We start from the raw sequence: 71,224 nt of genomic DNA, 5'->3' as shown, positions 1-71,224 counted from the left end.
ATCATCATGGCGGCACTCGCACCCCAATGGGCAGATTTCCGTGATTGGCACGATAACCGTTGCCCAAATCCGCCCACTGATCATGCAAATACACCCGGCTGCCGGGCCTATTTTCGCAATCAGCAGTCAGATTTTCGCGATCAGCAGGCAGGAGTGCCAGCGCTGCCTGCCAGTCGCTCAGATAGCCCCGGCGGCTGGGTGGATTTGCGTGATCAGCGGGCAGATTTTTGTGGAGCCAATTGCAGAAATCCAGCCACCAGGAATGCCAGTGCCGCTGGAGCAGCCCTGCGGAAAACTTGCCGCCGCCAGCGCACCCCCGTGGGAAACTCACTGCTGCCGGCACTCCCCCACCGGAAGCTCGCCACTGCCAGAGCACTCCCATGGGTGGCTAGCCCTGCCCCTGCAGGTGCCGCTCCAGATGCCAGACCACCTAGCTCTGCTGATGCTTCCAAGTGGCAAATACAAGGTTGGCATATGAAAGGTGCAGCAGCAGCACAATCCAAGGACACTTTCCAGCCAAGGTGGTCACTAATAATAATTAAATAATAAAAATTTGTTATTTATACCCCATCCATCTGGCTGGGTTTCCCCAGCCACTCTAATGCCAAGGGCCTTCTGGCAGTTTCCTCACTGCAAGAAGCCAAGTTACAGGGAACCAGGCAGAGGGCCTTCTCGCTAGTGGCACCCGCCCTGTGGAACACCCTCCCACCAGATGTCAAAGAGAACAACAACTACCAGTCTTTTAGAAGACATCTGAAGGCAGCCCTGTTTAGGGAAGCTTTTAATGTTTGATGCATTACTGTATTTTAATATTTTGTTGGAAGCTGCCCAGAGTGGCTGGGGAAGTCCAGCCAGATGGGCGGGGTAAAAATAATAAATTATTATTATTATTATTATTATTATTGTTGTTGTTGTTGTTGTTGTTGTTGTTGTTGTTATTATTACTACTACTACTACTAATACTACTACTACTAACTGCATGAATCAGTGCATGGATAGCTCAGTTGGTTAGAGCATGGTGCTTGAGAATGCCACAGTTTCAGGTTCAATCCTTGTATGAGAAAACTGCATACAGTGGTACCTCGCAAGACGAAATTAATTCGTTCTCTGAGTTTTTTCGTCTTGCGAATTTTTCGTCTTGCGAAGCACGGATTCCCATAGGTATTAAGAAAAAGGAAACAAACTTGCAAGACGTTTTCGTCTTGCGAAGCAAGCCCATAGGGAAATTCGTCTTGCGAAGCAACTCAAAAACCGAAAAACTCTTTTGTCTTGTGAGTTTTTCGTCTTACGAGGCATTCGTCTTGCGAGGTACCACTGTACTTGCACATTGCAGGGGATTGGATCCGATGATCCTCAGGATCCATTCCAACTCCACAATTCTATGATAATTGCTGGTTTGTGTCCCTGGCATTAAGTCCTTGTCCCTGGGCCCTGGTCACATCTCACTCACATGTAGGGCATTCAGTGGTGCCCTGGAGCGAAGCCTAAGGTCTGTGGGCCAAATGTGGTCCCTCAGGCCTTTCTAGCTGGCCCCCAGGCCCCGCCCCTTCCCCACAGGCCCCATCCCTCACCAGCTCTGCCCTGCCCTGCTCCCTCTTCAGGTGCTTTTCTCTGGCTTGAATGCAGCCTTGATTAGTGATGGTGGCTCTTGTTCGCTGGGATGGAAGACAGACTCTGAGTGAGTAGAAAACAGAAGCTTCTGGTTTTGCATTGCTGGAATCAATGGAGGTTGGTTTCCCTCTGAAGCTTGTGGAATGGAAGGCAGGGAGCCCAACAGACAGGGGAACCAGAGACAATGAGAGCTGAGGACAATGCCAGATCGTTTTGCCCTCCCCATCTTCCTTGTTGCTGAAATCTACAAGGGGCAACAGTGAGATGAAGGGCTTATCTACACTCCAAGCATTCTTTTTCTCTCTTTTTTGCCCCAGAGCTTTCCCTGTGAAAGCTGAAGCACAACAAATGGCAATTTGGGTGCTCCACAGATTTCCATTGACTCCAATTAAGCTTTAGAGAGCAGGTTTTCACAGACCAAGTTCCAGAGCTTTAGATCATGGACCATGCCTGGGAAGCACCAAGGAGGCTTGTTGTGAGGATAAAACATGGAGGAAGAGTAGCATGCCCACCACCTTGAGCTCCTTGGAGGAAAAGTGAGCTATAAATACAATAAACAAATAAACAAAGGTGTAACTTCGAGACATGGAAGGAGACACTACCTCAATATCCCTCTGGCTTGGGTGTCCGTTAAAAAAAGGAAAAGGGAAGCTCAATCTCAGAAGAGTGAAGGTGTGTTTTTTTTACAACCTGAATGAGAAAAGTCAACAGCATGCATTTTGCAAAATTCAGATGGGGAGACATAGTTTGGCTTTCTTCTGTTCTCCTTGAGGATCAAAACAGGCCTCAGTTTTTAGTGGTGACCCTGACCCCTCGCCCCCGACCACCCCGCCCCACACCGGGCACTCAATGCTCTCTGCTCCTTTCCCTAATTAATTTTCTGAAGAAGCCGGAGTCTGCCTCAAGTGGCTGTCTAGGGTGACCTTGCCTTCATAGAAAGTGGCCCTCCTGTGAGACTCAAGCTGGAATAATGGGCCTGGCATTCTTAAGCAATTTCCGCCTTGCAAATAGCTTCTCTTACATGAGGAAGGGAGAATGAAAACACAGGCACAGTTGCTCTTCATTTTCCGGGGTGAGGGGGGTGCTTTCCTCTTTTGTTAATGGGCACTTGGTACTTCTGCTCCCCTCATCTAATTAGCTAAGGTCTGTTCAAAGGAAGCTTGCCTAATTTCTCTGCCCCGTCCTCTTCCCCCACCCCTCCACCTTCTTCCTCGACATCAGTGTTTCATACTATACTGGATATAATTTGGGAGCGGGAGCCCAGATGCAGACAGCAGAGCAAAAGGTGAATCTCAAGGAAAGAAAGAACCTTTAAGATAGCTAACAAACGGTGGGAATGTTGAAAATCTACAGATTCTCATGCATGCAAATAGAGGAGAAGGCAGAGGTAGAGGATTGGCTGACCAGCTACTGATGTCACAGCAGCCCATAGCATGGCATTCGGAAAGATTTTTCTCCCTGCCTTACTGCTCACTGCTGGCAGGGATGGACCCATTTGTCCATTTCAGTTTCTCATAGCCAGTGTGGTGTAGTGGTTAAGAGTGGTAGACTCATAATCTGGTGAACTGGGTTCGCTTCCCCGCTCCTCCACATGCAGCTGCTGGGTGACCTTGGGCCAGTCCCACTTCTCGGAAGTCTCTCAGCTCCACTCACCTCACAGAGTGTTTGCTGTGGGGGAGGAAGGGAAGGAGAATGTTAGCCACTTTGAGACTCCTTAGGGTAGTGATAAAGCGGGATATCAAATCCAAACTCTTCTCTTCTTCTTCATTTTCCCAATCTGGCATTCAGTTCTCCACATATACACACCAGTTTGCAATAGGGAAAAATAAATATATAACCCTGTGGAAATACATCAGCACTTTGCTGCAGATTTCTCCTCTAATTCCCTAATATGCACTTCTCTCTTTTTTTGCAAAGCAGTTGCCCTAACGCTGTGCATCTTTATGAGATCTTTTCACTGATCTGTGTGTTCATATGTGCATATTACCCTAGTAGATGCATTTTTGTACTCGCTGCTTGGCTGGAGAACAGCACTGCAAAATTGGGGAAAGTGGGGAGTTCTAAGAATGGCTAACCCATCCCTCCTCCTAAAGCAGGCACCCCCAAACTCGGCCTTCCAGATGTTTTGGGACTACAACTCCCATCATCCCTGACCACTGGTCCTGTTAGCTAGGGATGATGGGAGTTGTAGTCCCAAAACATCTGGAGGGCTGAGTTTGGGGATGCCTGACCTATAGGGATGGTGCATTGGTGGGGCTCTCTCCCATTATGAGTGGCCACGTATTCTGAAGAACATAAGAAGAGTCCTGCTGGATCAGGCCAATGGCCCACCTAGTCCAGCATCCTGTGTGGGATGTAAAACACAGGAGCAGTCAATGACAACATTCCTAGAGTGTACATGTTAGAACATGGGGAGGGATGTCTGTCCAGCAAGCAGGTAAACTTCCTGGGGACGGACTTCCTCCGCATGTGACCAGAGGTGGGTGTGGCCTCACCTGTGCAGGTAATGATAAAAGCACAGGGCAGACAGCCATTCTCTCTCTTGCCTCTCTCTGCCATCTTCCTTCGATGAGGAAACATCTAAGGCTCCCAGCCAAGAGAGGAGATAAGGACTATCTTGCTATAAGATAGATTCTAAGTGTATGTAACCTTTTTAAAGCTGTCTGCCTTCTGGGATCACATTGTGAACAGAACGTGAGTAAACTCTTTTATACGTTTATAAAGACTGTGTCATGTCTTGTATTTTAAGAGGGAACAAAGGAGAAATTACCAGAGTAATTATTACTCTGAGGTTCTAGCGAACCTGTGCAGACATTACCGTTGCGAACTTAAAGGGGGATGTCTATAAACTCTGCTGATATTTTGGGAACTTGTTAGCACAAATTGGATTAGGATATAATCTCACAATATATCCTCTCCTGCACCCGTGAACATTCCCACATCCTGTTCTCACAGTGGCCAACCAGATGCCCCAATGGGAAACCTTCAAGCAGGAGCCACACGCAAGAGCCCTCTCTTCTCCTGTGGTTTCCAGCAACTGGTGTTCCAAAGCATCGTTGCCTCCAACTGTGGCAGAGCAGAGCCACCATCGCGAGTAGATGCCAGTATCTTTCTTATGTAATCCTCTTTTAAAGCCATCTAGGTTAATGGCTGTCACTGCCTCCTGGAAAATCAAGTTCCATAGTTTAACCCAGGGCCGGATTTAGGTTTGATGAGCTACTGAAGGTAATGGGGCCCTTTATATATCCAGCTATCCTTTGTCAACAACAAATAGTCTCTGCTTTTTGTGTTGAATATATGCTGTATGGTAATTTATGGACCTAATAGGTATCTAAAGCCATTTGCACATAACAAATAGGAGCCTACACAACACAAAACACCGTTGCTGTGTTTTGGTTTTATTTTATTTGGTTTTTTGTCTTATATTTTGGAAATGTACCCCCAGGTGTTTTGCTCTTTACATTTTTTTTGGGGGGGGGGGCCCAAGACAGTGGGGCCCTAAGCTATAGCTTGTTTAGCTTATATGTAAATCTGGCACTGGTTTAACCATGCGCTCCTCCAAGCCTATTCATTTCTCAGTCTCCTATTCCTGATGGTGCCTCTCTTAACCATGCTGTCAAGAGTCCTGCTGTCATGAGTTCTGCTACTATGTAAGAGTGAAGAATTTGTCTCCAATTTTAAATTTAAAAAAAAGAAGTTTAGAAAAATGCTCCAGCTACAAGAAGTGTGGGAGATTCTCTACAGATGAATAATTTTAAAAATTGTACATTATGATGACTACAGTCGTACCTTGGAAGACGAACGCCTTGGCACTCATATGTTTTGGCTCCCGAATGCCGCAAACCCGGAAGTGAGTGTTCAGGTTTGCAGATGTTATTTGGAACCCGAACATCCGGCAAGGCTTCCAAGGCTTCCGATTGGCTGCAGGACCTTCCTGCAGCCAATCGGAAGCCACACCTTGGTTTCCGAACATTTTGGAAGTTGAACGGACTTCCGGAATGGATTCCGTTCGACTTCTGAGGTACCACTGTATGTTATTATTAGGCTGCCTGTCAATATGCTTTTTATAATGTTTTTATCATGGATCTTCTGTCGTGTGCTTTTAATGCTGTACACCACCATGGAATCTTTGGATAAAGGTCAGGAAGAAATCCCGACAAAAGAAGAATGGAGAATGAAGTTGATGGAATACGCAAAACTAGACAAGCTTACGGGGAAAATTCGGAACTGGCGAGACCAGAGATTTACCGAGGACTGGAATAAATTTACAGAGTATATTAAGAATATATGTGAAGCTCAATTAACATTTGTAGGTTTTCAAGAAGCTCTGTGATAATAATGGAAAGAAATATTGTTTTATAATAATTGTTAAGATTAATTTAGTTAAAAAAAAACCAATACAGATGCAAGAAATGTGAACAATTGTGAAAACATGAAAATTTCCAGAAAGGCTGAAGGAAGTCTGAAAGTGGAAAGATTAGAATTGGATGTATAATTCAAATGGAATGTTTTTCTTTTATTGTTAAATTTGAAAATTTTATAAATAATTTTTTTTAAAAAAACGGAATCTTTGGATAAAGGGTGGTATATAGAATAGAATAGATAGAATAAATAGAATAATAGAATAAATAACAAATAATTAAAGGTAAAGGGACCCCTGACCATTAGGTCCAGTCGTGACCGACTCTGGGGTTGTGGTGCTCATCTCGCTTTATTGGCCAAGGGAGCCGGCGTACAGCTTCCGGGTCATGTGGCCAGCATGACTAAGCCACTTCTGGCAAACCAGAGCAGCACATGGAAATGCCATTTACCTTCCTGCCGGAGCGGTACCTATTTATCTACTTGCAGTTTGACGTGCTTTCGAACTGCTAGGTTGGTAGGAGCAGGGACCGAACAACGGAAGCTCACCCCGTCACGGGGATTTGAACCGCCGACCTTCTGATCGGCAAGTCCTAGGCTCTGTGGTTTAACCCACAGCGCCACCCGCATCCCTCAACAAATAATTAGAAAATAATAAAGAATTATATTTATTAGCACGTCCCCTTAAAAGGGGGGGCGGGAATAGATTAATTCTGTTTTGCCTAATCCTCCACAAAGATCTATGCTGGCTGTCCATCATCAGAGTTGATGGGAGTCACCCAAGCAGAAATTCCTGATATGCCTTCATGTTTTCTGACACCTCTTAGTGTGTTTCCTCCTTTCTAGCTGGAGAAAGAAAGCAAAACTTCGAGCAGTCTGGACTCCAGATTTCACATTCAGAAATGTGAGGAATTGGCTCCCGTTCTTATCCCCCTAACTTCAGAGCCACTGTCAATTCCGATCAGAACCCAACAGCCAGCGAATAGCCAGTGGCGAGTCTGATACAGCTCAGGCTAATCTCTTGACTTCCGGACAAATTGTTGGCCATCTCGGCTTTGCGAATCCTCCCGGAGTGCTCTCCAAATGAGCCACTCAAAAGGTTGCTCTGCTTGGCGGAGTCACCTTCCCCTCCCACCGCTATGTAGAGTTCTCTCTCTTCCCCCGCTCCTGCCCCCCCCCAAAGAATTAACAGGCAACGCTGAGGGTTTTAACTCTTTCATCTATCTTGTAGGAGCTTCTAAAGCCCTTTGGAATTACCTCCACATACACAAAAGGGAGAGAAAAGAGGGGAAAGCTACAGAGTGATCTTTCCGAAGGCTGGGAAGGAGGCCTCACACTCTGAAAAGCAATGGACTTTCCTCTTGCCCCTTCGCTCACCAAACAATTCCCAGTTCTTAATGAGAGAGCATGTCCCCGTGCACACAGGACAATGGGACTTGATGGGGAATAATCAGCGGCAGTTGGGGAAAGTAGGACAACTGTTTCCTTTTCTAGCTCGACCAGGCGTATTTCTGACTAGGGATAGAGCAGAAATGCAGTCTGGTTTACCTTTAAAGGTGACCCAAGCTTAATTTGCGCTTTCTGAAACAGTATAGTGGTACCTCGGGTTAAGTACTTAATTCGTTCCGGAGGTCCGTTCTTAACCTGAAACTGTTCTTAACCTGAAGCACCACTTTAGCTAATGGGGCCTCCCGCTGCCGCCATGCTGCCGGAGCATGATTTGTGTTCTCATCCTGAAGCAAAGTTCTTAACCCAAGGTACTATTTCTGGGTTAGCGGAGTCTGTAACCTGAAGCATATGTAACCCGAGGTACCACTGTACTGCATTATATTAGGGGGGATTGCACTGCAAATATGTCTTTGTTAATACAAATTGCATACAAATATATTTTGTTGCTTGAATTGATCTCCCACCCTTCCTCTGTGCTGAGTTGGAGTAGCATTGGAGACAATTCGAAGATGTATGGCACATAATCCTTTTCAAGGTCGCAGAGGATGCTGAGGTTCAGCTGTGCGAGAAGACGGTCTCCGGAGGACTGGCCAAGAGGAAATGCAGCCCTTAAGCCAAAAAAGAGGAAAAAACCCAACCCCTCTCTTTAGGATTATTGTTTCCTAAAATGCCAATGTGTGCAGAACAGGGATGTCACAAAATTTCAATGCAAACAGTAAAGGAAGTGGAAATGGCTGCAGTTTGTGTGTTCGTCTGTGGTCAGGAACAGAAATCAGTCCAGTGAATTCAATTTTTATACGTTCACATGGTTGTTCCTCTTGTTGTTTTCAAATCTGCAAACAATATGTAATTAACCGCATTCTTACATTGCTTTGACGTTTCCTTTACTTTGAAATGGGTGTAAGTCACACTAAACAGCAGAGTGCATGATAAATAACCTAATATTTATGGAAACCAAACTGCAGCAGAACGGAAACGGAGCTGATTGTGATGAATACAGGTTGGAAGGGAAATTACTGCCTTCTTGCATCCTTAATGCACACAAAGTTGATTTATCATCAATTAATCAACTAGGGACGAGGGTGGCGATGTGGGTTAAACCACAGAGCCTAGGACTTGCCAATCAGAAGGTTGGCGGTTCGAATCCCCGCGACGGGGTGAGCTCCCGTTGCTTGGTCCCTGCTCCTGCCAACCTAGCAGTTCAAAAACACGTCAAACTGCAAGTAGATAAATAGGTACCGCTCTGGCGGGAAGGTAAACAGCATTTCCGTGCACTGCTCTGGTTCGCCAGAAGCGGCTTTGTCATGCTGGCCACATGACCTGGAAGCTGTACGCTGGCTCCCTCAGCCAATAAAGCGAGATGAGCGCCACAACCCCAGAGTCGGTCACGACTGGACCTAATGGTCAGGGGTCCTTTTACCCTTTACCTTTAATCAACTAAAACTCAGTTATCGAATCAATGCAAGACAGTACTAGACATCATATGGTCTGGTTTTTCTTTGCTCTCTTCCTGTCTTCTTCTCTTTGTCTCTCATCTTTCTTTCAATTGTGAATGTGCCCTGTCTTTTTTGCATTCTCTAATGAGAAATAATCATCAGAAAAAGATGATTTACACCCTAAAGACCTCCCATTTAGGCCGAACAACAGATCCCCTGCTCATTACTAGCATTTTGCTCAGAGTCCACACATGGCCCTTTGCAGTGTGATACAAGGACATCAACTTTCCCAAAGTATACACAGTATGTAATATATTTTGTAGGGGAAATCACATTCCCTTGTTTTATAGCTATGGAGCACACTTCCAAAACTTGAGAAATCAGAGCCTGCATGTGCTTAGGAGATTGCTGTTCCATTCACAAGTTTTTGGAACCTGAAAACAGGTTCTGAGCCAAATCTAAGTCTCCTACCAGCAACGTTTGCATGTGTGATGTGGAAAGGGAATCCACAGGTGCCCCTGTGCTTATTTAATTTCCATCTGCAGCGCTTACACTCCATAACCACCAGATGGCAATATAAGAACAGTTTACATATGGCACTGAATCTTAGCCGTGAACTGGCACCTCTTGCTTAGTTGCCTTCCAGTTCTTCATCTTCGTGCAGATCTCTCTGATTTATTTCCCCTTCAAATTGCGCAGAGATATCCGTGAACCTTGCTTTCTGAGGGCTAAGGGGCGACTCTGAGACGCACAATCAGATTTATGGGGCAGGAGGAGAATTCTGGGACAGAGTCCCCTAAGTGTGTCTCAGGGACAGTTGCATCCTTGGTCCAGATGGAAAAGGCACTCACTTCATTGAACCAACTCAGCTCAAAATGTGCTGCCCTCAGACGTGCAATCTAAAAAGGCACATCACAAAAGGAAAAAGGGATGGGGAGGGCAGAATAAAACAACCAAACTATATACGTATGATCATATGACAAAGGACAACTTACCAAGGTGTACAAGTGAGGCATTATACCTCGGCCCAGTATACCTGAAGGAGCATCTCCACCCCCATCGTTCAGCCCATCTCCACCCCCATCGTTCAGCCCAGACACTGAGGCCCAACTCCAAGAACCTTCTGGCGGTTCCCTCCCAGTGAGAAGTGAGGTTACAGGGAACCAGGCAGAAGGCCTTTTCGGTAGTGGTGCCCATCCTGTGGAACACCCTCCCATCAGATGTCAAGGAAATAAACAACTATCTGACTTTTAGAAGACATCTGAAGGCAGCCCTGCTTAGGGAAGTTTTTAATGTTTGATGTTTTAGCGTGTTTTTAATATTCTGTTGGGAGTTGCTCAGAGTGGCTGGGGAAACCCAGCCAGATGGGCTGGTATAAATAAAATTATTATTATTGTTATTATTATTATTATTATTATTATTATTATTAATGCTTTATAAGCTCACCAGCTTATAAAGGTTGAAAATTGAGCATCTCCTGCTTTCTTGGCAGGTCCATACAGACAACCACCTTGCCAAGTGGTTGTACAGAGAGAGAGAGAGAGAGAGAGAGAGAGAGAGAGAGAGAGAGAAGAAAGGAAGGAAAGAAGGAAGGAAGGAAGGAAGGAAGGAAGGAAGGAAGGAAGGAAGGATAAGTTGCCCTTTGGTACTGTAAACTGGTTGACTTCATTCACCCGGAAAGCAGGATAAAGACCAAGGGCTTGGAGCCAAAGCTTAATCCCAAAGGAAAACAATTAAGTCTGTTGGGAAAGAAGGAGGAGATAATAGCCCTGTGGAAGAAAGAGCTCAGGATGGGTTGGAGGACCCTTCAACAGGAAGAATTGGAGGCAAAAGCTTGGAGGCTCTTGAAAACATTGGCAGGAAAACTTTTGAGATGGAAATCATGCACTAGAACGAAATATATTAAGAGGGGTAAACACAAGCCCAGAAGGAGAGAGGAGAGAAAAAGGGTGCTGATGAAGGTCCTAATCCTGCACACACTTATCTGAGAGTAACTCCCACTGGACTCTATGGACTTGCTTGTGTAAATGATGTAGCATCCTTGGGGGGGGGGGACCTCTGGATAATTATCTCCTCTATGGGGAAGTTAAAGTTTACAGGAATAACATAGTAAGCAGCAGATTATTGAAAGAATTAATGATGCTGGGGCTAAAGATAATTTTAAAAAAATGTGTTTTAAAACTGCTAATAAAAAGGAGTCATAAAAATAAACACCAGGAAAGGAGGGGTGGGAAGTCAAGAAGAAGGTATGTATGTATGTATGTATGTATGTATGTATGTATGTAACAACTGTATACATTAATAGGAATAAAAATAATACCTTGCCCATCTGACTGGGTTTCCACAGCCACTCTGGGCAGCTTCTAGCAAAATATAAAAACAGAATAAAACGTCAAACATTAAAAACTTCAGATGTCCTCTAAAAGTTGTGTAGTTCTTTTATGTCCTTGACATCCGGTGGAAGGGTGTTCCACAGGGAGGGTGCCACTGTTAGTGAGGCCCTCTGCCTAGTTCCCTGCAACTTCAGTGTTTCGAAATATATATCTACATATCTCTCACATAGTAATGCAGGAGTGGTGGAAGGGCCACATGACAGCCTTCTAGGGGCCAGATGCTGCTGGGCAGTGTCTGAGGCAGAAAAGCTAGCAGAGTGACCGACACAGATTTTAGCAAGCTCAGTTCTGCCCATGCTCCTCTCTGCCCTCTCTCAGGGCAAGCAAAAGTTATTAGAGTTCAATGAATTAAGAAAAAAAACCACACTCAAGGATAGAGTGAACCAGGAGTGGTGAGGGCTGTGCCCTAGGAAGGGAGTGTGGACTCAGGAACATCCCAGGGGCTGGATGAAGAGGCCTGGGGGGCTGCATTTGTCCTGCAGGCTTGCAGTCACACACACACCCCACACACACAGTAAATAAGTACTCTGGTCCCCGCATCTTATGCTTGCTTACCCACGGAACTTCTGCAATAGAACTTCAGTGCATGCAGAAGTTGTTGTTGTTGTTTAGTCGTTTAGTCGTGTCCGACTCTTTGTGACCCCATGGACCAGAGCACGCCAGGCACTCCTGTCTTCCACTGCCTCCCACAGTTTGGTCAGGCTCATGCTGGTAGCTTTGAGAACACTGTCCAACCATCTCGTCCTCTGCTGTCCCCTTCTCCTTGTGCCCTCCATCTTTCCCAACATCAGGGTCTTTTCCAGGGAGTCTTCTCTTCTCATGAGGTGGCCAAAGTATTGGAGTCTCAGCTTCACCATCTGCCCTTCCAGTGAGCACTCAGGGCTGATTTCCTTAAGAATGGATGTGTTTGATCTTCTTGCAGTCCATGGGAATCTCAAGAGTCTCCTCCAGCACCATAATTCAAAATGTATGCAGAAGTACCCAGGTTCAATCTCTAGCAGCTGGGAAAGACTTTCTGTCTGATATCCTGGAGAGCTGCTCCCAGACAAGATTGTTCTAGAAGGGCCAACGATTTTAATTAGTACAAGGCCACTTTCTATGTGTGACGTCACTAAGCCAGCAATGAAAATCGTTGTGAATAGCAAAGCAGGAACGTCCAGGTCTCCACCTCCACCTGCAAAATCCTAGGTGGAAAGATGTGCCTAGATGCCAGGCAGGCGGGAGGGCATTCCCCTGGAGGCCACGACAAATAATTGAATTGCCACTGTTTGTAATGATGTTGCTTTCTGACCTCGCTGTTTTATAACACACAAAAAAACAAACAAAAACAAACTTATTCCATTTTAGGATTCCATTAGTCACTAAAATAATATAAATGCTCCTGCAATGGACAAAACAGAATAATTATATATATATATATATATATATATATATATATATATATATATATATTGCAATGTAATTTATATTGGCCTTTGCCTTCACCAGCTGCTCTGATGAACATGAAAGGATGCTGTTTCTATGGCGGCTGTTCTAGAGCTTTGAGGACGGAATGCTCAAAAGGGCTGCATTTGCTGAGACTCAGCCACACTAGGACTGTCATCCAGGTTGAGGCCGTGCAGTGTCCCTGTGTCCAGAAGTTCCCCCTCTTTTGCTAATGCTGCTGGATGTGTTGGCATCTCTGTAGCGGTTTTTTTTGGTGGGTCTGCCAGGCTGTTTTTCTGAGAATTGAAATGTTTAGCAACGGGTTGCTCCACTTTGAGGGGGGGTGTGTGCAAATGTTCGGTTTTCTAAAAGGTGCACTTAGGTTAGTTGTAGTTTAACAAAAACAGCCACTGTGCCTTCTGTTACCTTGGATTTTTTTACCAAAAAAAAAGTGGTGGAAGAAGAAGAAGAAGAAGAAGAAGAAGAAGAAGAAGAAGAAGAAGAAGAAGAAGAAGAAGAAGAAGAAGAAGAAGAAGAAGAAGAAGAAGAAGAAGAAGAAGAAGAAGAAGAAGAAGAAGAAGAAGAAGAAGAAGAAGAAGAAGAAGAAGAAGAAGAAGAAGAAGAAGAAGAAGAAGAAGAAGAAGAAGAAGAAGAAGAAGAAGAAGAAGAAGAAGAAGAAGAAGAAGAAGAAGAAGAAGAAGAAGAAGAAGAAGAAGAAGAAGAAGAAGAAGAAGAAGAAGAAGAAGAAGAAGAAGAAGAAGAAGAAGAAGAAGAAGAAGAAGAAGAAGAAGAAGAAGAAGAAGAAGAAGAAGAAGAAGAAGAAGAAGAAGAAGAAGAAGAAGAAGAAGAAGAAGAAGAAGAAGAAGAAGAAGAAGAAGAAGAAGAAGAAGAAGAAGAAGAAGAAGAAGAAGAAGAAGAAGAAGACAGATGATAGATAGATAGATAGATAGATAGATAGATAGATAGATAGATACCGGTAGATCTCTGGGTGATTTGAAGTAGATCGGCATGGTTTTCTGACTTCGTTTAAACGATTGTAACAACAAATCGGCACCATGTGTCTTGTCTCGAAAATTAAGAAAACTAGAATGAGGTAGTGGGTTGTGATGCTGCCGTTATCTGGAAGGACTGTGTGTTCAAAACAAATTCAGGATTATTTAATTCTGTCTGTCTGGCAACTGGCTCTAATGAATGGATCGCGGGGTTCAAATAAATACACAAATAAAGTACTAGATTCCTCCAGCCGTGAAATCCGCCCATCCCTTCCGGAAGAGTCTTGACGATGTTACTCTTTGGGAAGTACCCCTTGGATCTTTCGCAGAATATTTGGGGACGGTGGGGGGGGGGGACCTCTTTCGGCGCACCTCCGCTCGGTCTGAATTTTAGCGGCGCCTCGGTTGAGAGGTTACTTCTGCCAGGTCTTAAGTGCTAGGGCCGTTTTCAACCATCCGCTTTGACTTCAGAGGCGCAGAGCAAGGCTCGCGGAACTGGAAGAAAATTAGCCCTTGTGCAAAACAAACAAACAAACCTGTCTTTGTTTTACTTTTATTTTTAAACTTAGTTGTCTTTATTCTTGCACTGGAAGTGGAAATTATTTTGCGAAATGGAATAAAAATGGACCCAACTTGTAGAGAGAGGTTGGAAAGCATTTTCTCGACTCCCACTCCAAACCTATTTGAATTTGGCGGGGATGTGATTAAGAAATAGAAGGGAATCGGTGCGACGCATAGCTGGAGACAGGAATGCTTCTGAAGAGCAGTTGCTGGAAACCCGACAGGAGCGGAGAGTTGCTCTTCCTTGTTTGGGAAGTTGGGGGGGGGTGGAGGTACCGGGGATTGAACCTAGGACCTTCTGCGTGGAAAGTAGATGCTCTACCACTGAGCTATATGGTCCTTTACCAGAATAAGAGATCTAGTCAAAGAGATGAGGTTGGCACTCTCCTTTACCGCCCCAGTGGTTCCCTTTGAACGCCCTGGAAAATCATTACGCACACACACAAAATAGACTCGCAGAACTGTGGAGTTGGAAGGGACCCCCCAGGGTCATCTAGCCCACCCCCTTGCAATGCAGGAATCACAACATCATAATTCCTTGCAGATGGCCATCCAACCACTGTTTAAAAAATAATAAACTCATTTATTTGGAAATGTCTGTCTGTTCTCGGATTAGATGTGTTTAAAATCCAAGAGGTAACCCCAAAAACCAGGACAATTCGGGTGGAGGGGGCTTTGGGGGGGCCTGATCCCTACTGAAATTAACAGGGTGCGCAGGAGGATCAGATGAATGACTACGGACTGCGTTCAATTCAAATTCAAATATATTTAATACGGTCAATGACCAGAAAGAGGATAGGATTTTAACGCAAAGGATTGCAGCCGGACGCTATGCGCGTTTATTTCGAAGCCGCCGGGGTTGCCAGCCCATTGCTCCACCCAGCTCAGTATTTTTTGCCACGGTCGGTGGCTGTCCAGGGTTTTCAGAGAGGAGATTTCCCCAGCCCTTCCGGGATTTCTCGCCCGGGGATCGAACCTGCGATCTTCTGCGCAGAAAGCGGGTGCTCTGTCGCGGAGCTACGGCGCCCTTGCAGAACCTTACCAAAGAACCGCCCCAAGCAAACGTGTTTTATGATTGCGGTCTGATCCGAGGCAAGTTTGCTAGGAAACAAGCGAGTCCCGGGGCGGTTTACTAACACTTCCTTCTGGCTTAGCGGGTTGCTAAGGCACACACGTGCACAGTGCAAGCCTCTGAGACGTCTACTGAATTCGGTAGGGCCTACTCCCGCGTAAGTGGTTATAGGACTGCCACCTTAGCCTGCAATCTGCTATAGCGGGGAACGTTTCCCTTTTCTTGCGAGGAATCCTATTCGGAATAAGGGAATTTCCCTTAAAAAAGGGAAAACGTTGACAGCTATGGGAATGGGGCGGGTGGGGGGGGACAACTGAATTTATTGAGACTGACATCTGCGTAAAGAGAGAGGGAATTAGGCTGCGTAAGGTGGAAATAGCGATTTCTGCCTTTATCCCTCAGTGAGGTCCAAAATTCCTAACCACCTGCGATCCTACTGATACCTGCCATTCAATAATGCAAAACACAACACAGTCTTCTGAATAGCGCGTTTAGGACCCTAAGTTTATTCTAGTATCCTAATTTCCGAGTGGAATCGGGCAGACTGGTTGTCGGACCTGCTTTTAAACCACGCTTTTATTTTATTTACGTTATGATGGAAAACCGCTTTTATTTCATTTTTCCGCTCCGGCAATCCAAGTATAAATAATAAATCATCATCATATCATAGCAATAGCAGTAGTATACGAGGAGTGGGTGGTATATGACAGTGGATGGTATTCAACCTGAGTTCAGAGCAGACCCATGGAAATCAGCGCACATTGTCTAAGTAGGTCTACGGTGAGTAAAGCTTAGCTGACTACTGCCCAATAAATTTATTGCAATACTTCACTCATTCCCGTCTGAATGAATCAACTCGGGTTCGGAAATAGTTGTGCAAACTCTCGTTTACATTCTGCCTGCTATACCAGAGCAAACCTCTGCAACACGAAGCTAGACTTCCATTCCTTACGTTACAAGCAGATGCTCCTCTCTGGGAAACCCGCGAGCAGGACCTGAGCGCCGCAGCAGCACTCTTCCCCTCGTGCCATTTCCATCAATCTGGCATTCAAAAGCCTTCGTCTGCCCTGGCATTTACCCCAGTCCATTGCACTTCTTCTGTGGCAAGGCACCTCCATCCCATAGACTGCTTCTAAGCATCAACAGAGCGCCTTACGTCCTATCGATACCGAGAGATCGCGACCAAAGCGCGTAAGAGCGCGTATGGTAGAAGTTTTTTGTTGTTTAGTCGTTTAGTCGTGTCCGACTCTTCGTGACCCCATGGACCAGAGCACGCTAGGCACTCCTGTCTTCCACCGCCTCCCGCAGTTTGGTCAGGCTCATGTTTGTAGCTTCGAGAACACTGTCCAACCATCTTGTCCTCTGTCGCCCCCTTCTCCTTGTGCCCTCCATCTTTGCCAACATCAGGGTCTTTTCCAGGGAGTCTTCTCTTCTCATGAGGTGGCCAAAGTATTGGAGCCTCAGCTTCAGGATCTGTCCTTCCAGTGAGCACTCATGGCTGATTTCCTTCAGAATGGAGAGGTTTGATCTTCTTGCAGTCCATGGGACTCTCAAGAGTCTCCTCCAGCACCATAATTCAAAAGTATCAATTCTTCTGCGATCAGCCTTCTTGATGGTCCAGCTCTCACTTCCATACATAGAAGTTTACGGATATGGAATATTGCCTGGAATGGAGAAAGCGGATAGAGATACGTCCCCCCACCCTAACACTAGAACTGGGATGGCACCCGAAGAAGAAGAATGTTGGAAGGTTTAGGACGGGTAAAAGGAAGTCCCACATCGCATTTAAACTATGGAACTCACTCCCACAAGAGGCCACCAATTCGGAAAGCTTTAAAAGAGGATTAGACAAGTTCACAGAGGCATAGGAGCCAACTCCTTGGGGCCGAAGGGTCTTCGCCCTCCCCAATGAAATATTTGAGCGGGCTGCCCCCCCCCCCAGTTGATGGCCGTTGCCATTCCAATGGTGTGTGTGATCTGTGCCAAGTGATCGATTCTGCAGGGCGGGGCTTACCTCCCCACCGTAATATTTTATTCAAGTTGGCACCGCCGCACAGCTATCCAGTAGACGGCTGTCGATGGCTACTAACAAACACACCCTCGCTGTGTTCTGCCTCCACAGTTGGACCGGACCGCCCAGCAGCACATGCTGGGACGATGCGGATTCTGAGATAAAGTGGTGCTCCTATCCATAGCTGTCAACTTTTCCCTTTTCTTGCGAGGAATCCTATTAGGAATAAGGGGATTTCCCTTAAAAAAAAGGGAAACGTTGGCAGCTATGCTCCTATCCTGAGTGAGTTTGATCGGGTGTGTGTGCCTTCCAGATGGTAAGGAGGGCTTCACTTTCGGTTCTTACACCACACTTCCGGTGGAGATGCATGGTATATTGAGTGGGATGATGAGATCATCTTTGACCGTTATCTGCCGAAGGTTACAGCACCACCGGCCACATACCACAAAGTCGGATTTGAACACGCCCATCCTTGTCTTAAATTGACTGGGCAACGTGCATTGCTGACACATGGAGCTGCCTTTTACTGGGTCAGGCAACTGAGCCAGTGCGGTTGTACTGGTTGTTACTGTGTCGGATTAGGGCCTGGGGGTGCATAGTTCGAATCCCGACTCTACTACAAAGCTTCTTGAACCAGCCGCACACTTTTCTACCTAACCTGCTCACGAGGTTGTTGTTCTTGTGGGGATTAAAATACGTAAGGAGGGGTGGAATAATGTAAGCCATCATGAGCTTACAAATGTGGTGTATGTTGCTGTTGTTTAGTCCTTTAGTCGTGTCCGACTCTTCGTGACCCCATGGACCAGAGCACGCCAGGCACTCCTGTCTTCCACCGCCTCCCGCAGTTTGATCAAACTCATGGTGGTAGCTTCGAGAACACTGTCCAACCATCTCGTCCTCTGTCGTCCCCTTCTCCATCTTTCCCAACATCAGGGTCTTTTCCAGGGAGTCTTCTCTTCTCATGAGGTGGCCTAAGTATTGGAGCCTCAGCTTTTGTAGCCCTACTCCATCGTAATTGTTGGGCCTGACTAACTTAAGTCTATTATATTCAGTGGGTCTACTCTGAGTAGGATTTAGACGCAACCCGTAAATTATTTCAGTTCCTGAGCTCTCTTTTCTTCCTTCTTCAAATTAGGTGTGCGTGGAGGGGGGTTGTTCATTTGTTTTAAAATGTTCTATTCGTTTAAATTTTTACAAGTCCGCACAGAAATCAGTGACAAATTCCTTGCCCACTATAAACCACGTTAAGCAAGGTGTGGCTGTCTTATGAGTCAGCTGGGCTAGCAGGACTGAGCTGTCAATTCTGTCTCAAGGAAGGGGGGAGGAGGAGGAGGGGAGGAAGTCTTGATACGTTATAAAGATGAAAACATTTATTATGGTATTTAAAAATAAATATAAAACATGATCCAGAGAACCCACTTCCTTAGATGTTTCTCACCAGTTGGGTCCACAAAATATTTGTGCCAGAATCAGCTCAGGGTGCCTTAAAGGCGCCACGAGCCTCCTCTTTGAAATTAAGACTGCGATGGAACAAAAGTGAAAGGGGAAAGGCGGTGGCAGAGTATTTGCCTTGCACGCAGGCGGCCACAGGTTCAATCCCCGGCGTCTCCAGTTAAAGCTGGGAGAAATCCCTTGCCTGAAACCCCGGAGAGGAGCTGCAAATCAGTGTTGACAATGCTGAGCAGATGGACCAATGGTCTGACTCGGTATAAGGCGATTTCCTATGTTCTTGTGAAAGGGGGAGGAGAGACTATCTTTGTCCTTGTTCGTTCCCCGCTTCCGCCGATAGGTGGCGCTCCGTCCCTACGGAACGTCCGGGCCCGGCGCCTCTGTTGCTGCCTTGCCTCGGCTTGCAGAGCCATAAAATCTCTGGTGATATCAGCCGAGGCGCCAGGTGAGCAATAGACAGGATAATCCACAGTGATTGCTCGCTGTTTATCTCCCACAACAAGCGCCACAAGAGTTACTCATTAACGCTGCTCTATATATTGTATACGGACAGAGTTCTGGCCTTAACGTTGCCCATCTTTTTCCTTTCTTTCCAAAAGCATTAAACTCGACCAGCCATCTCCCAGAGAGCCCCGAGGCTGCTTTTACAGAGTTTGCACGAAGTATACAGTATTTGTGTGTTTCGGTGGAAGGAGGAAGTCCTTCACAAATAAAATATGCAGGCCACAAATGCTGATAGCAATTTCCGCATCTAATTTTCTCTCTTCCGGGGCAGGCTGCGAAACCTTTTGCTCCCCCAAATCATAGACCTCAAATCCCTCCATGTTATTTGCACGTGTAAGTGTGTGTGTGTTATAAATCCATGGCCAGCTTGGGGGTTCAGTTTCGTCTGAGGTTTTTAGCCCTTCCGCAAAGCCCGAGGCATCGCTAGGAATTTACTGTGCAATTCCATCCCCTCCTGTCTGAGAGATAGCACAGCCTTACGATTTCAGTTTCAGCTCAGCAATGTACTAGGCAAGAGGCTAAATCTTACTGAGGCGGCGAAAACGTGCCTGGGCTGTACCTGTATTTATATACTCACTTATTCATTCCCCACTTTTTTCCATGTGGCGTTAAATAATTCTACTCCCTCCCACAACAACTTTGTGAGGTAGATTAGGCTGAAAAGACGATGATTGGTCAAAGATCCCCAGCATGGGCCTAGCCAGGATTTATTTTAGGGAGTAGCAGGCTTTATGTTTTGGGGAGGGGGCAGAACCGACACAATTGGACAGTTAGTTAAGTGTTTTTATTTATGTACTTGATTGGGGGGGGGCAGCTGCGCCCCTGGCTACGCCCGTGGTGCATGCACACGAAAGCTCATACCAATAACTTAGTTGGTCTCTGGAATATTCCTGGAAGGAATTTTGTTTGTTTGTTTCGACAACAGCAGACCAGCACGGCTACCTACCTGTAACCAGAACCATGGTCCTCAGTGAGCTTCATGGCTGAGCGGACATTCGATCACACTGATCCTCAGTCCTAGTCCAAATGATTAGCCACTACACTAGACTGCTCTGCTCCAGTTCTCAGGGAAGAACTACCCTGTAGTGGAAGCTTCCCCCACTTCTCCCTCCCTTACAGGAAGAGATTTGACAATAATTATAACGATAATCGGTTGTTTTGCTTTTATAGGGGGAAAGCAGACATTAGGCTTCACCTGAACGCTGAAGCTGGTTCTGGCCCTTCAGGAGAGCTTGGTCTGGATGGCAGGCTTTTGATGATGTACCTCGCTGATATACCTTCCAGACCTACCTGCCATGTTAGTGTGTTGCTACAAAAATATAGTATAGCCTGTGCACACTTACTGCAGAGGAAGGCTCCTTAAACACAGACATCTGAGTCAGTTTTGTTGGAAGGTCTTGTCTTGTGGCCTCTTTTTTTCAATTTCTGTAACTATCTGGTCTCTAAGGTGCCGCAAGACTCGTTTCCTTTTTCTCCTCTTAAAAAAAAAGTTGTGTTTCTGAGATTACACTTACACACACGCAAATAATCAGGCAGTTTTAAAGATGCAGTCACCTGCAGTCTGACCTCAGAATCAGTGAGCTTTACTTCCGAGTAAATATTCAGAGGTGGCACATGCCACCAGGTCGCAATGCGATTGCCTAATTTCAGGGAGAATCGCAGCACCTTCAGTTTTAAAGAACTCGGTTGTTTTCACGTTCTTTGCTTATGTTTTTGCCTTTGAAAAAAGAAAGAAAGAAATTGATTTACAGCGCCATCGTGTACACGTCTGCTCAGAAGTAACCCCCGTGTTTCGTGGGAAGTGCACTTCCAGGTAAGTATGCAAAGAATAACAGCTTTATTGTGTTACTGTAGGATCGCAAATCCCCCTGAAAGCTCGCACGGATCCATAGGTCCAGCATCAACTTGGAAAACAGAAATTCTGTTGGTAGCAAGGTGGCATAGAGACAGTCGCCTTCTGCGGGCTTCTGCGAAAGATCTCGTTTTTTGGCGAGCCCCTATTTCACATGCCCCCCACAAGTAAAGTACAGAAGTGAGTTTTAGTTCGTAGGGAGCCAAGAATCCCAGGCACGTGCTGTACCCATTTATCGGCAAGAACCGCCTCAGTTTGTGGCCGAGTTCTTTCGAGAACACAGTGGCGCGAGGGTGTTTTGCAACTTTCCCCGTGTTTTTCCCAGGAGGAGGTGGAAGAACTTGCTTTTCGAGGCGAGAGAGCAAGAGGTTAGATTTACGACCAGAGACAGTTTGGATGACCACGGCGTGCCTCTCGGAGATTTTTCGTCCCCTTCCCAATCAAGGAATTGAAGACTCTCTTAGTCTATAGAAGTCATAGGAACTCAGGAGACGGGTAGCTACATACCAGCTCGGCTCCTGGCGGTTTCGCAGTCTTCAAATAAATGAGAGAACTGATGGACGTGGAGAGAGGGATGGTCGTGCCTTCGCCAAGGGGGGCGACTGGACTCATGGAATCCATTCTGGTTTGATCTCCGACCCTTCTTCACGCGGAGCTGACCGATCCAACATTTCGCAGGCTGCCTATATTCCACTAGATCTATCGCCATTCGCCCATCATTTAAAGAACGCTCAGCAATCTGACGCTAGTCCCCCTTTGAACAGAATTTGGGAGTGCTTTATATACGCACCCTAATGCACTTCTCCCGTGTCTGAGACTGAAGCTCTGCTGCGCGTTTATGTGTGCGTGTGTGTGCAGAAGGCATAGAATCAGCATCAGAAACGTGTGTGTGTGTACAGCGCGCTCCTAAAACAGGTTTATTCAAAAGTAACTCTGGCTATTTTGCGTGAGAGGGTGAAGTTGCGTTTTGTTCCATTTATTGAGGTCTTTGTTAATTTCTCGCCAAAGAAGGTTGTAGCTGCGGAGGTTTAGTTTGTTGAGGTTTCTGGATATTAAAAACATTTATTTTAAAAAAGTAACTGGCTATTCTCAATGGGATTGTTATTCCCTCGGAAGCGAGTTGAGGACTGCAGCCTTCAGATGAGAATGAAACTGGATTCGTAAGCTGAGTGCCCCTATCCATGCATGTTTACTTGGTAGTAAGCGCGCAAACGAGGCGACCTTACAAACCATACACCTCACGCATCTGAGAAAGCGGTCTGTTGTCCCCAGTAGTTTTTGCCACAGGAAATCTGGTCTTCAAAGTGCCGCAAGACTGTTCTGTCGGTTGTTGCTCACAGTATACACCTCTAGACATCTTATGTATGTTTACTTGATAGCTAATCCCCCCTCTGTTCCGTTGGGGCTGATTCCCAGGTAATTGTGCATTGGGTTACAGCTTTCGACATCTCCATTCGCCATCTTCTTCAGGGAATTAAGCCCAACAGCAAAGGACAGGGGCACAGATCCCCCAGGAGTTAAAAAGAAACAAATATTTGCCTAGCCGAGGCTCTCTCGTCGAGATCCAGTCGCTTACATGCTCCCTCCCTGAAACTCCCGAAGGGACCGAGGATGTGATCAAAAAGCGAGGTACATAAACTTCGAACTTTATTATTATTATTATTATTATTATTATTATTATTATTATTATTATGAGTTAGGGACAAGGATCAATACCTCTCCACACCACACTCCACTCTTCAAAACCCCAGAGCCAAAAAAACAAGTGCCATAAATGATTTGGGGAGGAAACACACCCATTCGGAGACTGGGGGTCGGTGGGGCTGAGAGCGAGGGGGCCGTTAATGCAGATCCTGCTGTATATATTCAACTTTCACCAACCGGGCTGGTGTTTATCTCCAAGTGACACAATTCCGAGAGGGCTGGGGAACGGATGGGGGAGCGGAGGCGACGTAACAGGATAGAGAGTGGAAGTGAACTTTTATAATATTTACAGCTGGCTCACGTTGAAACGCACGGGCGACGGCGAGGAGAGACTCTCCGGGCTCGTCTTAAAAACAACAATTTATCAAGGCGGGCTGCTGTGGGGCTGGCGAGCTCACAGAGCGGCGGTCTTGAGCGGTCTTATCTGCCTGTCCATTCACAAGCTGACCTTCAAAGGCTTCGCGAGGGTCGCTTAGAACTGAATCGGCGACTGAACCACGACTTCGCTGCTTCCATTGGCGTTCTATAAACATTGCCCCAAATCATACCGGCGCGATTTGGATACCCGGGGAAAAGTTTGAAGTTTTGTTGATTCTCCGCCCTTCCCTCCTAGACTCCCATTTATTTATTTATTTTGATAAACTTACTGTTTCCATTTTAACGGTGTTTCTCCCTTTCTCTCACACACCCCAGCTCTTCTCTATTTATTCTACAAGACTTTTAGACCAAACAATTAAACAAGAGGAGGCACTTGACTTTTCAGTCCCAACTATATTTATTTTCCAACGCGGGGACGAAGAGACTCATATCATCCTCTGCAGTTTCCAAGGTTCAGCCGCATATACGGGTCTACTCTGAAAGAAGGCCCATTGAACTCAATGGGACTTACTCCCGGGCAAGTATGTAATAATAGGATTGCAGCCCTACGATCGGAATATAGGACTAGGCTGGACGTCATGTTCTTTTGAAGAAAACTTCTTCAAAGCCTCTCAAGTAAGAGTATTTACAGTCTTAACTGGGAAGTAATTCACCTTTCAAATTATTATTAATTTTAAAAGCTGTCCTTCAAACTTTTTTTTTTTAAAGCGAGAAAGACACTCTCCTCGGGAATTTATTTATTTATATAATTTCCTCAGTAAAGGGGAGGGGGAATCCTACAGAGTTTCCATTCTCGGACTTTTGCCATTCTGAGTCAAGAAATGCCCTGAAAGAAATCGCTAAGTTATTTATAAACCAAACCAAAGACTCCCCAGGCATATAACCGGAGGCCTAAGGATTTCAACACACACACAAAATTGATATTCGAGTAATTTTAAGAGGCTTTGTTTCCTTATAGAAGGGAGGGGGAATTACTGGGGAGGAAATCCTTAAGAACTTTTCAACTATATACAGTATATATATTCGTTTGCCCAGCTCTTGGAACCAGACTAGGTAGCCATAGCATGGCGATGTGGACTCCCTCTAAGCAAAGGCAACATTTAGCACGAGAAAAATAAAAACTCTTTTGGAATAGTGGCGGTAATATATCTCGTTAACTGAGGAAGAGAGGGAGGAATCGATCGAGATATTTGCTTTTTAAATTGGGCAAGAATTCCAGCCCTCCCGCTATCTCTTTTTACGCACCCGCCTCAGAAGTGCTTTGGTGATTAATTAACGTACTTATTCAACCATTTCTACAGACGGTGCTTCCAGTTTTAGAAGGAAGAGGGAGCCCAGCAGTCCCACTACTGTACAATCTTTCCTTCCCCTCCCTCTCCCGGTGGATCCAGCCCTAAAATTTATTTTATTTTTGCCGTTTGCATTCTATCCCCGGTAAATAAATAACCCAAATTATGTCCCCGGTGACATAATGAATCCAAATAAAATATGACAAATGTAAACATTATATATATATTTCGCTGAGGGACTCCTGCTATCTTAATACGTTTTAAATTCTCTTCAAGGGATTTTATTTAATTTTATTTTAAATGAAAGCAACTGGAGAGAAAAAGAAAACGATAAAAGAAGACAGCGTCAGGCCTTATTTACAGACATATGTACAATATCAATAAATTAATTTTTTAATTTCGAGTACTCATATGCCACTTATTTACAAGTTATCCATCAATTACATAAATACTTTATCCATAGTGTCCACTTCTTTCTTCCTTTCTTTTTTTCTTCCTTATTATGTTTATAAACCTTGTTATTGCATATACAGTAAAAGGGGGGGAGTGGGAGTGGGGAACCGCTTCAAGGAAATTACGGCCCTTTAAAAAAATTCTCATCTTTCCAACTACATTTTAAATTGTTCCTAAGGGAAGAAGTGGAGAATAAACGTGGGGGAGGGTTAAAAAAAAAGTCCCTTGGAACTTAAGCAAGCAATTTTTTTTAATTAAAAAAAAACTCCAAAATAATGAGGCTTAGAATGGAACATGCAAACAGAGCCTTACAGAGGCTGACAGACGTCACTCGAGTATTAAAGGGACACGCCCCTCTTTTAACAAAGATTGACATGGGCCGTGGTCAGGCTTGAACTGATATGCAAAAAGTCATTTCTCCGTTTGAAGGGGAGCAAGGGGGGCGGGACACACCGGGGATCACTCCTCGGTGTCTTCTCCTTTCATCTCCGTTTGTTGTGTGTCAACAGGGGTAGAAACAAACAAGGGAGGGAGGCCATGGGGGGTCACCTCTCCCCAGGATCCGCTGACCCCACGTGCGCACCACCGCCCCTCCAGTGGACACCACAGTCTGTTCACAATAGCAGCTTCCAAGAGCGACCTCTCTCCCCCCTCTGTCCGGTTAGCGGCCTCCAGGCTCGTCGCTCCCCGCCCGCACCCTGCAACCTCCAGGGCAAAACCTGGCCTGGTCAGTCCCACCCAAAGGTGGGAGAGGCAGTGGCGAGTTCTAGCAGCGGCCAGAGAAATGGGGGAGGGAAGGGAAAAGAGGGGTCCCTAGCCCAGAGACTGTGGGGGGATGGAGAGGTTTTTCTGCGAGGGGACCTTCCTCCTCTCCCCACCTCTAGGGCGACCCACTCCGGGCTCTGTCGCCTTTCGATTCCAAGCCACTCACTAGACGCTGGATGTTCTGCAGCTCGCTGGTGGCTTCCTTATCAACCTTGGGCGACAGCGAGACGGCCGAGCCGGAGGAGAGGGTGGAAGAGCGGCTGTTCAGCTCGGAGCCGGAGTCCAAGGCTCCCGAGGCCGGGCTGGATGCCAAGGCGCCCGCTTTGCCTTCCGCCCCACCGACCATGGAGGGCAGGGCTGTGGTGAGAAGGCTGCTGCTGTCCGGTAAGGGCACCGGGATGGAGTAAGGGCTGTAGCGCAGGCGAGGGCGCACCGCGCTGAGGAACGGGTGGCGGTGGACGGAGCTGGTAGCTGCTGTCGAGGCGGCGGCCGCGGCTGCCATGTAGGTGTACGGGTAAGGGAAAAGGCTTCCGAAGGGGGACATTGCCAAGCCCTGCAAGAGAAGCAGCGGCCGGGTCAGTAATTGGCACAGTTAGAAGGCAAATACATTGGCGCAAGAAAACAGGCAAGGAAACACATGCGCCCAAACACATAACAAATACCAACCGGGCAGCTTCTCCTAGGCGAAGACGGAAAGCGTGGTTCTGTTAGGAACTAAGGTAGGGGGGGTGTCCTCCCTCCCCCCCCCCCCACGCCGCCATGCACGTGGGAAAACGCAGTAACCAGCCCCTGAGAGTCTCCGAGACGCGGTTCTCAGCCAAGCGCCGTTTCATTCCCTGCCGCCGGGATCAGCAGTTCGAAGCGCGAGGGCCCGGAGCCAAGCTGGAGCTCCATTTATTTAAAATATCCCTTTTCAATCATCTGTCTTCTCAAGGTGCTGAGCACCCTCAGCTGCCATTCCAACCGCGGGAGTCAACACCTCGAGAGGAAAGAGACGGCGGCGGGGAGGGGGGGGGGAGAAAATCCTCTGCGCTCTCCCTCCCTCTCTCTCGGACAAAACGCCTTTGGGGAAAGGAAATATTGGCATCGCTTTCAAGCGAGTCAAAAACTTTTTAGCTTGTAAAATGTGGTCGGAGCGACCGAGCCTGTCCTATTCAAGAGCTCCAGATTCCCTATACTGTATGCCCTTTTCCCTCATCCTGACGAACGCCTGTTGAGCTTCAGTTTAAGTGTTATGAGAGAGAGCGCGTTTGTGTTGGGGAGAGAGCCAGGGCGTTTGTGTCCACGTGAGTGTGTTGAAATGAAACAAAAAACCCTTTAAATATAGTCAGTAAACGAAGCACCCCGCTTTCCCTCTGATACCGGCCTTTGCCAGAGAAGAGCTGCACTCAAATCCCCTCTCTCGGTCATAATATTCACGGGTGAACTTGCAACTCTCTCCCTCTGTGCTGACATGGCTCTCGCCTTCCTCACAGGATTGTTGTGAGGATGGAATAAAATAACCCACCTAGGCTATCCAGAGTTCCTTAGAGGTTATTTAAAAAGAGGGAAATAAATAATACCCTTAAAAAGACACTCCAGGAACGCGCGCACACGCGCAGAATTTGAAAGCCGAAGCTTTAAAAAGTCTGATGTGAAATGGCTCCGGTCTATATGGTTTTAGCAGTGAGTGGGAAGGTGGGAGTGGCAGGGCACGCTTGCATACTTTTCTCTCTTCTGCGAATTAAGAATCCATCTGAACTCTTTTAAACACGTCACCGAAAAGTCTGCTAAAACAGACACACACAATAATCTTCCTCTAGCTCACTCCTTAGGACCACCATCGCAGGAGAAAGGGAACACAGGGAGTTGTCTTACGCAGAGCCAGACCCTTAGTCCATCTAGCTCCCTATTGTCTACACGGACTGGCAGCTGCTCTCCAGAACTTCGGACGGGGTATACTTCCTGGCCCTACCTTCACAAACTAGGAATTGAACCCGGGACTTTCTGCAGACGCTCTGCCACTGAGAAATGCAGGCCTCCTTAGTTAGACCATTGGAGCACCTACATCAATACTACCTACCCTAATTGGCAGCGGTTTCAAGAGTTCAGGCAGCGCTACCCGGAGATGCAGGAATGGAACCTAAAGTCTTGCGCATGCAAACCCGATGCTCTACCGCCCAGCTACGACCCTTCGCCTGAAATCCATTAGAGGATTGTTGTTGGAAGAAGACCGGGGGTGCCAACTTGAATAAAATACGGGGGAGGGCATTGGAGTAGCCATGGGCTGAAGTGGGGCAATTGCCTCCCCAATCAAGTAAGTAAATAAAAAATACTTAACTAACTGACCAATTGTGTTGCTGATAATTTGGTTCTGCCCCCGAACATAAAGCGCCCCCCTCAAAAAAATAAATCCTGGCTACGCCCATGGGAGGCAAGTAAGCCCTGCCCCGCATAATAGATCACAGGACGCCTCACACGGACACCATTCGAATGGTAGTGCCTATCAAATTTCGGGAGGCCCCCTCAAATATTTTATTGGGGGGGTAAGACCCCTCGGCTCCTAGGACTTGGCTCCAATGGACCAGATAAAGAATGGGAGCGGGGCGGGGAGAAAGGGGAACTCCCGGGTAATGATCTGCCTCAATAGATTCCCAAATAGCTTCTGCCTTAGTGAGGGGAGAACTCACACCCGGGCGAAAAATAAAATAAAATTCTACATATCCACCGCAATAATTTACCTGCGAGGCCAGGACGTGCTGTTGCAGATGAAAAGGTAAAGCCGCCGCCGCCGCTGCAGCCGCCGCTGACGCTCCGGATAATCCCTGAGCCGCCGCCGTGGCCATCACCGTATTGTCCAGCCCGGTAACTCCTGCCGAAGCCCCGGAGACTGTAGCCAGCAGGGGGCCCATCCCGGCCATGCTGGAGAAGGCGCCGCCCATGGCGAACTGGCTGGGGTGGAGGAGCAGAGGGTGCCCGTTGCTCAGCGGGTTGAAGAACTGCTGCCCCCCGGCCAGGCCATGGGAGAACGCCAGGTTGGACAAGTGGCCCTGGTGGGCGAGGTGGGCAGCGCTGTCCGTCTGGACCGTCAGCGGGGCGAAGGGCTCCTTGGCCAGGCCCCTGCAGTCCTCCCTCGAGGGGCTTTTCACCTCCTCCCCGCCGAGGCCCCGGGTGCTGGAGGAGATGGTGGCCGGGCTGTGCCGAGCTGAGTCTGCGGGAGCCTTGGGGGCGCTCTCCCGGCTGCCTCTGCCGCCTGCCGAGTCCGGGGGGAAGAGGGTCACTTTGGAGGGGCTGCCCTTCTCCCGTGGGTCTCCTCCTCCTCCTCCGGAGCCCGAGGAGCTGCTGTTGGTGGCAATGGCAGCCGTGGTGGTGGAGATCTTTCCGGAGGAGTCGTTGGCCTCCGAGGGGTCGTCTTTGCTTTCCGTGTCGCTTTCCCCCTCGCTGGGACACAGATCTGGGGGCCGGAAAGAAGGGAGAGGGTCAGTCGGAGAGCAAATACGTTGGAGCCGTTGCTCAGCCAGGCGCCCCTTCCCCTGGGAGGTCCAGGTCGCACTTCTTGGAGATGAACCCCTCTAGTTTTGGAGGCACAGCTCAGTGCAAATAAAATACTAATTCCGAGAGTGTGTGTGTATACACATACACACAAGCACACTTACCCTGCCAGCCTTCTGTCTTGCCTGGAATATACATCCTCCACCCCTCTAAATCTTATATATATATATTGGCCTACTATTCCTAAAGACTTTAGCTGAGCTATCACCAGTTGACTTCAGTCCAGTCCACCATCTTACAGGGGGGGGGGGGAATCTCTGCAGGTAGAAAAGTAGCCTATCACGGTTCTAGCCTTGCCTGTTCCCCTAACCGAAACATTTTTTTTATTCGGTGGAATTCCTTCTTCCTTCCCCACCCCTTGGTGAAGCGTTCCATCATGTTTACCGCCTCTGAAAGAAGGACTACTAGACGAATTCAAACAGACTTGTTTGGAGCTGAGCTTCCCAAATGTTAGGTTGATACACGCAAGTAAGCCTATTCCCCCTCCCGTCTGGTATCTAGGCTCACTTTATCTCCTTGTTTCCACAATAAACGTCCAACTGAAGTGGATGAGGGAGAGAGGAGAGGAGAGGCTTGGGGGTAGGAGGAGGATCATATTAATTCCCCAGCTTTTATTTCTCCCAGGTTTTTATTCCCCTCTTCTGTGCTCTGTTGGAACATCTCGCCTCCTTCCCAACGCAAGGGAAAGTTAAACGTTTAGGGTCTGGGTTCTCTCTAGCCTCAGACACAGGGCCTGCTTACACGAGCTTGAAATCCCCTGCCATTTGTTTTCTGCTTTCACAGGGCAGGCCCCTGAGAGAACCAAAGTTCAAGCAATTTTTTTGGTAACAAATGAGGGGGTTAAAAAGGAAAAAAGGGTGCATTCCATCTGACAAGAGCATGGCAAAGTCCAGGGCTTTCAAAAGTATGTGTTTTTAAGGCTGCAATCCTATTCATGCTTGCTTGAGAAGACCAGCGCACCATCTGGAACACTACTCAGGACACCCGATTGAATTCAATGGGGCTTCCTTCTACCAAAGTGGGGATAAGATGGGCCACCTAAAGTAACTTGAAGACTTTTATGTACACATGCAAATGTAGGATTCCTTGGAAGCCGCTTAACTCCCACTACAGCCCATAGGTTTATGGAATGAAGGGAGAACAGGAGAGATAATTTGACCCAGGCTGTGCCTTCCTCCTGCCTGTTCTCCTGTTGAGTCAGGAAAACAAAAGGAGCCTTTTCGTAAAATCTTTTAGCGAGCTAGTTATATTAGTATCTTGAACCCAAAACTTCAAAGAGCCTTGTGGCATCTTAAAGACGCATGTACAATTTATGACATTAATTTCCCACATTTTCTCCAGGCAGTTCAAGGTGACGCACGCGATTCACCCCCCCCCATTTCATCCCCACAACTACAACCCTGTGAGGTAGGCTAAGCTGAGAGAAAGTGACTGGTCCATGGTCACCCAGCAAACTTCCTGGCTGAGCGAGGGGGGGGGTGTACAGTAGTACCCTGGAATCCCAGATTCCAGTCTAGTAATCTAACTGCTACAACACATTGAGTCTGACTAAGCGTTGTCCTCAAAAGCATAGGAAATTTGTTTATTTTTTTAATGGGATTTTTTTTTTTTTTTTGGTCTGTCTTTTCCCTTATTGCTAAATCCCAGTATGGTTTTGAATGGCTTGGTTGCAGGGGGTTTCCCCTCCACCTTAATAAGAAATTCCAATATGTGCATGAATGGATTGGTTGCAGGGTTCCACCCCCACCCCCCGCCCTTATTCAGAAATTCCAATATGGTTATGAATGGACTGGTTGCAGTTTTGAACTTTTGCCCCGTGGTCTGCCTTTGCTCTGAAGCTTTAGTCAGTGTTGGCTGACTCTGTTCAAACCACAGAAGAAATATAGATACAGGGCGGAAAGGAGAAAAGTGTTTTCCCCCCTCCTATTTAAAAATGTCTGGAGCAGTTTCAAAATTGGGTTTATTTTATTTTTTGAAACTTCCCCCCCCTCTTTCCAACCGGAGGCTGATCTTCAGCCAAACTCCCTTCAAATGCTGCCTCCCCCCACCAAAAAACCCCCCTGGAAATGGTAATAACCGAGAAATAGAAAGGAGGGGGGAGGGAAATGGGAGGGGGAGTGCACAGGGAGTGAGGGAGGGGCAAAGGCAAGTACGGAGCTAGCTCACCTTTGAGATTAGATGTGCCCACAGTCGATACTGCAGGGGAGGTTGACTGGGCAAAGCATTTGAAAGCTGTCTGCTCACTTGAGGACTCGTCCGACGTCCCATTTTCTTTCTTCTGCCTCTCATCATAGACTCGCATGGACTGGAGGGTCAGTTGCTTCCTGGAGAAAAGTTGGTTGGTTTAAAAGTCGCTGGAGAAGGGAGGAAACTCTCGAACACATACCACTCGCTCCAGACCATAATACCCCTCTAAATCAAATCAGCTGGCACCGCAAAAGACTGCTTACAAAAGAAAAAACCAGCTGGTGCCCCATTCAGGCCAATGGATGAGGAAAGACGTCCAATGGAATCAAACAGGATTTTTTAAAATAAAATCAATAAATATGGTTGTGATCCCTGCGGATATGCTTATCATCGAAGCCAAGCTTGCCCAGCCTACTGGCCTGGCACTAGAGTCGCAAAGGGTTTCTAGGCAAGTCAGCCTGTTTTAAGAAAGGGGCTTTGAGCACCACAGTGTTATTTACTTCGGACGATGCCCCCAAAGGTCAACAGGCCTTTCTGAAGATCAAAGGGCCTTTGGCGTCAGTTCAGTGGAAAGAAGGCGGGTTTCTCTAGGAGTAAGAGAATTTCAAGTTTTGGGTTTGGAGCTAGGATTCTGGAAGCCAAAGACAGTTCTTTTGGAAAGAATTCCATTCCTTTTCCAAGGGGAAGTGTTTAGGTAGAGCTTTGAAGGGAAGAACTTGAATGAGTTACCATCAGAGCATGGCAAGGACAACCTCAATATGATATTAATATTCTACTTCATGTCTAGATGTAATCTCAGAAATCCACAAATGCTTAGAGAAACTAAACATCTGATAGGGGCAGCTGATCTCCTCAGAATTTGGGAAGAGTGAAAAATGGGTTCTTGCGGGGTGGAGGCAGAGCAAATCTGTGACTAAATGAAGAGTTGAGCTGGGTTGGGTGAGTTTTGGGCAACCATAGTCCAGCAGCGATCAGCTGTTCCAAGTTGCTGGACTATTCCTGGATATTTGGCTTTTTAAAGGCTACTAGGAAGTTATTGTTCAGCTTATTTTTATTTTGAAGAGAGAAATTATGAATAATGCTTGCAGGAGCCAGCTCTCACCCTGCTCCCTAAATGTATGAGTATCTGTAAAATCAAAATTAAATACTGGGCACCTTTCAAGTTGAAATGACGCAATTGGTTTTAAAATTGAAAGGAGGAATTTTAAATAAGGAGGTCTTAAATGGGGCTTCGAAATACAGGCTGGGTCATTGAAGATTTTAGGGGAATTATTATTATTATTATTTTTACTTGAATTTTTTTGCTCATTGCTCAAAACATAGAAATATTTGCCTTTGAAGAGTGTCTTCCAAAACAAATATCCACACCCACTTACCCTGCCCTGAATGTGTATTGTGCAAAGATAACACACACAGGAAAGCTCCTTTAACTCTAAGAAAGGCTAAGAGATGCTTGTTTTCCTCTTCACTGACACTACCTGCTGTTAAAACACCCCTTGGAAGGAACTCAAGGCTTACTTCAATTTAAATGCATGCAGGATCAGGTTAGTGCAACGTCTCATTAGAATATGGCTTTGGGTAAACTACTGCCAGCCACTCCCTCTCCACAGCCTCTTGTGTTCCACATTTCGACAATGGCAAACACGTGTCCTAAGCTGTGTACGTCTCCCTTGGGTGGCAGTGAACACACCTTTGGGCGTTTACAAATATCACTTTCTAAAAAAAGATTCCACTAAGGCTAGGAACCCTCCCTCCCTCCACCAACACTCATCCCTTTAAACATCCTTGGACGAACCCTACAATAGGAGCATTTCAAAACCAGACTGAACACGCTAATAGCAAGTGGGACAGACACCCCACACTCTACTGTGACAGCCCCCCTTACCTTTTCTCTCGCCTCCCATTCCCCGTGTCTCGAAAGCCTTTGGCAAACGGGTTGTTGTCGATCTTTAACTGAGTTATCTATTTTTACATAAAAAAGAAAGGAGAAAAAAAGAAATGAAATGAAAAAATGCGTAAGAACGGAATCTCGAAGTGGACCCAGATTTTCAGGGGGGCATGGTGTAATGGTTGGGACACTGGAAAAGCGCAGGGAAAGATCCTGGTCCTAAATATTTGACTCTGGAAACCAGGAGAAAACTTGCTTAGTAAGTAACCAGCTCTCTGTGCGATTTACTGCATGCAAGGATCAAAGCGACATGTCTTAGTTCAGTGGGAGAACAACTGCTTTGCGTGCAGAAGGTCCCAGGTTCAATCCCCGGGACTCCCAGCCAGAAACCCTGGAGAGCAGCTGCCAGTCAGTGTAGACAACACTGAGGTGGCTGGAGCAACGGTCTGACTCTATAAATAAGGCAGCTTTCTGAGGTGGTGAAACCCTGAATGGAGGAAGGGTGTGATCCAAGCATAGAAAATAAAGGTTATTTTCCAGCCTATTGAACCTCTAATTTCATAGTCCAACCCAGGCAGGGTATTTCACCTGTGCATGCCCTTACTCAAAGCAAGGGGAATAATGCAGGGGGGCCTAGACAGCTTTCATCCCAAACTATGCCTCAAATTTCTTTCCAAAAGCCCCATACAACACCCTTAGCAGAAGACCCACACACTGAACCATGTGACATTGTTACAGCCAAGAGCCCAGGATCCTAGGGCTGCCCCTCCCCCACAAGGCAGCATGAAAGACCATTTTCATGCACCTCTGCCAGTCCAATTGCAGCGGCTGGTTGCCTCAGCCTTAGTGTGTGTGTGTGTTGAGGGGGGAACCCTGGAGGAGGAATGAGTGGAACGTGCCGCCCTGGCTATCCATTAAAGTTATGTTTCAGTTTCAACTCTTTACCTGCCATAATTAAACCGCAAAGGAATGGTGGTCACCCGCTTGCTATAATAAAATACTTTATGTAATTACCGTCCACCGGCCACGTGCTTGTGTGTGCGTGCGTACACGCAGTGTTGGAGGTTGAGGAGGGGGGCCGAGCTCTGAATAAATACTATGCAAACATATTACAGGCATATTGCTCCCCCCTCACCTCTGCAAACCCTTAAAAGGATGGGTGGGAGGAATTCAACAACATCTGCACCTTGTTGCTTTTTCCTTTCCTTTTCAAGACTGCAATGCCTTTTTCTCCCTTCAAGGATCCGGCCCATGTCCAGCGCTTTCGGCTTTCAAAGAAATCACTGGGTGCACAAAGTTCGGCACCTGCTTAATTTTTGAAATCATTGCTGCCACCTCTTTTAAAGCAGGAGATACTGGGCTGTCCCTTTGGGTGGGAAGATGAGCCCAAAGTTTTGATCTCACGCTCTCCCCTTTCTAAGTTTAGGCTACAATCCTCTGCACCCTTAGTTTGAAGGGATACCCACTGAGCACAGTGGGACATGCTAAGGATTAAACATGCATAGGATTCCTTCGCCTTATCAGTTTTCTACAGAAGTGCAGAGACGTTTTGAGTTGGGGGGCAGGGGTTAAATACTGCCACAGTGCATGTCATATGTATACAATATCATATGCTATATAATAACATAATATAAAATATTACATGTGTGTAATATGAATCTCACTGTCCCTCCTGTCTCTTTCTTTCTTTCTTTCTTTCTTTCTTTCTTTCTTTCTTTCTTTCTCTCTCTCTCTCTCTCTCTCTCACACACACACACACACACACACACAGAGATAGACACACACACACATACAGAGAGATTTCACAAACACCTCCCCGACTCCTTTGGCCAGGCCCTGGGATCCGTTCCCCCATCGATTAAAAAACAGGAGCAAAACGCAAGAAAGGGACCCATGTCAGGGAGTCAATCCATTGCCTTCCAATTGCTCAGAAAGTGCTTAATGAAGGCGACGGGGCCGCCTAGGTGAGCGCTGGAATGCGGGTTCTCTGACCTCTTGCAAGAGATCGCTCGAGATAACGCCAGGAAAGCGGGGACCTTTGGCTCCATTACAACACCGCTTTCACACGCCATTGCAGGGCAGTCGGACAAGGGGCTTCTCTCTCGGATAGGGACGAGAAAGGTTTCCGCGGGCCGAGCACGGGGCTAATTCAGTCAAGCGAGATCCGCTCGCCCCGGAGGAGAGCGAGCCTCCTTTGTCTCTCCCTCCCCAACACACCTCGGCGTTCGTATCAAACAAAAGTTCTGTTAAGCGGCTAGTCCCTAGCACGTTTGACTTCTTCGTGGGGCCTCCTCAAGCCAAGCCTCGATTTCCCAACAGGAGCAGAAACACGGCACCAGATCCCTCTCGCTCCCATCTCCAAAGCACACGTTTTCGTCCAACACCATATCCTGCCAACTTCCACCGCGATCCTGAGTTCAGGCACGAGCCACATTGATTTCAGGAGAGCTAAACTGTCCAAGGAGCTCCGCCAGGAGAATTAAGCGCGCGCGCGCGCGCGCGCACACACACACACACACACTTTCAAAGTACACACTGGGGTTTCCATCTTGCAGCGCTGCCAAAGCTCCATAAACCACCGCACTCGAGTTTGGGAATCCAAATACCAAAAGTACTAATTTACAGCGAGGGGGAAAAAATAAAAATGAAATGAAACTAAGGCTGGCTAGTCGAAGTCTCCCGGGTCCTTCGCCTTGAATTCATTACCATAAATTTAGACCGCGCCAAGCTCCCAGTTAGACCACTTTGGTGGGCAAGGCGGCCTCCGGCAAACAGGACGCCTGGTGATAATTGAAGATAGGGTATCTTTAACAACTACACCTCTCTTCCCACCGCATCCTCAAATCAGAATGGGCCATGTCCTTCTTATTAAACGCTGCTAGGTGCTAAAAGCGTATTTCTTTCCCCTGCCCCTTAAAAAAACCAACCCTACTCCAAAAACTATTAATAAAAACACCACAGTATAAAGTGTGTGTGGGGGGGTGGATAATATGAACCAGACCTACATTTGGGGGCCTGGTTGCCCCTGTTGTTGTTGTATTTTTAAGTAAACTAATGTATGGCCTGATTAGGGTTCTGTTTCCTCAAAAATCACATTTGCACACCGAAAGAGAAAGTCGGATATCTTTTTTACGCTCCCTCTCTTTCTCTCACACTACAAACACGTCTATTTTCCTCTCCACCACCTCTTACTAGTTTTTTCTGGATACACCGAATATCGAAAATTAGAACAATTTTAATTCCTTCTTTTAACTTTCTTTCTGAAGTGGCCGAAGTGATATGGGGGGGGGGGGCGCTAGGAGACAAGGCCCAATTTTTTCCTAAGCCATTAATGCCAAATCAGATAACGATCAGAGGCTCAAGATCACCCATCTCTCTCCACCCCCTACCCACCACTCCACCTCATTCCCTTAAATGCATTCCACAGTGACTCTTTCTTACCTTATCGTTCTGATACGCAGTCACCGCAATGAATTCTGTCTCGGGGAAAACGTAAGTGCGGAAGGTGCTGTAAGGCAGTTTCAGAATATCATTGGCCCGGACGATGTGGAACCGAGGCTGGTACTTGTGCATGGAGTTCAATATGGTCTGCGGGTGGGGGAGGGGGGGATTCAGAAACAGACAGACAAGCAGGAACATCCAGACTCAGTCAAAACGAAAGGAGGAACATCAGCAAAGCCTGAATTTAGGCCTCAAATCCTAGCCGCCCTCTTTCTTTCTTTCTTTCTTTCTTTCTTTCTTTCTTTCTTTCTTTCTTTCTTTCTTTCTTTCCTCCCTTCTTCTACACATCTAGAACCACCGTTGCTTGGAAATATTTTGCTTTAAAATAATAATACTACCAATCATAAAAATTGCCTTCCAACCCAGTAGGAGAGAGAGCTAAGCCCGGGTCATTAGTTGACTGGCGAGGAGATGTAAAGGAAGCGCGAGGGAGCGGAGTGGTTTTCTGAGCAAGCTCCAAGCGGGCCAAAGGGGGGGGGGGAGAGAGAGCTGAGGCTTTTCAGGAAGATCAGCCAAGGCCAGCCAAGCTGAAACAAGGATCTCCCCGTTTCTTCCTTTTTCCTTCCCAAGAAAACCTCGCCAGAAGGAATGACCTCATTTTCTGCACTTCGCTGGAGGAGCTGCCTTGCCCGAAAGTTCACTTTCCTATCTGTACACAGACAGGGATGTGAATGGAGGAAAGGAAATAATAATAATACTGTAAAGCGACCCGAGCTTAAACATGGGTCTAAGTCGGTTAGGAGAGGGATAAAATCCGTCTGGAACCCCAAGGAAATTTATTTTAATTTGAGTGGTTTGGTGTGGTTGTTTTTTTTTTTTTTGTGGTGGGGAGGTGTATTTATCTTCTCTCATCCCTTCTTCCTCTTCTCTCCTCCACCTCCCTATTTTTTATCTGCACCCTGTGTCCTCCCCACCCCCCAATTCTGCAACTGGCTGCCTCTTAAATCAGTTTTGCCCTAGAAAAGTTATAAAACAAACCCCAGATTTGCTGGAGTTAAGCTGCTTTTTCCCCCTACTCTCCCTCGCTGCGATTTAACTAGAATTCGGATCCTGCCCATTTAGAGCTGAATCGGAGCAAGAGTGCAGGATTTTATTTTATTTTTGCCCCGGAAATTTCCTAATTAGATTTATAACATTGGAAAGGGAACGATTACCCTCATCCTGCGATGCCTCCCCGCTTTCCCTCCCTGAAACACATGCACACAGAAACCAATTATGATATTATTATAAGCAGATCGACCAAAGTGCCCAAATATGAAGTCATTTCTCGCCCCCCTCCCTTCCTGTAGAAATCTGGAAGGGATCGAAATCAAACGTCAGTCTTTTGGAGCCTCTGCAAAGCTTTTTTAGCGAATAGGTTTCCCACCCACCAATCCCTGCAGCGTGACCGAGGGTCGATCTAAGCTGATTTCTCCACCTTGCAAATATATGTTTTGCTTTGTTTTAAACGCGTCATGTTTGTGAGCGAGGGCGGCGTTTAAAGAACCAGGACGCTACGTTACAAGGGGAGAATTAAAAATCACTCACAAATCCGTGTTTGTCCGAAATGTTATTAGTCAGTTTAAGTTTGTGGAAAGTCACGACTTTAGACATCCACTGTTCTCCGGTCGCCGGGCTATCTGGATGGATATACATTCGCTTTGGCATTTCAGGGTCGGCTTTCCCGGCCACCATCCACCGGGAATTGTGGAATTTATATCTACAATCGTCAGCCGCCACTATGTCCATCAACAAAATATATTTGGCCTTCTTATCCAGGCCAGTACACCTCACTTTAAAGGGTGGAAACATTCTCCTAGAGACAGAGACAGACAGAGCACAAAACAAAGAAGGCAAAGATTTTACTTCTAGTAAAATATATAAATATGTATTTTTTAAAAAGGAGAGAATCGTCTTAGCGTATCACACAGCCGCATATTCTTGTGCAAAAGTATCCTCACCCACCCCCAACCTTAGCAAGGAACTATACTCTCATATTCTCTCGACTGGTTGCTATTGTGCAAAATAAAAATGATAATAGGACTCTTTTGTGGATATTCCATTTTAATTCTTTTTTTTTAAAAAAAAAAAATAATCGCAAAATAATCTCCTTTGGTTTGGGCATGGAGCGAGACGCAGATCCGTAGTATTTAGCGTGCAACAATAGTCCAAGGCCAACGATATTGGAGAGCTTGGAAGATGGTTGCCACCCCTTCCCCAGATCCTTAAGTTGATTTCCAAATTGCAAAGACGTGAGATTTTGTTGTAGCGAGCTGTTGAAGTCTGCAAAGCCTCCTTGCAAAGTAGCTGCCCAAATAAGAAAGCAAACAGTAGATAAACCTTCTTGGGGGAAAACTTTGGCCACAGATCCAAAGTCTCCTTACTTTTTTTCAGCCGTCTTGGGGACTTGATTTTTTTAAAAGCAGTTTAAAATGAACCTGGCATCGTAAATGTGAACCTGAGGACTCTGCATCAGGGTTAAATTTTCACTTTCTGCGTTGGAATGAAATAATGGCAATTGTTTCTATAGAAATTACGACTATTCGTAATTTGTGAGTGGTCGTTTAGGGAAAATACATAATCTGCCATATAGCTCTTAAATAAGTTTTAAGTACAGCTTACAAACTTTTTACGGGGCAAGGAAGCCTTTCATTCCAAACGCTCTGTATTATTATCAAGTCCAGTGCTAGAATATTTTCACTTGCTCCACAAATTTCGAGCCCTACACCTGGATTTCCCAAGGAGTTGAAATCCTGAGTTCAAAATATCCACATTTACAGAAGACCAATGTTATTTTCGGGGGTGAGGGTTCAAATGTGCTTTTAAAATTCCAGTCGAAGAGTTGCACCTCCGAATAGATTTGCTTGGAAGTAACTAGGCTGGATCTGCTTCGAGCGTGGAAAGACTTAACTGCTAAAGAAAGTCTGAGCAGGATAAAGCCTGCTTTTACGTCTGGGTGTGTTTTTGCCTGGAAGTAAGCCCCCATTCATTCCAACGGGTCTGGCTCCCCAGCAAAAAGTGCAGGAAATTACAGACATAACAAAGCCACCAAGGGAGCTATTGCATTTTTTATTAAAAGATTCCCGGTGCAAAATTCTGCCCAGTTTTGTATGATTGCACATATCCCACGAACACTGCGGTCAGTTCTCTCTTTGGTGTGCACAGATAAAGTGTTGCGCATGTGTGCACGATTCCTGGATGCAGATATCTGTCTATCTATCTATCTATCTATCTATCTATCTATCTATCTATCTATCTATCTATCTATCTATCTCTATCTCTATCTGTATCTATCTGTATTCTATCTATCTATCGCTATATGCATTGCATAGATTGTACACACACAGTATTCCCATTGTCCTTCAGAGGTTGGTGAAGGCTTTTGCAAGCACACACGGTCAGCTGTCGGTTTCTGGATATTTTCCTAATTCCATATTAAGCTTTTTATTTTCTTGTTTGCAAGTGGAAACGATTGGTTTGCTTGGAAATCAGCTTGAGAGAAATGGGTTGGCGGCTGTGTGCGGAGGTGGGGGAGGCGAGACGGAGAAGACCCCCCCCCAATAGTTTCCCATAGCCCAGGAGCAAATCTCTCTTACCTTCCTGACTTGGTGATTACCATCTCAGTGCCCCGCTTGTGGAACTGATCCCAGAGTTCCTTGGCTTCCAGGTGGACTTTGGGGTCGTCCTCCACCTCTTCCTCCGGCTCCAAGGTTTTCAAAGGCCTCAGGTGAGCCGCGGCTTGGTGTCCCAGAGACGAGAAAGGCATCCCGGATTCCGTCGCCCCGACTAACTGATCCATGATGGGCTTGGCCAGAGCCCCCGGCAGAGAGAGGGCGGCGGCCCCGTTGGGGGGCAACGCCAGAGCCGGGAAGAAAGGCGGCTGGTGACCCAAGACGGCGCTCATGGCGAAGTCCGGCGCCCGGTGAGGTAGGAAGGGGTGGTAAGCCATGCTGGTCCCAGGAATCACGGGCTCTCTCATGGAGAGATTCATCCAACAGCTTGCCTCGCTCCCAGCGGCCTGCCCGGACGCAGTCCTGGATCCTGGAGCGCGCGGCCCTTACGAGCTCATCGTCGGGCCACGATTCCCAGAAGAAGGAGAGAAGGAGGGAAAGGGAGGAAGAGGAGGAGGAGAGAGAGAGGAAGGCGAGAGGGCCGTCCGAAGAGGAGGCGAGCGACCAGGGCGGGGGGTGCCGGAGAATGACATAGGCGAGTCACCAGAGAGTCCCAGCGCCCGAGTCGAAAGCAGGAGGCATCTTGTCACCCGGAACCCGCCAGGGTGTCTTTGCGCCTGGCTGAGAAGCTCCTTCTCCTCCTCCTCTTCCTCCTCCTCCTCCTCAGCGATCGCTTTTTCACAAGGATTGAATTATAATGTTAAGAATGGTCGGTTTCGAAAGAGGAAGGAGTGGCGGTGGAGAAAGCAGCAGCAGCAAGGACTTCGGCCAGATTTCGCCGCTACGTCTGGGGAAGGAGACGGAGGAAAGGAGGGTTCGGTCGTGCATGGAAAAGGAACGCCTCGAAAAAGAAGAAGTCACCTTCTTTCTCTGGTGGGTCTCTTGCAAACGTTGAGATCGGAAGGTTGTTTTTTTCCTTCCGCTCTTTCTTATGCTTCCCCCCTCCTTATATTCAACGCCCCGCCGAAAGCTTCTGGAAAGGTGGAGTGTGTTTGTGTGCGTGTGTGCGTGTGAATGAGAGGGAGAGGAGAAGAGAAATTGTGAATGGGGAGGGGGAGCCTCTTGTTTCTAATCAGGCTCCTCGTAGCGCTAAAAGTTGGAGAGAGAGAGAGAGAGAGAGAGAGAGAGAGAGAGAGAGAGTGCAGCTTCCGTTTTCCCCTCCCCCCACGCGGCTCGCCGTTGCCAAAGTTTGGATTCCAGAAAGAAAAAAAAATCTCCGCCGCCCGTCTCCGTCGTTCCTCCTCGGATCTCTCCTCCCTTCTTCCCCCCTGTCCTCTTTCAATTTTTTTAAAAATAATTTTTTTAAAAGCCTTAACGATAGCGATTTGCAAAACTGGGGAGCCTTGATCGCTCTTCTACGCCCTCCCAAACCCTGCAAGTTCCTGCAAGGAAGAGAGAGACAGAGAGAAAAGAGAGAGAGAGACGGGTATGTATGTGTGTGTTAGAGAGAGAGAGAGGAGGGGGGGTGTTGAGAGCGAGTGGGAGAGCGAGCGAGTGCGAGAGAAGGAGCTGCGGAGGGAGAGAGCGAACGAGCGAGCGAAAGCGGCGCTGGGCTCCAAGAATCCCCGGTGTGAGTGCGTGTGTGTCTGAGCCAGCGCGCTCGGCTGCGCCGGGGTGGAATGGCTGTGTTGTGCGGCGTTGCAGGGCAGCTGCCGCATACTTGATTGGCTCTTTGACGCTTTCGGACCAATTGTGTGGCTCCATAGGCGTGGTTTTGACAGGTCGAGCGGAGGGGGACCGAGGCGAGTTATAAAAAGAAGGTGTCGGAAATTGTAACGCTGCAGCAAAGCATCCCCACCGCTCCGTGCCGTGCGAATATGTCAACATGATCAGAGGCGGGCGGGCGGGCGGGAAGGGGGGCTGGGGAGCGAGCGAGGGAGGGAGGGAGGGACGGAGGGAAGGAAGGAGGAGAGAGAGAGAGCTGAGAGCAGCCATTGGGAGAAAGCGAGCGAGAGACAGGGAAAGGCGAGAGTGTGTGTACGCGTCTGGCCTCTAGGGGGCTTCGGAGAGGCGAGTTGGCCCACAGCGCCGCAGCCAGAAAACCAAGAGGGGTGGGGGTGGGGAAATCTCTCTCTCTCTCTCTCTGGCTTGACCAAGCTCTGGGACATTTTCAATTTGGACTTATCATCAACTTTTCTCGGCGAGGCTTTCCATTTCATCGCCTCCTTTCCCTTCCACTGGGGAAGATGCGCGCCTAGGCTGGGTTTGAGATCTAGGAGGTTCAAGTGGGTGTGGGAGAAGGAGGAGGGGAAGGCTGGGCTGATTCTCTCTCAGCGCCCCCCCCCGTCCCACTCACGCGTGCCTAAGCTCAACCACCATCTCCCGCCCCCCTATTACTACCAACAACCGCCACAAACGTTCCGATCTCCTTTTCCCCCCACTGCCTACAAGGGTTTGAGTGGTTTGGATGCCCGCTCGCCCTCATGGGTCCCTAACCCCCACCCCACGCCCGGGTGCACGTGCTGGCGCGCGCGAGCTCCTCTCCGCCCGCCCCCGCCCCCGCCCCCCGCCGGATGGGATTGTCGAAGCAGGAACATACACGCGTGCACACATACACACGTGTTACTCTTTGCCCACCGTGAGTATTTTGGCTTGCTTCTTTTAAATTTTGCCTCTTATTTCCAGTTGAAACCCAAGGCGGGTGTCCCTTTAAGATGGGATGGGGCGCGAACACCGAGGATGAGCTTTTTTTAAAAAAGGGGGGGTTGGAGAGAGAGAGAGAGAGACAGAGAGAGACAGAGACACGCTTTAAACGCGTTCATCCTGTCGGAGCCGTAGTCAAGGTTCGTCTGAAACAGGGAGAAGGACGGGTCGTGTCTGCGCGCCTCTGTAGCGCTACAGGCGAGCGATAGAAAGCGGCGTCCGTAGTTTAGATAGCGATCGAGGCTTTCAGGACGCCTCGGCTGACATTTGCTATAATCCACACCCGCAGTTACGGTTTTGATCACTTTAAAAAGAAAAGAAAAGAATAGAATAGAGGAACAGGCTTGATAGATGGGCTTCTGGATTCGAGGGGTCTCTCTGCCTCTCGCCTACAGGATACGCTTCACCCGCAGAACTATCTATCTCTCCCTGATCTTGTCGCCTTTTCGTCCTGGGGGAAGAAATTGCTGAGGGGCGCTCCCTGGGTGAAGGGTTGGGTAGCTTCGGACTATCTCCCTCCCGGATCGCATTTACGACTAGCTTGGGGCCTGCCAGTCTCGTTCCTTCGCCTCACCCAATACAGTATATTTATTTTCCTTTGGTTTCATTTATTTATTTATTTCAATAGTCTCTGGGATCATAAGTGCCACCTTCTCTCCTCTCTCCACCTCCCCCCCCCCCGCATTTGTTTGATAAGCGCATCCGAAAAGCAAACTGTGAAATCCCACTGTCTGAAACGGCCAGACTTTGTGTGTTTAAGAGGAAGGACGTGGGGTGGAAGAAGGAAAGAGAGGCGGACAGAGGGTTGGAAGACGAGAAAGCGTTTTGTCCCATGTGCGTCGTCGCCGCCGTCAGTTTGTATCCAAGTAACGTTTACTCTAAGTAAACCCATTGAATTGAACAGGGCTAAATTATCCATGCCCCTTTGTGGGTCTACTCTGAGGAAGACTAACATAGATTCAACCCAACAACAACAACAATTTTCGTCTTCCTCCAAGAGCGGTTGAGCAACATACTGGCGCGGAATCAGTTACTTTTCATCCCGGCTCAGTTCCCCTCTATGTATATGTGTGGTGTGTGTGTGTGTGTGTGTGTGTGTGTGTGTGTGTGTGTGTGTAGCAGTTTATTCTTATTTCACTTACTGCATTTGTATCCCCCCGCTTTCCTCCAGATCATACCTAGTTCTTCTCCCTTTCCTCATTTAATCCCCACCACAGCCCCGTGAGGTAGGTTAGGCTGAGAGAGGAAGTGACTAGCCCAGGGTCACGGTCCAGCGGGGATTTGAACCCTTGTCTCTCAGGTCCGCCACTCTAACCACTACATCACTTCTGGCTCTCCCTGAAGGTTAGGGGGCGCTCGGATTTTTGAATGGTGGGTGGATGAGCTTTGGGCTGAAAGGAGGGCTTGGGGGCTCCGAACGGAAGCACAAAGGACAGTGGTCCCCCTGTCTGGTTTTTGTGGAGGAGGGACCCAGACCCAGCCGCTCCTCCTGGAGATCTCTACCCCACCGCCTACTTCCTCTAGTTTTCTGTGCTTCTTTCTCTCTGTGTGTCTCTGCCGGGCTATCTTTGGGAGCCGGTCGGACGAGCCTGAATGTTGGCAGTTCACAGGAAGGCGTGTTTGGTTAGGGGAAAAGGCGGAAGGGACACGGGCGAGAGGCTTTGGGCGCGCGTGCTGCCGGGGGCGCGGTGCGGATGCGCTTCGACTTCCTCGGGTTGGGGTGCTAAAAGTTAAACGCCAGTCTATGGGGCTCTGGGGGCTCGGGAGATGGCGTTTTAGTTGTAGAGGGGCGTTTGTGCAGTGTGTGACGTCCGGGGCTGTCCTCGGAAGCACAGCCAATGCACATTTAAAGGACGTAAACCGTCCCCTCCCCATCATGGGAACTGTAGTTTGCCAAGTGTGTGAAGAAGTGTCGCTCTGCGAGAGAGAAACTACAGTTCCCAAGATCCTTTGGGGGAACTCGTGTGCTTGAAAATGTGCGTTGGGTGTACCTTAAATGCCCGGCGTGGATCTGCCTTATATGTTCACTAGTACACGTGAGAGAGGTGCAAAAAAATCGCTGAGAATATAGGCGGCTGATCAGTGGAATAGAGACAGAGAGCCGTTGTGTGATTGTGGACTCTCCTACTTTAGAGGTTTTTAAGCAGAGGTTGGATGACCGTCTGTCATGGATTCTTTAGCTGTGATTCCTGCATTACAGGGGGTTGGACTAGATGACCCCGCAAGTTCCCTTCCAACTCTACAATTTCTAGGATTCATAAGCTAGGATCATCAGCTACGATCTGGGGGTGGAGGGTCCATCGGAGTTCAAACCTCCAGGGGCCACGAAGCTTAGCTGCGTGTGTCGGGGGCCAGTCGCTTTCTCTAAAGTACCGGTAACTTACTGCGCAGGGTTGGTTTGAGGATGAAAATGAGAAGAAAGGGAGATCCACGTGCGCCGCCTTGAGCTCCTTGGAGAGTAAAGGCGGCGTGCAAATGTGACGAATAAACACAACTGACGAGAAAGGGGGAATGGGAAGCGGGAGGAAGAACAAGGAAACGAAGGAAGAAAAAGAGGAGGGGGGGTCCCAAAGCTGAAAATCTATGGACATGAGGAAAGGGCGATTGTTGGAACACCTGCTTTGCTGAGGAAGATGCCAGGTTCGAACTCCGCACCTCCAGGTACAGCCGGGAGAGACTCCTGCCTGAAAACCTGGAGGGCCGCTGCCGGTCAGTGTAGACAATACTAAGCTAAGTGGACCAAAGGCTCTAACTCCGGATAAGGAAGCCTCCCATGATAGGGGGAGCGCCGTATTCGTGGTAGAGTATCTGCTCTGTGTGCAGAGGCCCCCAGGTTCCACCCCCCTGGTAGAGACCCATGCCTGAAATCCTGAAGGGGGCCGCTGCCAGTGCAGACAACACTGTCGATAAGAGTGAGGGAGGAACAGATAGACGTGATCACCCGTAGGGAAGCTTTCGTGGATGCGCCCAAAATTTAATAAGAGGACAGGGTTGTAAAATACTTTTGGATTAGCGATTGGTTATACCGTATATCATTTACCTTTACCTGACTATGATTTCCAACTAGTAGATGAGTAGGAATAGCTCCTCTTAACAGATGGAGGAGAAAGTGGCAGCAGAACCGGCTGAGTTAAGGGGAAAGTACACGCGTTTGTGGGTTATTGTCGGTGTGGCCGTATGAATGACAGCCTGTGCTTATGAAACACACACACACACACACACACGGCATATTTATTGTGTGGGAAAGGTGATCTAATAATTACGCCCAGGGAATGGTGATGGTTAAAAAGGGTCAATGGAATTTGTGGATCGGAGCGGCCTGATCTTTCTATAACCCCCTCCCGCTCACAATTCCTGGGGGAGGGAAGAAAGATAAAAGGGATTGTGTTGTTTTTGGGAGACAGGCAAGCCGTTTGGGGAGGGAGGAAAGAGAAGCGGCTTTGGCCGTCGCGATCATGTAAGCAATATAGGAGCGGAACATCTAACGCGATTAGCTCCTCCAACATGGCTTTTTTGTGTTTCTCAAGGAGCACATGTCTAAGAGCCCTTGGCGCCAGTTGGGGGTGAAATCCTCGCAGCGTCCAGTACCACTTTGCATTCCCCCAAAATGTCTCCCCTTCCCTCTGGGGCCGGATCCCCGTGGAAGGAGCACAGGAAAGCGGGTGAGGTATGGAGAGAGAGAGAGAGAGAGAGAGAGAGAGAGAGAGAGAGAGAGAGAGAGAATATATACTTTTCAGGGGAAGAGTCACGGGAGCTGGACGGAATGATTTGGCCAGACACGCGTTTTCACGATCCTCAAAAGAGGGGGAGGCTCGCAGCGAGTGTTTCGGAGCCCCATGCAGTCCTGCCCTATAGGGACGTGTTTACTGAGAGGTAAGCCCCACTGACTTCAGAGGGGCTAACTTTCCAGGGAAATTGTGTCCGGGGATGCAATTTTAGTCTCACTTGCCTGCAGCTCGTTGTGGAGAAAGACGTGCAGGGGGAGAGGCGGGCAGGAAGGGAAGGGCCGGAGTGAGCGTGAGAGAGGCTTCCTCACGGCTTCTGTTAGAAATTGGTCCAAAACTTTGTTCTTCTCCACCTTCTGGATAGAGTCCCACAAAGGAGTGGGTGGGTTAATAGCAGTGCGTACAATCCTCCCTCCCTCCCAGCTCCTGATGGGCTCTGAGCTGGTTGAGGCCTTCTGAGAGAATAGGGAAAACTCAGGATTCTCCCTCCCGTTCCCTTCCCGTGAAACCAGAAGGAAGGTTCTGGGAGACTTCTCGGTTCTCCTTAGCTCACAGGACAACAAGGTTCCAACAGACGTCTGAGCATCGGAAGTCCCCTCCTTCCCTCTCTCCTAACATTTGCAAATGAGGAGCAACTGAGGAGCTTTTAGTCCATCCCATCCCATCCCATCCCATCCTAGGAAAGTTCTTAAAGGATGAGCATACACGCCATGCATTTAAGCCACATACACACATGGACAGAATCCTGGGAATTATAGATAGTTCAGGGTGCCAGGGTGGTGTAAACTACAGTTCCCGCGATTCTTAGGCGGAGGGTATGTGCTTTAAATGCATGATGTGTACCAGGGTGTTTTCCATACGCTCTCTTCCCTTTCATACAGCCTACTTTCTCAGCAGATTATAATACACTTCACTATTTGCTTCTAAGCTGAGCAATCGTACATGCAAAAGAAATCTGGAATCCTGATGTCCCTCGCATTCCTTGTTGTCACGGGTACTTTAATTGTGATTCCTGTATTACAGGGGGTTGGACTAGATGGCCCTTGGGGTCCCTACCATCTCTATGAAACCAGTCATTCTGTATGGAAACTCTCCCTACTTTCCAAATATTTTGAAAAGGAGTTGTGAGAATAATGATAACAATAGGAATCTCTCTCTCTCTCAGCAGTTCCTGTCAGGTTTGATCCTCACAGCAATCCTGTGAGTCAGGTTAGTCAGAGTCCATAGGTGTCTGATCCAAGGCAGATGAGAAGGGTGCTGAAGATGGCTGAGGACGGGTTCCAAACAGGCCAACCTCTTCTCCTAAAGTTGTTCTCTCAGAAATAAGTCCCAAGTGGTTCTTTGGGCCCCAGGAAACCTGTTCTGGGTTGCAACCCTTCCCAAAGTGTATAGGAAGTCAATCTCAATAGAATACTGTAATAGAATACAGTAATAGAATACTGTAATAGAGTTGCAGAGTTGGAAGGGACCCCACGGGTCATCTAGTCCAACCCCCTGCAGTGCAGGAATCTCAGCTGAAGCGTCCATGACAGATGGGCATCCAATCTCTGCTTTAAAACCTCCAATACTGTAGTGGGTTTTGTTTTTGATTCAAAGTGCTTGAGGGTTATAGCGCTATGCCCCCTTAACTGGAAGCAAACTTCCAAAGTGATCTGCCCAGTTAGATCTGTCTTGCAAAAGCAAACAAACAAAACAAAAAGGAAGTTTCTTGTATCACCTTAAGCAGGAAGTCCTTCTGGCATAACTTTTTATTACCTTAAAGGAGTCCACTTCATCAGAAAGTTGGGGCATCACAAATGTTGTTGGCCACTAATCCTAACCCCATTTACTAGAGGGAAAAGCTACACTGAATTCAATGGGACTTACTTCTGAGTAGGCTGTAGGAGGTGCCACAACGCCCTCCCTCGGAAAGCAACACTATCAAACCTGAATGGACTTACTTTAATGAAAAGAAACATGCATAGGATTTGCTGAAGGGGGTGTGTGCGATTGTTGGCTCCACATTGGAATTACCAGAAGGGTGATCATGTCTGATTTCCTCCTGCTTCCAGTTTTGGAATGATAATTGGGGGGGGGGGGTGACTGGAATAAAACTCTTGAGGCACAGACCAACAGGTTCCTACCCTCTAATTTCCTCCGCACGCCCACACCGCGACGTTACCCTTTGCGGCCCTCTAGAATGTTTACGGATTACGCCGCCTGCGAAATCGCCCGCGCTCCCCTCCTAATGGTGTGCAAACTTCCGCCGATTCCGAGTGACCTCCCAGACTAAGCCCCCTGGAGACTCGTATTCTGGAGGGAGGCCGCACTAATCTGAGGATCAAAAGCGGGAAGGTGCGAACGCTCTTTGTGTCTCCTCGGCAGCCTCATTCCACCCCCCCCCCTCCAGCCCCGCTGCCCCGCCTGCGTGTGATAAATCTACACTGGCGCCGACTGCGTGCTGGATGATTAATTTGCAAGCAAACCTAACCAGCCCGCCGACCCAAGTCACCCTATGGCCAGCCCAGCCATCTTAGTTAAATATTGGCCAAAACAGCTCGGTGGTGCACGTTTTAGCCCCGCTTTTTCTCCCCCTTGGACTGCAAGGAAAGTCTCGAGGACGAACTAAATCAACACAAGTAAAATAGGAGAAAGAGACAAGAAGGAAGGGGCGGCAGGGAAGGCATCGGATAGCGGAGGGAAGAGGATAACGCGGAATTTCTTCTCTGGAGTCTCTGACCAACCATCTTAGGCTCCATCTCGCCTCATCCAGGGGAGGCTAAAGCCTTTGCTCTGGGTCTCTAACCAAAGTGGCTGAGGGATGAGGCAGATACAGCTCAGCCTTTAAACTCAAGGGCGAGGGTGTGGGAGAGGGGAGGATGCCTGAGGCATCGATAAGGAGACATCTGCCTGGCGTCGATCCAGCTGTCTACACTCATTGCTATCGAACCTATGTTGATTTTCCTAAACAGAGCTGGAGGGGGGCGTTCCTATTCTGTGTTCTCTTCACCTTATTGGGAGGACAGCGGTAGGGTTAAGGAGCTGCTGACCGCCCCCCCCGCCCCCCGTGTCCCCGCGCGCTTCTGTGAAGGAAGATCTGCCCTACGTGGACCACCTCCTCAGGAACAGAGCAAGGTCAAACCCTTCCTAAGAGGTGTCCTGTCAGAGTTTGTGGCATATCCAGGGGTTCGGAGAAATGCGTAGCCCTTTCTCCAAACTCTAAGGATAGGGGCCGGCGGGTGTTCTCGCCCGTTGGGTACCTGTCGCAGTCAAGATATAAGGAACGCTTTCGACGAAGCTGTCGGGACTACAGATCCCAACATTCCCGACTGCTCTCCTGGCCATAGGTGCCCACTCCTTGGGGCCCTGGGTGCCCGAGCACCCACAAAATTCCCCATGAAGGGACCGGGCACCCAAAAAATTTCGGCCATGCACGCTGCAGGACACCCACGGTCGCGAGGCCAAGCCAAAACTCCTGCTCCTGGCTGCCTGGGAATGATGGTAGTCAGAGATCCCCGATGTCTGGAGGAACCACGAATTCCCCCTGTCTCTGGTCTACAGGCTTCCAAATTATTACATTCACTTTCCTCTAAGGAGCTCAAGGTGGCCCGCGCAGTTCTCTCCCCTTCTTCGTTTTATCCTCACAACAACCTTTCGAGGTGGGTCAGACTGAGAGCGCGGGACTGTCCCAAGGTCAACCTGGCTGAGCGAGAATTAGAAGTCTGGTCTCCAAGGTCCTAGACCGACACTCTAATCACCACGCCACGGAGCTTCAGCTTTGGCTCACTGTCCCAGGAATTCAAAGAGACCCGCATCACCCACCCTCCGCCTCTCTTTATCAGCTCAGTAACGGCGTTAAGTAGGTTTTCCAAAAGGAGGTGGGGGGGGGGGGAGAGAGATATTTGGCCAACGTCACCCAATGAGCTCTAGAACAGACTTGCAAGTCTCTGTGGTCCAAACCTAACGCGCTAACTTCGATAAATTCCAGGGCAGCTTGCAATTAAGCAAGCCTCGCGGTTTGTTTGCTTTTAAAAGACACGACTATTATCTAGGATGTTTTTTGAAATATTCTCCCCAAATGGCAAATTATGAATGGACAAACACCTGGTTGCCACCCAGTACACTACACCGTTTCATTCTTCGGTTTTCGTTTGTCAACGCAGGATTAAACCGAGGCTGTGTACAGTGTATCCGAAGTGCACCCTCTCCCTCAAAGAATTTTGGCCACTGCAGGGTTTCAATTTCCAGCAAGACCTTACAAATTAGCCCTGAATTGAGGTGAGGGGAATGTGCTTTAATAGTCGTAGTGTGTACGCAGCCTCGGGTTGGTCGTGTGTTCCAGCGCTTGAAAAATCATAGCTAACCATACTGTACTTATTTATACCTGCGCCTTTCCTCCAAGGAGCTCAAGGTTATCCCTTGTTTACCCCTCCCAATTTTAATCTCACAACAACTTTGTGAAGTAGGTTAGGCTAGCCCAAAGGTACCGGGTGAGCTTCAAAGCTGAAACTGGGATTCAGGTCTCCTCAGTCCTAAACCCTGAACCTCTAATTCAACAGTAGCCAAGGCGATGCCTTTTAGATATTGCTGAATCACCACTCCTATCCCCTCTGACCATTGGTCCTGCTGGCTGGGGCTGATGAGTATTGGAGTCAAACTACGGCTGGATGGCACCGTTGGCTAGCCCTGCTCTAATTACTACACCTCACTTCCTTTCCTCTCAACGCGGATCTTCATCTCCTCCCACGCCTAGTGGTGTCCGCTCTAACTCTGATCCGCGAATATTTGGGCCGCTTGAAAAGCGTCGCCTTCTTTTATTTTGCCCAGGAGGAAGGTCTTTCTCATTATTCTCCTATTCCACGTAGGAGGAGATTCAGCTATCGGATTCCAGATTTAAAACTACTTAGGCAATAACGCTATTTAAAACAGGAATACTTCAAAAAATCGCTTCGTAGGGAGTGATTTTAGGAGTATCATTCCCTCTCTTAAAAATAGAAGACCCGCTGAATACCTTCCTCTCTCAACAAGTGTTTTAAAGTGCCTGTATCAGTCCTGGAGTTATTTTTAACCGTTTTTGAAATATATGTGGAATCGCGTTTAAATGTATGTAGTGTGTGCGGGCGTGTATGTGGAATTGTGTAGGTGATATTTGCATTTATATATTCACCATTCCTGCAAGGACCTCAAGGCGGCCTACGCAGGTCCCGCAACCTTCATTTTATCCTTGCAACAACTCTGTGAGACAGATTAGGCTGAGAGTCTGCAACCGGCCCAAGGTCACGGCAGGGTGTGTGTGTGTGTGTGTGCGAGAGGGAGAGAGAGAATTCGAACTCTGGTCTACCAGCTCCTAGCGCACCACTACACCACCCTGTCACCCGCCCCCCTGGGTGACTTTCAGGGGAAAGGGAGATCTGAGGCTTGTCTCAAATGTTAGTAACCGCTCAGAGTTACACCCATGGGAATTAAGGGACGCGACTTATGTTGGGTCCGATTTACTTTACTGTATTACGACCCTAAAAGGCGCGCGGCTTTTCCATAGGGAGCCTAATGCGGAGTCAGACCTTGTTATCTAAGCAGCTAGTTTGGAGCTTTCTAGAGCCTTCCCCAACCACCGCCAGGAAAGAAAAGAAGAAGAAAAAACATGCAGCAGGCGGTGTTTATCATCAATGCACTGGCCGCGGTCGGGAGAGGGTGAAATTGACGTCGGCGTCCCTTTCGCCCTAAATATGCGGCGAGCCGCGCGTGAGGTCCGGCAATCAGGCAATTACACGCTCCTTCCCGACTTAAACTTTCACCCCCGTTTGTAGGGCTGCGACAGAAGTCGGCTGCGGGGGTGGGAGAGGAGGCGTTCCTAAGTGCCCTCCCGCGTTGACATATAAGCGGCATCCTCCGCCTTTTGTGGAAGCTCTGAAAGACTTTTTCAGCTGCTCATTAAGGAAGGTTCTATTTTTTTTTGCGGGGGCGGGGGTGTGGAGAGTTAGTTAATCACCTCTTGGGACTGCATAAACTCTTTACACGTCGCGGGGAAGGCGAGAGGCCAGGAGCGCAAACGCATTGTCTTTCTCTCGCCCCCCCCCCCCTTTCGCGCTGCCACCAGCTTTGAAAGGAAGGTAGAAAGGTCTTCAGCACCCTCGGGCCTCGGGCCTTGTTGTGGGTCTCGCGTTTTGCATGGGGGAGAATGGGTCGCTTGACTTCTGGGCAGGCAGAGGTCAGGTTCGCCTCCCCAGCTGACCGTGGTTAGGAAAACAGCCACTGCAGAGGCCGAACTTCTAAGGTTCAGAGTCTGCAGGTCGATTTAAACGTTTTGGGTAGCTAAAATAAAGTGGTCTCCATCAATGGTCACTTGTTGTTGATTTTAAATAGAGTACTACTTTTTTTTAAAAATGTCACCTTTATTTGAGTTGTAAGGTGCTTTGAGTTGCTTGGGGAAAGGGGAAATGACTAAGGAAGTCAATAAACAAGCAGGCAAGCAAACAAACAAATAATATTTCCCTCCAAGGAGCTCGAGGCAGCATACATGGTTTTTCCCTTCCCCTTTTATCCTCACAACAACCTCTGAGGTAGATTAGGCTGATAGACAGTGACTAGATTAGGCTGATAGACAGTGACTCAAGAGCACCCAATGTGGAGATTTGATCCTGGTTTCCCAGGTCATAGTCTAACACTCTGACCATTTCACGGTACAGGTTCTCCTTCAGTTCCATTCAAAAACTTGCTCACATCACCTTGCAGGTGCTAAGCAAGCAGGCAACTCCACCAATTAGCTAAGAACTAACCCTGTTTACTAACTGGTGGCAAATATTTCTTTAACCTGGGGAGAGCCCCTATCCTTCCTAGGGAGATTTCCAGAGGGACTAGCCACCTTAGTTTCCTGCAGCAAAAGCATAGACTCTTGCAACACCTTAGAGACCAACTAGTTTATTATGGCATAAGCTTTTAAAGACTTGAGCCCACTTTTGTTAGATGCATGGAGCAAGATTTTAGCTGTAAATGAGAAGATTGCAAGGTTGGAGTCAAATGGCAATGAAATGAAAAGAATACAGTCAGTGATAAGTGTTTAAATATATGTTAAACAGGCACACCTTTTACAGTAGCAGACTGCTGATAACTTGGCTCAGTGTTGCTGAGAAGATTGTATTAACACATGCAGTTGGGCTGGGAGCTATTCCCAAGAAATAGTCATAGATGCCACAGATATGCTGGCACTGGCCAGCTAATGAAGACACACAATGTGATAAAAATCCTATGTCTTGATTCAGTGTTCAGAATTCCTTGATAAACTCTGATTCAGCTGTAGCCTTCCTAGGAAGAATTAATTAATCCAAAGAATTTAATTTTAGAATCAAGGCTTTCTCCCTTTCCATTCCCATTGCCACCCTTGTAGAAGGTTTGACATTGGAAAAACCATGCAATGAAAATGTCTCTGGGCATGTGGAGAGAGCATTTATCTCCCACTGGAGGGTCCGGGGTGGAGATGAGAGCTAGTGTGCTAGTTGCTAGGGAACTGAGATACACCCCCCTCCATGAATTTTTTTTTCTCACTCCCTTTCCACATCTGCAATTTGTGGATAATAAAACTAATAAGACAGTGTTGCTGCAAGAATTACCAAGATAATGTGGAGTGCTCTGAATGCTCCAGAGCACTATGTAAATAGTATCTGATATAACTGCCGCAGACGGCCGAATTTCTCCCGGATATGCATACTAAGTGTTCAGTAGCCACAGCTGATGGGTTGGCCACACATTTGAGCTCAAGGGGCTGGTGGGGGCAGGCCAGAAGTGGAGATCACATTTTAGTAGTCTCCTAAGGTCTCACGCAGTAAAAGACACATGAACTGTGTATGTCTGAAATAGGCTGGGCCTTCTCCAAGTCACATTTTTTATGGACCCTGCTGGTGACAACAGGTGTTGTTCCTTGGCCTTGGGACAGGCAGTAAGAGGAGCTATTTGGAGGTGAGTCCTGGCACAGAACAGATGCAGCCAGCCAGCAAGGCCTCTTCCCTCTATTACACCCCACCTCCTCCTGCAAGGAGCTCTGAGTAGCATATATGACAGCCCCACCAGCCATTCAAACTGCGCTACAGCCTCTTCAGGTAGGAAAGTTAGCTTAAGAAAGAAGGTCAGCATTGATAAGAGTGGAGATTTGAAACGGGCTCCCCCCGCTTCTCCTCTATCTAGTATACCCCAGGGAGGTTCAGCTGGTGTTTTTATTATACACCTTTAAAGGTAAAGGGACCGCTGACCATTAGGTCCAGTCATGACCGACTCTGGGGTTGCGGCGCTCATCTCGCTTTATTGGCCAAGGGAGCCGGCGTACAGCTTCTGAGTCATGTGGGCAGAATGACTAAGCCGCTTCTGGCGAACCAGAGCAGCACACGGAATCGCCATTTACCTTCCTGCTGGAGTGGTATCTATTTATCTACTTGCACTTTGACGTGCTTTCGAACTGCTAGGTTGGCACGAGCAGGGACCAAGCAACGGGAGCTCACCCTGTCATGGGGATTCGAACCGCTGACCTTCTGATCGGCAAGTCCTAGGCTCTGTGGTTTAACCCACAGCACCACCCTTATACACCTTTAGATGCCAGGCAAAAATGTTCCTCTTTAACCAGGCCTTTGGCTGATTGCCCTTTTAAAATGTGTCAGGAAGGAGGGGCGTTATCGGGTTGTTCTTGTTTATATATTTTATTATTTCTTTTGTGCTTTTACATTGTGCTTTTATGTTGCTAACCGCCCTGAGACCTGTGGGATTGGGGCGGTAATCAAATTTAATAAATAAAAATGAAAATAAAATAATAATGTCTTTAGACAGGTGGCAGTGCTTCCAGATTTCAGGCAGGGGTCTCTCCAAGTCCTACCTGGAAATGCGAGGGATTGAGCCTGGGGCATTCTACATGCAAAGCAGATGCTCTACCACTGAATTAGGGACCCTGAGCAGCCGATGGACATGAGTCTTGCACAGGTTTCCACTTCTTCCGAGGAAGTGCTGTAGCTCAGTGATAGAGCATCTGGTTTGCATGCTGAAGGTTCATGGCATCTCCAGGTAGAACTAGGAAAGACTAGTTCTGAAGCCCTATGGAGCTCTGTCAATCAGTGAGCTAAATGGATCAATGGTCTGACTCTGTATATGGCAGCTTCCTATGTTCCTATTTCCATGAAGCTTATTCAGAGAGGAAGTTGTGACCCAGGTGTCTTACTAGCCCTGTTTGCATACAAAAAAAATGTGCATCGAACTGTTTAATTTCTCAGCATTGACTTATGTGTAGTGCATATTTACCAGGCACGGAATACAAGAGATCTTGGGGGATACTTACTAAACATGATTTTATTTGTCAGATGGGTGCAAGAATCACTGCAATAATAATGATGGTGAAACTTACCGGAAGAATAAGAAGTCAAGATAACAAACTTTTAATAAAAAGAATGGAAGTGGTTTATTGAATATTTACAGATAAATTGTAAACAGATAAAAACATTAGCAGGATTATTGTAATAACCTGCAGTTTTATAAGAGTATATATTTAAGTAGATAATTAAACGAGCTATTTAAATGAACTTGGATATGCAAAAGATATTAAAAAATAAATTTAAGGAACCGCAGAAAGAGGGGGAAGGAAGTCAGATTCTGAAATGTTAAATTGATTATAAAACTAATGAAATGTATAAATTTGAAAAGTATAAATATAAAACTAATAAAAAAAAGAATCACTGCAATAATGACTTGTATCCTAAGTCATAGAGTAAACCCACTGGAACTGATGGGCCTAAATTAGTTAGGTTCATTCATGTTAATAGGTCTGTTCTGAGTAGGTCTGATACTGGATTCAGCACAACATATAGATCCAGTGTTAGTCATATGCAGAGTAGATCCACTGACATTAATGAACACAATCAATATAGGTCTATTAACGCCAGTGGGTCTACTCTGAGTAAAGATCAGTCTGAATTTATATCCTGCCCTTTCCCCAATGATCTCCTCAATGATCTCAAGGTGACATAAATGGTCGCCCACCCCAACATCTCATTAAATTTCCACAACAACTATGTGAAGTAGGTTAGGCTGAGAGGCAGTGACTTGCCCAAGGTCAACCAGTGAGCTTCATGGGCAAGGATGGGGATGTGAAGCTTGGTCTCTCAGGTTCTAGTCCGAACTCTAACCACTATGCCACACTGGCTCTCACTCTACCAACTATTGATGGAGTGCATGCAGCTGTTAAGAAGATAATCATTATGGGGTAAAATAAACTAATGGGGAACTGCCACCCAATCCTTTTCCAAGAAAATGTGTCCTGTTCCTCCACTCTCCTGGGCTCTGTAATGAATTCATAATGGAACTGAAAGTGTCCACAACATGTTTAATTGGGTCCAGTTCAAGGAGATCTTGTTGCATTCAAATGACTGGGCATAAGTGGGGGCTTCTTCCTAGAGACACATGACACACTGAGTGAATGCAGGCCAAAGATACTAAGAGTTCCTGTTCCACTACAAAGGGGTCTGTAGAGGACAACTTTCCAAAGGGTGTTGTCCATGGATTCCCATTTGCCATCTTAATTGTGTCGTGAATTATCTCTTTGATGGACCTTCTAATCATCTGGGTTTTTAACATCACTTTCTTCTCACCACTCCATTTTCTCTAGAGGTCTGCTTCTATACTTCTATAAAATCATGTTTGTCCGTGCTTAAAGCAGGGAAGGGAACATAAGGATGTAAGAAGAGCCTGGGGAATCCAACCAGTGGCCCAACTAGTCTAGCATCCTGTTATTACAGTGGCCAACAACTGGGAAGCCCACAAGCACGACTTGAGAGAAACAGTGCTCTTCCCATCTGTGATTCCCAGCAAACAAGTCCGCAGAGGCCATGGAGTACCATGGAGGTGGAATGTAGCCACCATAGCTAGTCGCTGTTGATACCTTATCCTGCACGAATTTGTCTTATTCTCCTTCAAAAAGCCCTGCTAGATCTGGCCAAAGGCCAACCTAGTCCAGCATTCTTTTCTCACAGTGGCCAACCAGATGCCTGTGGGAATCCCCAAGCAAGACTCAAGCACAAGAGCCTCCCCCCTCCTGTGGTTTCCAGCAACTGGGATTCAGAAGTACACTGCCTCCCCCAGTGGAGATAGAACATAGCCATCAGGTCTGGTAGCACCTGGCCCTGCAGATTAATAGAATTGTAGAGTTGGAAATGACCCTGAGGATCATCCAGTCCAACCCCCTGCAATACATGTATATGCAGCTGTCCCAAACAGGGATCGAACCTGCAACCTTGACATTATCAGCACGGTGCTCTAACCAACTAAGCTATGTCCTGTGCCAACTTGTTGAACTCCCAGCTTCTCATCAACCGCATCATAGCCAAGGATGAGCAATGGAAGAGTTCTGATGGAGGACCACTGAATTGTATAGAATTCTAGTCCTATTCTGAGTAGACCCACTGAAGTTAATAGGCATGACTAATTTAGGTTCAGAGGCAGCATTGTGTAGTGGTTAGAGAGTTGAACCAGGACCTGGAAGACCAGGGTTCAAACTGACAGGTGGCCACAAAGCTCCTTGGGTGACCTTGAGCCAGTCACTACCTCTCAGCCTAACCTACCTCACAGGTTGTTTAGAGGATTAAATTGAGGTGGGGGAGAGAACCATGTATGCTACCTTGAGCTCACTAAAGAGAAAGGTGGTCTATAAATGCAACCAACACAACTAATTTCAATGGGTCTACTCTGAGTTGGGTAAAACCCACAGGTTCCCTCTCCTAAAGGACTGGATACACTCACAGGCAAGACAAGAGCTCAAGGAAGGGCTATCAGCTACTTAGCCGCGAGAGCTAAATAGAGTCTTCATGTTTAGGGAGCCCTTGTCTTTGAATACACAGACGCTGCGGATGGACAAAGGCGGAACGCTGGTTGTGAGCTAGCAGGAGGAGGCATCTGTCTGACCGCTTTTGGAAACAGGATACTGGGCTCGATGGATCTTGGATGTGCTCCAGCAGGGCTTTGGGCGATATTAGTCTGTTCATATGTTTTGGAGTTGCAGGAGCCAGAAACTCACGTAGGTTACTTCCTCCGTTTGTTCCTTCCAGACGCTCCTTTGGTTACTCGTTTGTTTCTGTCCCAAGAAGACATCACACGTGTGTGTGTGTTAAAAAGCGATCCAGCTTCCCTGTAACTTACTCTTACATATCCTTTGACACAGTCTCTGAATTATTGATCGGGACAATTTAGTGCAAGAGTCAGAATATTGTGTGTGTGAGAGAGAGCAGCGCGTCGATTTTCGAAGTTGCCTAGCTGGGGTATGCATTATTTTTAGCCTATAGACCTTGCAATGGCGCCAGCCGCTTTCGAAAACCTCATAAACCATCGGACTCTACGCATATAATCTATCTGGATCTCTCTTTCTCCTCTCTCTAATTCCCTTTCCCACCCTCCCCGCTCCCCTAAATGCAGCCTGTGCCAATAAAAACATCTGGATTAGCATACATTCCCAGTTCTTCCTTGTAATCATTCCCCTTACATTGATTATTAGATATTGCATTGGACAACTTCATAACCGTTTTTGAACTATGCTATATGGCTTTCTGCCCGGGCAGTCTAGCTAATGTTGACTGCTACTTAATTTTTATGCTTACGGCTATTTTCGAGGTGTGCCCCCACCTCCTCCGCATACTCCAGTCACTTCATTTTGATATTTTTATTGGTGAAGGATCTAGCCAACGTTAAGCAATTTAAAGCCACGTTAATGTCAACGCGAGAGATTCAAGCCGCGCGCTTGGCTCTCTCTGGGTGAAATCGACTAGACGAGCGCCTTCAATCTTATAAGCACAAACTTACCTACTTGGGACTCAACTGCTGCGCTGAAGTCCTTGCCATAGGATTGCGCTGTAAAATCCTAAACTTTTGGCTAAATCGGTCTCCTCCATCCCCCCCGTGTTTCGATTGCTTTCGGAATAAGGGATCCTGGCAGCGGGCGCGCGTGCAGAAAGGTAAAAGGACTCAATCCACCCATCTAATTTTGTGAGAGTGGCTGGATTATTATAAACCCTTTTTACCCCGATTCTAAACACATAAAAAACAACCACGCCAAAAAAAAGGCAAACCTAAAGTCTAGTGAAATTAGAAACTAAGTGAGATTGACTGCCGAGTCTGCTCATGCCAGTGAATGCGATCTCATTGCACTGAAATTAATGACCACATTCCCATTCATAAAATCCAACCGGAATAAATCTAATGGAGTGGGGAATTTCTCATCCGCTACCCGTCCGCCCCCCCCCCGCACCTTTTTAAAGCAAGTTCTAAAAGCTTAATTGAAATCTTAATCGGGAGTTTGAGGAAGTTTTCTTTAAAAATAAGTAGTAGTAGTAGTAGTAATCCTGAAACAGAGACCAAACCAGGATTTCTTACACGCCAGGGCTCGTTTGGAGGGAAGGCGCGTTCCCTTCTCATATCTTTTAGACCCCATATAATTTACGATTGCTCAGGAATAACCCCATTTACGTCCGAGTTACAGCACAGAACCCTGCACATGTATGCACAGAAATATGTGCCGTTGAGTTCAAGGGGGACTTATTCCCATGTAAGCCTGTGTCGAACTGCAGACTCAGTAACTAGGGGAATAGGAACTCTCAGGTACATCATAGACAAGGACAGGAGCGCCAACTTGGCCCCGCGGGGCCGTGGGTGCCATGCAACATGCATGGCTCTGGCATCGAAATTTGTGGGTGCCTGGCCCATTCATGGGGAATTTTGTGGGTGCTCGGGCACCCAGGACCCCACGGAGTTGGCACCTATGGGTATCGATGAGTTTAGCCATTTATCCACTTTCCCTTGATCTTTCCACTTGTATTTCTTTCTTTCTTTTTAATATTGACATTGAGTTGCAAAGTCCTACTCCCAGCAGACCTACTCAAATTAGTAGACTAAAGTTTGTCTTGGATCAATAGAAATGTTTGCAAAATCAAAACAAGGATTAAAAAGGGGGTGAAAGAGAAGGCAATGATTATGTCTCTAAAGCAATACTCAGAGCAGTCCCATTCAAATAAATGGACCAATGTTAGACTGGACTCTAAGTTACGCCCAGTGATTTCGAGTGAATCTTCTCTGAGCAAGACTTAATTGGATATAACCAAATACTTATATCCTTCTGTTACGGGGAGAATCCCAATGGTGGGTGAGTGGATAAGGGCCATCTCAGGTTGACAGCAGGAAGCTGCAGCCTCAGAAGTTCTGAGACCATTTAGCATTCCAACAATTCATTTTATCAGAAGGCCGGTGATACTTCATTTTACTATTTGGCCGGTGATCTAATTCAAACTTATCCTATCCATCTGTCTGTTTACCACAGTGTACCATATCTGATAGGCTGTGTGTGTTTTAAAGAATTGGCTCTATTGATGTTTTGCCTTCATGATTGTTGTTTGTTTATTTATTTGTTGCTGCTTTGTGTTTTACTGTTAATCGCCTTGTGCACCTTTTGGTGGAAAGGCGGGAGACAAAATAAATAAATCTATATTCTCTCTCTCTCTCTCTCTCTCTCTCTCTCTCCCTTCCCCTTTCTCTATAAATGATGGTGCTCTTGAAGGACACGATTTTGTGCAATTTGATCTCAGGAGCGGGACCTCTGTGTTGCTTTGCGGGTGAATTTTGCCCTCCTCTCTGACACCCGGACCTCTGCCTAGAAGAAGCTCAGCATAGCTGACACAAATCAAGAAGATGGACCTCCCATCCTAAACATTTGATCCCACCTTACATGCCAACTCAACTTACTTTCCAGTTAAGAGCTGAGATATCCCAGAAGCAAGAGGCTGCTTTGTCCCGGCCTCCGGTGTCTACAGTTTCCTGTAGACCCGGTACAACCAGGTCGACCAGATTTTGTGCTGCAGACAGAGAGAGCGAGCGAAAGAGAAGGCGAATGTAACTTATCACCTGTCACCATCGTGGCATAAACAGTTCCTCCTAAGCCTAGTCACGGTCCCACAGACTCTCCCCCGCCCTCCGCCGAAGAGGACAAGTCGAGGGGTCTGAAATGCTCTATCCTTGCCGTGTCTCCCACCCAGCTGTATCCCCATCGCCGGCACTGAAGAAGGACATGGCAACCAGGAGCCAGGACCAGTTGAGGAGGTCGACCTCCTCCTTCTCTTCTCGCTTCAACTGGAGGAGCCGAACAAAGGGGGCATTTGATCCTGTGCTCAGATGAGCTGTCAACCGCTGCTGGTGTTTTGAAGCACGGCCAGTTAGGCAGCCGCTGCTAAGCAATGGACTGATACCTCAGAACTTTGGAGGTGGGGAGGGGGAAGGAGATATAATCTGAAGTTGGGCGCGGGGGGGGGGGGAGGAACAGGAGACATCTGTAGCTGGAGGACAGCGAAAACCCGGCGGCGCGGGGGAGGTGTTGGTGGGAGGAAAGGGGCTGCTGTCCATAGAGGCAGGAGTAGGGGGAAATTGACAGGCAGGCGCAGGATGGAGCCCGCCGGATCGGCTGAACTAACGCCCATCTTGTAGCCGAAGACACGTTTTCTCAATTTGAGCACGGTATCTATTACCATATTGGGTTTCAATTAGAGACAATTAAAAAAAAAAAAGCTGGAGCTGGGAGGGACGAAAGAAAGAGAGAACGGAAAGAGAGAGAGAGAGAGAAAAGAAGGAATAAAGATGGATGTCAGTTCCCCAACGCCGCTTAATCCAAGTTCTTTCTTTTGCCAAAGACACATTAAATTAATGTGTCGCGGGGGCTGAGGAGACATCTCCCTAATTGTGGAGAGTAGGAAAGCCATCCGGGAGCCAAACGCGCCGGCTCGCTCGTTTCGAGGCCCTGTGATCAGCGATTGATGGAGCGCAGCCTGGCCAAGCCTTGTCAATTACAGTTTAGGCTAATACATGATGTAGTCAATTTCATCCAGGTTGGAGGGACGTCATTTCCAAAAGCCCAGAACTCTTTCGCCCCCTCCTCGTATTCCTCCCCCCCCCCAACACCCTCTCTTTTCGGCTCAGCGCTTTCCCTCTCCTCTCGCCGGGGTCCAACCGTGTCTATTGCCTCGGATACAATTCCCCACAAGTACAGATGGGGATGGCCAGGCACAGAAAAAGTGCTGTCCGCCATCGCCTCCTATACAATTTTACTTAGGAAAAATCCCCCCCATCCACAAATGCAGTAAGCAGGTCATTTGCCTCTCTGCTCACCTTAGAAGTTAGGAAGCTCTTATGAACCTCAAGAGTAGTTAATTTCTCATGTCTTTAAAAAAATAGGCAGTTTCTTATTCTTCCAAAAAAATGGGTGCGTTCTCAAAGCTTTTCATTTACAATCTTCTCTCGCTACAGAAGGAAGGTCTGGCACGGGGCTGGGGGTGGGAGAGATAAAATTCGGAATCTGGAGTCGTCTTTAACTAAGCAATGCACTACCAGAGGCATAGACTCAAAAAGACTGTCTTTTTCCCCAAGCATTTTTATATCAGTCGATTAAAATCGCAGAGCCCCAAATGAATACTCGTGACTCGCAACAAACAAACAAACAAACACACACACACACACACACACACACACACACACTTGACACGATGAACGTGCATTTTATTAATTAAGGGGCTGCATCTCCAGGTCTTGGGCTTCTTTTTGGTCCACGTAGTGTAGTCCCTCCGCATATATTTTTATTTGAAACCTATTTTGTTAGTTCATCTGTCTCTCTTCTTACAATGCCTGCCCGGGTGGGGAAATAATATATATTAAAATACGATGTTTAAAAGTGAATTACATGCCAGGGGGTTGGGGTGCGGGGAGGGAAGGAAGGATTTCATAAACCACATGTGCGAAAACAAGGCCAGATTACATTTTGTGGGGGAAGGAAGCTAAAACGATGAGAGAGAGAGATAAAGAAAGAAAGAAAGAAAGAGAGAGAGAGAGAGAGAGAGAGAGAGAGAGAGAGAGAGAGAGAGAGAGAAATAGCACGAATGAGTCCTGCAGGGCCCGATCCTGCGTTTATTAATCGTACTATATTCAAAGGAGTTTAGTTCTCAAATGAAACTGAGAGCTAAACTTCCAGAATTAGATGGCGAGGACAGTCTTCATCTCCGGAGTGGAGGTCTATTTTCTCCGGATATATTCTCCGCTGCTGATCGTTAGGCCTTAGAGAGGCTCGGGTGCCTGCGCCTTTGAACGCCCAAGAGCTGAATTCGGAGTCGGGACGTCCAATCTGGAGCTGTTTAAAACAGCAGTTTTCTGGACATGTCATCGACAGGAGCGAAAAGCAGGAATAAAAATTGGCTCCGGTCTTCCCTCCACCTCCTCTTCTTCTGGAGGCCGGGAGGGGAGATAATTGCTGGGATGGCAGCGAGATTGTCCTCACTCAAGAGTTTGTTAAGGCGCTGCGCCTTGGCGCTGCGGAGCCCTGGCTGTCCCCAGGGCGAAGCGGACAGACAAACAGGCAGGCGGGCAGAATTCGAAGCGACGCTGCAGCCAACGACCTCTGACTTTACAGCCCCCTGTCCTGACCGTCTTTGGAGCTGCAGGAACATGTAGCCCCATCTACGGCACGTATATACTCCTCGGAAGTAAGTTCCGCAGAATTCAGTGGCGCTTTGCTTTCAAGGCAAATGCGCAGAGAAAGTAGTTCTAGAGTATGTCTCCCTTCTTTTCTGACGAAAGGACACGAATATTTTCTCTGTTTCTCATTTATATTTCCCCCTTTCTCCCCCCTCTTTTTTTTTTTTTTTTAACATCCAAGACGTTCTCAATAAAACCCTATCAAACGCACCGACGGTATACAGTGTGATGTGCCCATTAATTAAGTCAGTGGGGCAACGCTCCAATATTTGTGGGTGTGGGTGTATGTAAGGTATACTTTATATACTGCGGCCAGCTCAGATGTCTTTGTATCACCGAGCACAACAAAGCTGCCTGGAAATTCCAGTGGGAAACTCAGTATGAAATTGTGGCACCCAAACAACAACTACCTCCACCCCCCACCCCTGTGGGCGGTGGATTATGCAGGACACGTTCCTTTGATTTTTCTCTATTTAGTAGTTTCCTGGGACTCCCCCCCCCCTTACACTGTATTTCTACAGTCTCTCTACTCTGGACTCCGGAATCAAAATCCCGAAGCACGAGACATTCTATATTTTTCCGCAGAAGAATGAAGGAAAGACCCCACCCCTCTCCAGCTTTAATTCTAAATCTAGAATTTTGCAGAAATGGCGAGAATTGGTCGTCCTAGACTGCATACACGCAATGCATGTAAAACACACCCAGCTACCCCAAGAATGATATCCTGAGAAGCGTAGATTGTTAAGGCTATTGCTACTTGTCGCTCTGCGAGGGTTAAACTACAGTTCCCAGGTTCTTGGTGTGGGCGGGGAATTTGCTTTAAATGTACAGCGTGCCAAATTTCTTTAGGACGTGCAGTAGAAGCGCTTTCCTGGAAAGCGATCTATTACACAGGTCGGTACACACGTGAAAGCAGGTCGATTTTTAGACCGCAGAGCTCGGCATATCCCCTCAACTTACAAAAGTGTCCGTGAAAAATACCCTTGATTTCAAAATGAACGTGGGAAATAGTTTCTTCGAAGGAACTCAGGGTTAGAAAAGTCTGTCTCTCTCTCTCCGCAACTCCTACGTTCCCACTGAGGCTAAGCAACTGCTCCCCAACCCCCAACAAATGCAGGTTGTTTTATTTTAAATTTACTTTTTTCTTAAGAAGGGGGGGGGAGAGTGCTGTGCTGGTGCAAATAGGCAGCGACGCCTCTCTTATTATTTCCACCATCCTCACAGCGTTGCTATTATTTTCTTTCTGAAATGGGACTTCGTTTATCCCAGAAAGTCAGAGGTGGAAAGCATAAAGCCGGCCGCCCTGCGGAGTTGAAAGGGTCCTCTTGTAATTCGATTTGCCCAACGCCTCCTAATTTCACGACGTCTAGAAGAGGGAATCGGGGAGACATGGGCTTGCGCCTTGGTCCCGTTCCTTCGGCGCGCTGGTTCCCCAACCCCGGGAAAAACCACTGCCACGGACCCACTTTAATGGGAAGACTCCATTCACCCCACTCTACCCCCACCGATCTACTCTGAGCCCCCCCCCCCCGGACCCCGAGCACGTCGCTAGCCATTAGGCTGCCTGCGGTAATTACCGTCCGGGTAAGGTTCACTGCAACAGGCAGACGTCGATTCCTGCCTTCGGGTTTTTATTTTTATTTTACCCCCCCCCCCTATTTTTGCAGGAGGGGTGTTGGGAACATTTATTAAACCCAGATGATCCTCGGGGTTTGGGGGCCATAAGGAAACGATTTACAATTAAGCCAATTGGAACCGAAATGCAGTCTTTTTCAAAATTTTCTTGCAGGTGTAAATAATGTTTCCTTCAAGGGACGGGGCCGTTCAGGTGCCCCTTTGCTTTGAATGTCCCTCCTCTTTCTCCCTCATTTGGCCCAGCTGATCTAGAGAGGCAACCCCACCTTTGGGACGTGCGTTTCTCGACGGGACGTCTCCGATAGAATTTTCACACACCTGCAGAAGACCCATCTAGTCCTCTGACACATTAAGTCCTAGTCCTCCAGAGCCGATCTTAAAACACGCGATTTTGGACAGAGGGACCCGTGGGTTTCAATGGAGCTTACTTTCAAGTAAGTGTACTTAGTTATTATTACTTAGGTATTATTATTGATGCTATTACTTCATCAGTGTGCATGGTGCTTTATAAGTCCCCCCCACGGCTTGGGTGCTTAACTGGTATCCACTAGGATACCATTACAGTATTGTGGGTCAAATTTTATGGTGCTCCCTTCCAGCTAAGGTCAAATGGCCCCTTCCCTGTTGAACTCCCAGCTACTGAATACTTAATAATAATAATAATAATAATAATAATAATAATAATAATAATAATTCAAACAGGCATTTTAATAGAATTTTGATTTTACAGGGTTCATTTTAAAACTCTCTTTTGTTTCATTGGGGACAACTGAGACTCTTGTACACTGCTTAGAGAAGACAGTCATTAAGTATTTATTTTGGCACATTTGTATGCTAAAGTCCAATAAGATAGGTCTGTGCAGGAAGAGGGCTAACCAATTAAACGTTGCACACATGAAGAGAACAGAGGAAAAGAAGGGAAACCGAGGCAGGGGGTTGAGCAGGGAAAGAATATGGATTTCTCTGAAATACAGAATTATTTGAATCACACCACCCTGAGTTTGGTTACAGTAGGTTATAGTGATTTAAGAGGGTTGAACAAAGGAAGGGGTGGGTGGGTTATCACTCATTCCAGAAAGCACTTAACAATCTCACCCTTCCCCTTATGCACACCATGTTAAAAGTTGGGCCTACCATGTTGCTTTCCAACTAATATGGACTGAGAGTAAATAAAGAAGCAGCCAAAGACCAGACTCCTATGTGCCTTTACACTGGAGTAAGCCACAAAGACACATGGGGTCACCATGCATAGGGGATCAGACATTGAGGAAGGAATGCTTAAATTCCTAGGCTCAAGTTGCCTGAGTTCTGAGGAACTTAGGAAGGAAGCCAAACACCTTTACTAGTTTGCTTTGGTACCAAGAACCATAAATTTCAAAGTAACTTTTAATATATTACAGTTCTTTCCCATGCATCACCAGGTCAATCTCGATGTAAAGCTCACCACAGCCCTGTGAGGTAGGCTCTGGAGAGAGAGAGAGAGAGAGAGAGAGAGAGAGAGAGAGAGAGAGAGCTTGTTTGACAAACACAAGGTCAGCCAGGGAACATCCATCAGGCCTGAGCCAGGATTCAGACCTGCTGCACCAGGATCAACAATCTGACTACTTTCACCTAGCTGTAAGCTAGCCAAGGATGCTGCCCCACTCAGACCATGCCTACTTGTGACCATCATTTAAATAAAGCATCTCCCTCTTTGGACACCTCAAAGTATATTTTATCTGCTGTTGTCACACTAGAGTTGGTTGGGAGTTCTGGCTTAGCCTTGTTGTTCCTTTTGAAAGCCTGCCATGATTTGACTCTGTAATTCTCCATTTCATATTACTGGGTTCAGATTATATGTTGGAGGCAATCTGCAGGTGGAGAGAATTGCTGTTGCTCTTGGGTCCTGTTCGTTGGTTTGCCATGGGGTAATTTGTTGACAGCTGTGAGAACAGGATGATGGACATTATCCTGGTCCAGCAGGGCTCTTTTATATTCTTCAAAGGGTGTTGGTGAAATAGCCTGAAAATAATAACCAAGTCGCAGACTGAATAATGGAGATGAAGGGAAGTTTCCTCATCTAGACTCATGGTGGACCTTAGCTGGTGCTGGGGGTGGAGCAGGAAAGTGGATGCAATTTGACACAGATCTCACTGAAATCAAGATGAGACACATCATTTGAACCCCAGATGCTTCAACAACCAGATTGTAGACTGGGAGGAAGTGAGGCCTAGCAAGAGGAGTCTTTGGGGTAATTCAGGAATGGTCAGGGATGGGATCCTTTTCATGCTAAAAGGAGATTGGAGGTTCTGAGACAGGTTAGCTACCCCTAATGTTGCCATCTGATTACACTGTATGCATTTACACAGGACCAAAGCCCAACACAACACAGTGGAACTTACTTCTGAGTAAATATACATAGGCCTGTGCTGTAAAACAGCCCATCTTTTTCTCAAAAGTTTCCCAAAATAGATTTTGGGGGTTGGTTTCAGGAATATCCTTCCTTGTCTCTCAACATTATTTTTTGCCACAAAAATAATATATATATGGTACACAACACACACATTCTTTAAATTACAGGAAACTAAAGAATGAAGAAATGGAAGAATATTCTCAGTACATTTTCATAGAAATTGATGTTAACTCTGTGATGTAAGTCAGGAGGGTGAGCAGAGTTTCAGCTCTGAAGGGGATCTTGCTGAGGTTAAGTGCTTTGTCCTTGCCCCAACAATTCCAGTGGGAAGAAGATAAGCAATGCCTGTGATTAATTCCCTTCCATCCCTCTCTTTTTGAAAGGATGAGCTTTAAAAGCGCTTAATTTGTTTCCTATCATGCCCTTAAACTCTCCCTGCAAATCTAATAAACAAACAGCTCTTGGGTTACACACTAAACCACTTCCCATTTTTCTGGGTGGTTTGTCAGGGCTCAGAGGTTCACTTACCATTAACTCTGAGGTGGAGAAAAGATTAATTTCCCATGCTGGTCAGGTTAGTCAACCACCACTTTGATAGTGTCTGATGTGGCTGGGGTATGGCCCTCCAGACCTCCCTATCTGGCCCTTGGAATTCTTAGGTTGCTTAGGCCACACCCCTCAGTAACCCAGCTTCTATCTGGACCAACTGGAATGTACCCTTGAACTCCCTATTACTGAAGAAAGACAAAATTGACACTGGTTGCCCCGCCCACCTTTGCCTCTGGCCCCGCCCACCGCTGGGATGAGGCCTTCGGATGGTTGCCCAGAAGAAGTGAATGTGGCCCATTGGCTGAAAAAGGTCATCTACAGGCCTCAGTCAGGGTAACAGAGGAAAGAGCCTGCTTTGGGAGAGACGGGCAGAGCCTGATGGTCTCGTGGGCTCTCTGCAGGTCTTTGATTCTCTGACACAGATTGTTGTATTCACATCTGTAGAAGGCTGGGGCCCCATTGAGAGAGAGCTGGCAGTCTCTGTGCTTTAGGACCTCTGTGATTCTTCTATAGGAGTATATACATCTCTAGGTCTAAAAATTCACAGCAGCAAATAATCTTCAAATATACTGCTTTCTCTGCTTTAAATATCAGAGCTGGCCTTTCTACCGTATTGTGAACTTTATCCCCACCCTCAGCCAAATCTCTTCCCTATCACTAGAACCTGAAAGGGACTTTAATCCACTGCACTGAAATCAACCGAAACTTTCCCACGGAAATCGCGGGTTATGTGTCGCTACCCTCCGGACCCGTGTTCCATTAGCCCAGATCTGCGCGTTTTCCTGCGCGATCCTAAGCGCGTTAACACGGAAATAAATCCCGCGGAGGGCAGGGTGACTGGGTGGGGAGGCTTTCTCTAGAAGATCCTGGGCCTTTGGCTGTTTCTGAGTTCGAGGGACGTGGAGCCGGATGCTCACATCTGCTGAGAAGGCTCTTGTGTGTGCGTGCTTGATTCCCCACCCCACCCCCCTTTTAAGTTCATTACATGAAGAAGCATCGTCGTTCCGGATTGCACCGTCCTGGGCGGTTATCTCTGCCAGAGCCTGACATGAACAAACACTCAAACAAGCCTCTGAAGGCTACAAAGCCTCGGAAAATCCGGAGGAGCCACATAAAAGCGAAGCTAAGTAGGAAGTGGTGTAAAAGGCCTTGTCGTGGAGTTGGCCTGCCCTCCCAGATGTTCTGCATAAAAATAAGAAAAATAAAAATAAAAAATCCCTCTTTAATGAGGGTGGAAGCCAGCGGTGAACGCTGCGTGAACCGGGGAAGGCGGGTCGGTGGGGCACAGATGTTGCAGCGCGCAGGCGCAATGTTAGCAACAGTGCAAGGGGGGCTTCCCTGGGTCTGCCCATCTCACCTGCTCTTGCAGAACCTTCGCCCGGCTTCTAGAAACCCCTGGGGGATTCTTATTGCGCCACTGGCCGCTGGAGGGCGCCCCAGCGGCCCACAAGACGCGAACGTACACGGCGCGCTGCACCTAGCAAACTTTCCTTCCAACGCCCAGAAACATTTTATTAGTATGAATCCAGGAGAGAAAAAACCTACCATTCCTAGAGGAACAGCAAACACCTTTGGGAGAAGAATTGAAGTCGGGTTTGTCAGGGTGTGTATTGGAGGCTTTTAGCGTTGGCTGTGGTGGGGTGCGATGCGGTAAGAGGAGGGAAGGCATAGCCGATCTCTCAAAAGACTTGCTCAAACTTTGGGGGGTAAACCAAATGTCCCCAAATCAGATTGAAAATGGGTTGGGGGCGAAGGACATGGCCCCTCAGAGCCCAAAGAAATCAAGAGGGGTGGGTGGGGAGGAGTCAGCCATAGTCTCTAATCCCTGCGTGCGTGTGGGTGGGGGTTGTTTCAGAGTTAAGTTTAATTCGCAAAAAGCGCATTAAACTTGACTCTTTGTCGACATCGATGTTTCACTGTGACATTCTAGTATGAATCAGGCTGCAATCCTATGCACCCACACAGCGGAACACCAGGAGAGCTCTGTTGGATCAAGCCAATGGCTCATCTCATCCAGCAATCTGTTCTCACGGGGGCCCAGCAGATTCCCCGACGGGAAACTCTCAAGCAAGGACGACCACAACATCACTCTCTCCTGCGCTTTCCAGCGACTGGTATTCAGAGGGATTGCTGCCTCTGGTCGTTGAGGAGGAGCAGAGCCTCCGTCGTGGCTAGTAGCTATCGATAGCCTTCTCCCCCATGAGCTTGTCCAATCCTCTTTTAAAGCTGGTGTCCATCACTATGTCGTGGAGGAGAGAATCCCATGGTTTAACTACGTGTTGTGTGAAATAGTACTTTCACACACACCTGGAAGGAGGCAG

At 47.4% G+C, this 71,224-nt stretch overlaps 1 protein-coding gene and 1 long non-coding RNA gene across 2 annotated transcripts; one reads left to right on the top strand and one right to left on the bottom strand.

The window, feature by feature from the left end:
• Positions 1-24,841: 24,841 nt before the first annotated feature.
• TBX3 (T-box transcription factor 3) lies at positions 24,842-40,783 on the bottom strand. The gene is made up of 7 exons (XM_083717197.1): positions 40,386-40,783; positions 38,338-38,605; positions 36,751-36,897; positions 33,307-33,383; positions 31,401-31,558; positions 28,424-29,136; positions 24,842-26,256 (listed from the first exon to the last, which is right to left on the bottom strand). The coding sequence occupies exons 1-7, from the start codon at positions 40,778-40,780 to the stop codon at positions 25,819-25,821; spliced, it is 2,196 nt and encodes a 731-aa protein (XP_083573323.1). The 5' UTR covers positions 40,781-40,783; the 3' UTR covers positions 24,842-25,818.
• Positions 40,784-42,532: 1,749 nt separating this feature from the next.
• On the top strand, positions 42,533-64,538 carry LOC310834291. The gene is made up of 2 exons (XR_014559151.1): positions 42,533-43,038; positions 61,374-64,538. It is a non-coding gene; the product is annotated as an uncharacterized lncRNA (long non-coding RNA).
• The last annotated feature ends 6,686 nt before the right edge of the window (positions 64,539-71,224 follow it).

The sequence above is a fragment of the Podarcis gaigeae genome (assembly GCF_964106915.1).
Source record: "Podarcis gaigeae genome assembly, chromosome: 16".
Lineage (NCBI taxonomy): Eukaryota > Metazoa > Chordata > Lepidosauria > Squamata > Lacertidae > Podarcis > Podarcis gaigeae.
This window is presented reverse-complemented; position numbering and strand designations above follow the sequence as displayed.

Bases quoted from the DNA above. Each gene is read 5' to 3' on its own strand.
- TBX3 (XM_083717197.1), bottom strand. From the start codon at position 40,780: ATGAATCTCTCCATGAGAGAGCCCGTGATTCCTGGGACCAGCATGGCT. The intron at 33,384-36,750 runs GTAAGAAAGAGT...ATGTAAAAATAG, and splicing joins CTGCGTATCAGAACGATAAG to ATAACTCAGTTAAAGATCGA. The intron at 31,559-33,306 runs GTAAGGGGGGCT...ACTTTTCTCCAG, and splicing joins AATGGGAGGCGAGAGAAAAG to GAAGCAACTGACCCTCCAGT.